General features: G+C 37.8%; 1 pseudogene; it reads right to left on the bottom strand.

Annotated features, from left to right (window-relative positions):
* Positions 1 to 26052: 26052 nt before the first annotated feature.
* LOC141418819 (transducin-like enhancer protein 3 pseudogene) lies at positions 26053 to 34404 on the bottom strand (annotated as a pseudogene).
* Positions 34405 to 72089: the final 37685 nt, after the last annotated feature.

Genomic DNA, 72089 nt, shown 5'->3' with positions numbered 1-72089 from the left:
TCAGTGTGCTTGGAGAGGGAAAGGCTTGTAACCGCAGCAAAAGTGTAGCACTCTCCACTGCAGAGTGGGAGAGGAGCACTCCTTCACATGAACTGTAAATAAGCAAGCCAGTGGGAGAAGGCAGGAGTTGTAGCACCTCCCCCAGTGTGCCTGGGGAGGGGAAGGCTTGTAATAGGAGCTAAACTGTGGCACACTCCACCAGAGAGTGGGAGTGGGACACCTCCCCACTTGAACTCTAAATAATAAAAAAAAGACTGCAATTGCAACAGGTGGGTAGGGTTGTATACTGGAGAAAAGAAAAGGGGCATGTGGCCAGGAGAACTCTAAACAAACAAAACCTGTGGGGCTAGGTGAGTGTAAAGCTCATTCCTCAGAGCTGCATAAATAAAGCCCACAGCAGCAGCTGGCTGACAGTAGGTGGCAGGTGAGCCACAGCCTCAGATAGACATTCACAAAGCTGTCTCCAGACTCTTTTTTTTGTTTGTTTGTTTCTCTTGTTCTTTGATGAGACAACAACAGAACTAGGATTGGATGCTGAAGGACTAACTGAAAGTGTATTGCATTTGAACTTGGGATTTATTTGTTTTGTTTTTGTTTTTTGTTTTTTGTTTTGTTTTGTTTTTTCCTCTTTGGTGAGACAACAACAGAACATCATCACAGACACCAACACCAGGACCGGAGGCTGAAGGACTAACATCAAAATTATTAAAATTGAAACTTAATTGCATTTGAGCTTGGGGACAATTAATCACCTGAATACATCTATAACACAAAATTAAATTGAAGCAGCAATCAAGAGACTCCCAAAAAAAGAAAAGTCTAGGACCTGATGAATTCTACAGCCCTTTAAAAAAGAACTAATACCAACCCTCCTTAAACTGTTCCATGAAATAGAAAGGTAAGGAAAACTGCCTAACACATTTTATGAAGCCAGAATTACACTTATCCCCAAACCAGGCAAAGTCACCTCCAAAAATGAGAACTATAGACCAATCTCCTTAATGAACATGCAAAAGTCTTCAATAAAATAATGGCAAACCTAATTCAACAACACATAAGAAAGATCATTCACCATGACCAAGTAGGGTTCATCCCAGGAATGCAGGCGTGGTTCAACATATGAAAATCAATAAATGTAATCCACCACATTAACAGAAGCAAAGACAAAATCCACTGATCATCTCAATAGATGCAGAAAAGCCTTTGATAAGATCCAACACAATTTCATGAAAAAAGCTCTAAGAAAACTAGGAATAGAAGGAAAGTACCTCAACATTATAAAAGCTATATATGACAAACGTACAACCAACGTTATAGTTAATGGTGAAAAACTGAAACCATTCCCTCTAAAATCAGGAATGGGACAAAGATGCCCACTATCTCCACTCCTATTCAACATAGTACTGGAATTCCTAGCCAGAGTAATTAGGCAAAACCCAGGAATAAAAGGAATACAAATAGGTAAAGAAACTGTCAAAATATCCCTATTTGCAGACAATATGGTCCTATACCTTAAAGACCCAAAAAATTCTACTCAAAAGCTCCTAGACATCATCAACAGCTATAGCAAGGTAGCAGGATATAAAATCAATGTAGAATAATCAGTAGCATTTCTATACATTAATAATGAGCAAGCTGTAAAAGAATATATGAAAACAATTCCATTTACAATAACCTAAAAAAACTCAAATACCTTGGTATATTCTTAACAAAGGATGTGAATGACCTCTATAAAGAAAACTATAAACTTCTGAAGAAAGAGATTGAGGAAGACTATAGAAAGTGGAGAGATCTCCCATGCTCATGGATTGATAGAATCAACATAGTAAAAATGTCTATACACCCAAAAGTAATCTACATGTTTAATGCAATTCCCACCAAAATTCCAATGACATTCATTAAGGATATTGAAAAATCTACCGTGAAATTTATATGGAAACACAAGAGGCCATGAATAGCCAAAGCAATGCTCAGTCAAAAGAACAATGTAGGAGATATCACAATACCTGACTTCAAACTATATAACAAAGCAATAGCAATAAAAACAGCATGGTACTAGCACTAAAACAGACATGAAGACCAGTGGAACAGAATAGAAGACTCAGATATGAAGCCACACAACTATAACCAACTTATCTTTGACAAAGGCACTAAGAATATACAATGGAGAAAAGACAGCCTCTTCAACAAAAACTGGTTAGTAGTTTGCAAAAAATGAAACTAGATCCATGTTTATCACTGTATAGCAACATTAACTCAAAATGAATCAAGGATCTTAATTCAGACCCGAAACTCTAAAGTTGGTACAGAAAAGAGTAGAAATACTCTGGAACTAATAGGTATAGGCAAGGACTTTCTCAATGGAACTCCAGCAGCTCAGCAATTAAGAGATAGAATAGATAAATGGGACTTCATAAAACTAAAAACCTTCTTCACAAGAAAAGAAATGGTCTCTAAACTGAAGAGAACACCTACAGAAGGGTAGAAAATATTTGCCAGCTACACATCAGAAAAAGGACTGTTAACCAGAGTATATAGGGAACTCAAAAACCTATATTCTCCACAAATTAATGAACCAATAAAGAAATGGGCAAGTGAACTAAACAGAACTTTCTCAAAAGAAGAAATTCAAATGGCAAAAGAGAACATGAAAAAATGCTCACCATCTCTAGCCATAAAGGAAATGCAAATTAAAACCACACTAAGATTCCACATTATCCCTGTTAGAATAGCCATCATTTGCAACACCACTAACAACAGGTGTTGACAAGGATGTGGGGGAAAAGGAACCCTTTTACACTGCTGGTGGTAATGCAAACTAGTAAGCACTCTGGAAAAAATTTGGAGTCTTTTTAAAAATCTAAACATAGATCTACCATATGATCCAGCAATACCACTCTTGGGGATATACCCAAAAGAATGTGACTCAGGTTACTCTAGAGCCACCTGAGCACCCATGTTTATTGCAGCCCTATTCACAATAGCCAAGTTATGGATACAGCCAAGATGCCCCACTATTGATGAATAGATTAACAAAATGTGGTATTTATACACAATGGAATTTTATGCAGCCACGAAGAAGAATGAAATCTTATCATTTGCAAGTAAATGGATGGAACTGGAGAACATAATTCTGAGCGAGGTTAGCCTGGCCCAAAAGAAGAAAAATCATATTTTCTCCCTCATATGTGGATGTTAGATCAAGGGTAAACACAATAGGGGATTGGACTTGGTCACATGATAAAGCGAGAGCACACAAGGGAGGTATGAGGATAGGTAAGACACCCAAAAAACAAGATAGCATTTGCTGCCCTCAATGCAGAGAAATTAATGCAGATACTTTAAAGTGACAGAGGCCAATAGTAGAAGGGGACCAGGAACTAGAGAAAAGGTAGTTTGAGAAGAATAGTGATTATGAAAAAATGGAAAGTACCAAGTGTTGGTGAAAATATAAAGAAATTGGAACCCTCATGCATTGCTGGTGGAAATGTAAAATGGTACAGCATGGCGGCTGGGAGCAGGGCGTGTGGCTCAGTGGTAGAGTACTGGCTAGCATGTGTTAGGTCCTTATTTCCATCCTCAGCACTGCAACACACACACACACACACACACACACACAGAGTACAGTTTTATGTAAAACACTATCATGGTTCCTTAAGAAGTTAAGCAGACAGCTAGGTGTGGTGATACAAGTGCTGGTGATCTCAGCACTCAGGAGGTGGAGGCAGGAGGATCATGAGTTTGAGGTCAGTCTGGGACGTGTGGCTCAAGTGGTAGAGCACTTGCCTAGCAAGCAAGAGACTCCAAACCCTATGCTTACCAATGCTTACCAAAAAAGGTGGCAGGCAGGAGGTGCGGGGGGGGGTGGTCCACTGGGGAAATAGTTCAGTGATAAGAGTGCTTGCCTATCATGTCCAAGGACCTGGGTTTGATCCTCAGCACCGAAAACAAAAAACATGAAGAAAACCCCAGATAATTACCAGGTTATCTAGCAATTCCTTTCCTAGGCATATAGCCAAAAGAACTGAAGGGACTGAACAGATGATACGTACTCATGTTCACACATTATTCAAGACAGCCAAAAGGCAGAAACAAACTACATGTTCATGAACAGAGGAATGAATAAGCAAAATGAGGTATATATACTTTAAGATATTATTTAGTCTCAAGAAAAGGAAATTCTGATGTATGGTATGATATGGATGTACTCTGAAAAGATTATGCTAAAAGAAGCAAGACAGATTGAAAAGAACAAATTGTATGATTCCACTAATTGACCTAGAATAAGCAAATTCATATTGACATAAAGTAGAACAGAGGTTACCAGGGGCTGGAATAGAGAAGAGGGACTTCGTCTTCAGTGGGTCTTCAATAGAGTTTGAGGATGAAAATGGGTAGTGGAGATGATGCTCCACAATAGTAATGTACTTAACATCACTGAAATGGACACTAAAATAGTTACAATGGTAAATTTTAAGTTACATATATTTTGCCACAAGTTTTTATTTAAATTTTTTCAGACTGGTCTCAGTATATAGCCAAGGCTGCTCTCAAAGTCACTGTGTAGCCCAGGCTGGCCTTGAACTATTTTTTTTAAATTGTTTTATTATTCATATGTGCATACAAGGCTTGGGTCATTTCTCCCCCCTGCCCCCACCCCCTCCCTTACCACCCACTCTACCCCCTCCCTCTCCTCCCCATCCACAATACCCAGCAGAAACTATTTTGCCCTTATTTCTAATTTTGTTGTAGAGAGGGTATAAGCAATAATAGGAAGGAACAAGGGTTTTTGCCAGTTAAGATAAGGATAGCTATACAGGGAGTTGACTCACATTAATTTCCTGTGCATGCAATGCCCTGTATAGCTATCCTTATCTCAACCAGCAAAACCCCTTGTTCCTTCCTATTATTGCTTATACTCTCTCTACAACAAAATTAGAGATAAGGGCAAAATAGTTTCTGCTGGGTATTGAGGGGGGAGCGGGAGGGGGTGGAGTGGGTGGTAAGGGAGGGGGTGGGGGCAGGGGGGAGAAATAAACCAAGCCTTGTATGCACATATGAATAATAAAAGAAAAATGAAAAAAAAAATTTCCTGTGCATGTGTGTTAACTTCTAGGTTAATTCTTTTTGATCTAACCTTTTCTCTAGTTCCTTGTCCCCTTTTCCTATTGGCCTCAGTTGCTTTTAAGTTATCTGCTTTAGTTTCTCTGCGTTAAGGGTAATAAATGCTAGCTAATTGTTTAGGTGTCTTACCTATGCTCACTCCTCCCTTGTGTGGTCTTGCTTTTATCATGTGCTCAAAGTCCAATCCCCTTGTTGTGTTTGTCCTTGATCTAATGGCCACATATGAGGGAGAACATACAATTTTTGGTCTTTTGATCCAGGCTAACCTCACTCAGATTGATGTTCTCCATTTCCATCTATTTACCGGCAAATGATAACATTTTGTTCTTCTTCATGGCTGCATAAAATTCCATTATGTATAGATACCACATTTTCTTAATCCATTCGTCAGTGGTGGGGCATCTTGGCTGTTTCCATAACTTGGCTATTGTGAATAGTGCTGCAATAAACATGGGTGTGCAGGTGCCTCTGGAGTAACCTGTGTCACAGTCTTTTGGGTATATCCCCAAGAGTGGTATTGCTGGATCAAATGGTAGATCAATGGTTAGCTTTTTAAGTAGCCTCCAAATTTTTTTCCAGAGTGGTTGTATTAGTTTACATTCCCACCAACAGCATAGTAGGGTTCCTTTTTCCCCACATCCTCGCCAACACACCTGTTGGTGGTGGTGTTGCTAATGATGGCTATTCTAACAGGGGTGAGGTGGAATCTTAGTGTGGTTTTAATTTGCATTTCCTTTATTGCTAGAGATGGTGAGCACTTTTTCCATGTGTTTTTTGGACTGGCCTTGAACTTTTGATCCTTCTGTCACCACCTCCCAAGTGCTGCAGTTATAAGCATTTCTGGTTTGCCACAATTCTTAATAAAAAGTAGTTCATGAACTATGTGTATATAAATATGAAAGCTTACAGAAAGAAAGAATTTATTTCTGCCTCACAGGAGAGACACTTCAGTTATTTGATCAACAAGCAACTGGCTGTACCTCTATGAGATACACATAGGAAAATAGTTCAGAAAACTTAGTATCTAGAACTTCATAGAGCAACTGAGAACAATAGACAAAAAAAAATCACATAAATGCAACCAAGTCCTATAAGTGCCAATGGCAGAAACATACATGATTGTTCTCGCTCTGAGGTGTGCAGACTGCTCATCCACAACAACTGTGATCCTTCCAGAGGCTCATTCATGACAAAGTGACAAGCCCTATGACCCCTTCATCACTGTCAGTGGCTCTTGTACAAGTGGACATAAAAGCTAAATGCAACCACACATCAGCACTCACTTGGTTCTCATGCAGAATATCAGGCACATATTAACAAAGTTCTTTGTTAAATGTTTAGAGAACTCATACTCTTCAAAGCAGGGAATACCACTTCACAGTTGGAAATATAAGCTTCATTCTGTTAAGAATTCCTCACAAGCACCAAAATGAATTGCTGTTTCTACCTTTTCATCTTTTATCAGAAGAAACTGGTAGGTAAGTGATAAAACTGTTGTCAGGGAACAGTATAATACTAGGAAGCACACGAGTATTTTAGTTTATGGCTACTGGGTGTGAAATGTGTAGTTAAGCCTCAATAGCAGTGGATCCTCTCCCAAGGGGTCTCTGTTCAAAAAACATGCATACTTCCTTTTGTCAATCTTCAAAGAAAACAGGAAATAGTTTAAAAGTCTTCTATTATTCTGTGATTCCTTATGGTTAACACAGTTTAAATTCTTCAGCAATGTATTAGATAAAGAGGTAGACCTCAGAAACAGCAGAAATGGTTTGATGCCTTCTTTGAAAGTGATCACAAAAGCAGTAAAAGCAGTGTGTTCATGCTGGCTTGGGTGATGGGCTCAAAGCAAAATATGAGTATAATTTGCAGTATGTTTATATTTTTCCTTTTAGGAAATCTGAACATCTCTGTCACATGTTATATTTTCCTCATCTCCCTCATTAGATTGTATTTTCTATTTTTTGTGTCTCTCCTACCATAATATTCAAATTACTTTCAATAGTCAATGATGACAGAACTGCCCCTACCCCCAGTCTAGCAGTCATTTCAATGACAAATAAATGACAAAGAAATCTCATCCTGTGACTTCAGGTTCAGGCAATTTAATCGATCAATCAATCAATCAATCAAACAAACAAATACACATGACAGAGCCAGGTGTATTAAAGTAATAAGTTCTAGTTTTTCTCTTGACACTAGCCAGGTTTTAGTTAACTGTTAATTACATTCAGAGACTTCTAAAGCATAAACGTGAAAGGTTTGATACCTGGGCTTTATTCTGGACCAACCTCCCACATGCAGGCACTATAATATGATTATTATAGAGCCCACAACCACCACCCCAGTCTAAGGAACCATATGGTTCACTGTGAGCAAGAGGTAGAAGACAACAGCAGGTTACTATAGTAAAAACAGCCAGTTTAAAATTTAACTTAGTAACCATCCTTTTTTCTGTTGTGCTCATTGTTGCCAGGCTGTATGGCTTTGGCACAGCCTGTGCTTTTATATTAAGAAACCACTGTGGTTTGTTTTGAATATCTGGTCTGAGCAGGAATGTAATGAACAAAAATTACATTGAAAATGTCAATACTTTGAGCAAAAATATTCTGCAGAGGACACTAAAATAGTTTAAGTCTCTCCTCAATGAATGACTTGAACTTATTTTAACAACAAAAAATATATTAATGGGTCACAGCTTTTTTGTTTGTTTTAGAACTACTTTTCAGAAGGTTAACAGGCCTTAAAACAAGCTGTACATTAACTGTGTGTGTCCAATTCATTGCTATTACACTCAGAAAGCTGCTTCCATAGTTAAAACGTCATCTAAAGAAGTCCTTTTCCCCTAATTTTTAAAGACAGTTTCAAGATTTAAGTTTAGCAAAAAGTCAAATAGTTTAGTTATTATGGTCATTAATAAATGTATTTAGCATTAATGCAACAGCAGAATGTAAGACATCTGGTTCTAATTTCAGTTTTGGCGTGGAATAAAAGTGCCTCCCCCACAATATTTTGATTATAAACTGTTTTTTTGACTCCTCTGTTTTTTCTTCTTTGGAAGCTGTTGTTCTTCCCTTTTTGCTGGAAGCCACCTGACCACTGCTAGGAAGAGGAATGCAAGACATTCCCAGGAGGGTCCTGACATCAGCAGCACATTCCACCTCTCCACAGTCAGGGTTTTCAGAAAACTCAGGCCTCCAGCAAACCCCCTGGAAGAGACAGTAACTGAGGCTTGCACTAAATCATATAAGAACCTTTGTACTGTGCCGTGAAGATGGCCAGTCTGGGGGGATGGGGAGGTGTGTGTGTGGAGAGAGAGAGAGAGAGAGAGAGAGAGAGAGAGAGAGAGAGAGAGAGAGAGAGAGCGAGCGAATATGAGAGTGAGGAGGGGTAAGGAATAGTTTACCATTCATCTTCAATGGACAAGATATCTTAGGCATCAGTGTATACACAGGGCAAAATGCACAACAGATGAGTTTGGGTTTTAACTAGTGACTTTCCTCTAGTAAAACACCCCAACAGTAGTGTTCAAACAGCTCTCAGAAGGAAGATAAAAATCCCATTTAAAGATGCTTTACAAAGACCAAGTAGTAGCTCTGTCATGAGAGGTACTGTATACAGACAGAAAATTGTACATATATTTGGCATATATTTCACTAAGATACTTTAATTTATGTGTCTTTGATTAATAACAAGACTTTAAGAATCTAGTTCTGTCCATATCAAAAGATTATCAGAAAAGAAAATAAGAAAGTGGATATGAAAGTACTCTGAGGTGTTATTTAAATTACATTTTTCTCAGGTATTGTAATGTTACTAGTGATATCTAAAATATGAAACTAGGAGATTATCACAGCTGCCAAAATACATGTGTGTCAATGGTACTCTCCTAGGTCCTAAAACAAGGTAACTTGGAGTTTGAATCTTTTGCATAGTACAATAGCACTCCAGAATAGAAATCTAGCATCTATTCCAGAAATGTCTTGACAAAATATAGGTGTAAGGAGATTTACCAGGTCTGCTCACTTGGATCCTAACTATACCCCTAGAAGGTCATGGACAGGAAAGTCAGAATTGCAAAAACATCTTGAAGGACTCCCTAACTTCTGTGAAGGCTAGGGACACCAGAGGCAGCAGAGCTAAGTTTACAGGGACAGGAGGACCAAAATAATAGTTTGAGCTCAGAATGTTTGCTGATAGACAGTTAATGAGGGCTTCATTGGATGAGAATGACTGCAAAGCCTGAGAAACTCTGGTCTGATCTACTGGTCAAGTGCCAAAGATCTGATATTATCTAGTATGACAGTGTCAATGATCTCTCTTGTAGGCCCAGGAGACTCAGTCAGGGACTTATGGCTTATGACTGAAAGAAAGATTGAGTCCTTTAAGGAAGAATCAATGTTCAATAATCTAATCATCCTTCTACCTATTCCAAAGGCGGTGCAACTACTTGTGAGGAGAAATGGAAATAATCAGACCACTTGGGTTTTATTTGATAGTATCTCCAAGCTAACGCTGATTCTTAAGACTCAATACATATATGTCCCATTGGGTCTGTTGGTCAAGTGGAAGGTTTCATGGGTGTCAGACAAATGGAGTCTGTCTTATGATTACCTGCCAAGAACCTAAGTTTACATATGGAGTACATACTCACAAACAGGTAGAATTTCCACATTTGTGCCTGGACCCACGTACAGTCATCCTCCCTCAAAACCCTAAATATTTTATTCTATAAATCATACCTGTCATAAAGCTGAATTTGTCAATTAGGAACAGCAAAAGATTAGTCAAAACTAAAATAAAATAGAATAACTATAATAAAACTTACGTGAATGTGATTTTTCTCTCTCTTTCAATATCTTATATTGTAGATCTAGGCAACTTTAGTAGATTTTTTTTCTTTTAGAAAGTCAAGAACTTTCATCATGGCTTCTCCTTGGTATATCTTAATTGCCAGCATCACTCCTTGGAGGCTTTAGGGCATTATTAAGTAAAATAAAGGTTATTTGAAATAAGCATTATATCACCACAGTTGACCTGATAATTGAGAAGGGTAAGTGACTAATGGGCAGGCAGTGTATCCAGCCTGGATATGCTGAACAAAAGGATGGTTCTTGTCCCAAGCAAGATAGCATGGGATTTTATTACCCTATTTAGAGCACTTATTTCTTGGGAATTTTCCACCTAATATTTTTGGACAGCAGGAAACTGAAGATATCTATAACTATGGAAAGCAAAACCTCAAGTAAACATATTACTGTGATAAGGATTGTTAGGATCAGAAGAGCTAAAGAGAAGCTCCTAAATTTACCTGCCAAAGTAACAATCTGAAAGCAATGCTGCTTCTTTTGGGGGCAATCACAAAAATTTAATGCCACCATTGAAGACACAAAAAGTGAGGGATGGTGATACTTGTAACATCTCTTTAGGTACAGGTCAGGTCTATGCAGAAGACAGAAAGGTCTTTGAGAACAACAGTGGCTTACCACAAACATAATCACTGCAACTTGCTGTTGCTGATCCAAATGTGGTTTCCACCAGAAAAAAGTCAACACATCTCCTTATATGATTTGATTAATATTTCTGTGTGTACTTTCCTATCCCAAAATAGAAAATTACTTGCTTTCATCTGGAAGGGGGAATAACACTTTTAGCCTGAGTACTATGTCAACTCTGGTTTTGTGCCCTAACATGGTCCACAGGAACCTTAACCATCTTGCTACCCCATAAGACAAGATGACATAATTGTCACAGGATTTATCAGTAGAAAGAGACAGGAATCTGAGAATATCCTGTTAAGACAAGTATGTGTCAGAGGGTAGAACATATATGCTGTAAAATTTCAGAAGCCTGCTCCCTGAGTAACATTTCTATTGGTGCAAGAAAGTAGAGCATAGTGAGATTTCCTCCAAAGTGAAAAACAATTCTTGAACTTTGCCCCATTACCATGGGAGAAGGATGGGGAGAAATACCTACCGACTTTTAGAGACTGCATGTAACTGACACATTTACTAAGTGTCCTGTAAAGCTAGCAACATTAAGCAGGGCTGAGAAACAAGTTCTCCATATATGCCGGGATACAATGCAAGCACCTCTGTCCTCAGTCCTTTTGATCAATGGGAACATCTATGGCTAAATGACATACTTAGCCAAAAGTGCATAGCAGAAGTCCCCAAGGTTTTGGGGCTAAGTCATACTATATTCAGCAAGTCACTATTTTCCTTTAATAAACAGATCTTGGATTGACTGGTTCCTAGTGGAGACTGAATATCTGACCTTATTAGATAACATGAAAAATTGACCATAGTCTAATGTGGACTAGCTATTGTCTGATCCACATGACTATAAAGAGAGGCAGGTCCATTGTGCCCTCAGGTGAAAATTGTATATGTAATGTACTCAGGTGTGAGTAATGTCTCAACCTATATTCTTAATATACCTACTCTTCCCACACTTGCCATCCTTTACCCAACCCACACTTATGGCCTCATGGAAATGTCTGTATGAACAATTGTCTGAGGAGAAAAAGGGAAAACCTGGGAGCAGATGGATTGATATGAGATCAGCCATAGCTATGGCTGCCCCAGTGGAAGCTCTGATAGATACAAAGAGATTCTATGGTGTCTTAAATTCAGTTTGCCCAGGGGACATGGCTTGAGGTAAAGATCACTTGATTCTGGGACAACTGCAACTTCTTAGCTAGATGGTTGAGAATACTTTTTTATGGCACAACTTATGGCCCATCTCACCCCAAGAGCAAATATGGCTTGTAGCATGAGTCATACTGATTTACAAAGAACCAAAGTTTACATGAGAGAGCACACAGGTAAGAAGGAAGACTAAAGCACTGGCAACAAGATGCCTATGATATGGGAAGAGTATGTGGACGAATATCTTGAACAAAGAATAAGAGAGAATATTGGGTTCCAGTTAAACACTTACTGGAGAGGAGACTTTAAAAATCAGGTAGACAAAGTCAGGCGTGGTGGTGCATACCTGTAATTCCAGCATTAATGAAGCTGACTTAGGAATTTGAGGTTAGCCTGGGCTACTGAGAGAGTTCAAGTCCAGTCTAGGCTACATATTGAGATACTGCCTCAAAAAAATCAAGCTGACATGATAAATCACTCTATAAATCTGTATCTGACACTTTCTACAGTGCCTAAGGCTTTTTTGGGGCTCATAAGTGACCAAAGTGGTAAAGGAAGCAACTAAAGCTAACATAGTTTCCAAACTGCCAAATGCAACTATCAATTCTTAGGGACCAACCTGACACAAATTAGCAGGTTTCAATTACACTAAGCCCTTTCTATCAGAACAGCATAACAATTTGCCCTCACTACAATATATAAACTTACTCAGGGTTGGTGTTAACTTCTCTGTCTGCCACATTTCTGCCAGCAACAATGCAGGTGAAGTTCAACATACGTAGTGACATACTTTGGCTATCTTCAGGCAAATTGATCATGACATGGGTAGTAATCCCTTTTAAAAATGAGATCTCCCATACCTATGCACATTTCTTCCTTTCTCAATATGTTAAGTATATATTTATACATGTTAACTCATTTCCCTTTCCCCTATTTTAGAAATGGTGTGTTGGTGACATTAGAGACACTGTGATTCACTCATAGGCTACAGAATTCCAAGACAGAAGAGTGGCTAAACTAGAGAGAAGGTCATTACTTTGAGAGCCTGCACCTGATGAAGTTGTCCACAGAAACAGGAGATTTAGGACCTGCCCTCTAAGGAGTGAGAAAGACCCCAAGTTATTTATATTAGGAAGACCTATACTGTGACAAGTGTAAACATGTTGCTTCTGTTGTCTTGAAAATATGAAGGATTTCTGTTGACATGGAGCAAATATGTTGGTGACATACAGCTGCAAAGGAATTACCACTTCGCTTCCTTTTCCCCTACTCACTTCTGGGTAAGCAGCATTCAAATACACTCTACTGCTTCTACAATCCAGACTGGATTCTATAGTCTGCAACTGAACTCTGTGAATATCTAACAATCCTATAAGAAACAAAGGGGATAACAGATACATAGTTTGAAAAATACATTAGGAAAACATATATGGAAGGTAAAAAATTCCTTCATAGAATAAGATTAAGAAAATGAGTCAGAAACCATATTAGATAAGGTAGGAGGGCAGCACTCAAAACCAGTGAGAATTATACACATGATACCATGTATATGACAGAGCTAGGTACACGTAGTTACATAGGGACTGAACAAAGCTGAATGTAGAGAGAGTAAACATTAACTTTAATAGCTGGGAACTCCGGCACTTCTAGCTTTGTCATTAGGCCATGGAAAAGCAGCACATTGAAAATAGTACTGTTGCCGGACATGGTAGTTCACATAAGTAATCTTAGCACTTAGAAGGTTGAGGAAAAAGAGTGGTAAGTTCAAGGCCAGCCTGGGCAAAATAGTGAGACACCTATCTTAAAAAAAAGAAAAGAAAAAGAAACAGTATTGTGACACTTAATGTTCTTTATTTCTGAAAGACATGAAAGTCAATTCTCCACTAGAAATTTGGATATTTTAATTCCTTTTTTGATTTTTCATTGTTCCACCTACACTCTTTCAGTCTCTTGGGTACCAAATACAATTGGCTAAAATTGGGATTATGGCTATTGTTATAGAATACTCTGTGTTTTCTTAAATAACTAAAAAAATGCTCTCAAATCAGTCACAGATGGGCTGGAAATAAAGACTACCTTTGGGACAATATATATATTTCTTCCAGTTAAGAAAAATGATGGCAATAGTGGCTTGTGTACATTCTAAGTATGATCAGACAGATAACAAGGAGGCCAAAATGTTTCTGGATCCACCTCAGATATATGAGTTTTCTCAACAGGAGAACACACAGTAGATGTGTGATAGTACACACACAGTATTTTTAAGGCAACCCCCAAACCATAAGAGACTTTTAGAGAGGTAACCTTTGTGCAAACATAATGCTGTCATTTGGATGATATCAATGTATATTTCAGAAATCCGACAGTCATAGACTTTGCATGAGCTTCCAACCTTATTTACATATCAATGTAGTGGGCCCTGAGTCATGCATCAAGCAAGAGTAGTGCATGCTTCATGTTTTCTGTGTTTACTTTTACCAAATAATTTTCCAGCATTCAACAGGCATGTATAGAGTATCTCTTGGGTAGACAGCAGGAAGGTACTCACAGACCCTCAAAAAGTTTTTTAGGTTTCTTCTGTAAAACAGGTAGAATTTCTGATACTAAAACTTACTAAAACTTATTGAAGGAAAATGGAGGTGTCCTATTCTAAATAGTAAATAAAAATTTAGTAGAAGTTATTTATAATTTTTTTTTATATATTAGACATAGGATTAGAAAGCAGTAACTATTACTCCTCTAAAGGAGACCTTGGCCTGGAACAGCGTCTCTTATCTTCCTGTCTGTCTCCTACGTGTCTTCAATTCTTTTTTTTTTATTATTCATATGTGCATACAAGGCTTGGTTCATTTCTCCCCCCTGCCCCCACCCCCTACCTTACTACCCACTCCGCCCCCTCCCTTGCCCCCCACTCAATACCCAGCAGAAACTATTTTGCCCTTATTTCTAATTTTGTTGTAGAGAGAGTATAAGCAATAATAGGAAGGAACAAGGGTTTTTGCTGGTTGAGATAACGATAGCTATACAGGGCATTGACTCACATTGATTTCCTGTGCGTGGGTGTTACCTTCTAGGTTAATTCTTTTTGATCTAACCTTTTCTCTAGTACCTGTTCCCCTTTTCCTATTGGCCTCAGTTGCTTTAAGGTATCTGCTTTAGTTTCTCTGTGTTAAGGGCAACAAATGCTAGCTAGTTTTTTAGGTGTCTTACCTATCCTCACCCCTCCCTTGTGTGCTCTCGCTTTTAACATGTGCTCGTAGTCCAATCCCCTTGTTGTGTTTGCCCTTGATCTAATGTCCACATATGAGGGAGAACATACGATTTTTGGTTTTTTGAGCCAGGCTAACCTCACTCAGAATGATGTTCTCCAATTCCATCCATTTACCAGTGAATGATAACATTTCATTCTTCTTCATGGCTGCATAAAATTCCATTGTGTATAGATACATTTTCTTAATCCATTCGTCAGTAGTGGGGCATCTTGGCTGTTTCTATAACTTGCCTATTGTGAATAGTGCCGCAATAAACATGGATGTGCAGGTGCCTCTGGAGTTACAGTCTTTTGGGTATATCCCCAAGAGTGGTATTGCTGGATCAAATGGTAGATCGATGTCCAGCGTTTTAAGTAGCCTCCAAATTTTTTTCCAGAGTGGTTGTACTAGTCTACATTCCCACCAACAGTGTAAGAGGGTTCCTTTTTCCCCGCATCCTCGCCAACACCTGCTGGTGGTGTTGCTGATGATGGCTATTCTAACAGGGGTGAGGTGGAATCTTAGCGTGGTTTTAATTTGCATTTCCTTTTGCTAGAGATGGTGAGCATTTTTTCATGTGTTTTCTGGCCATTTGAATTTCTTCTTTTGAGAAAGTTCTGTTTAGTTCACATGCCCATTTCTTTATTGGTTCATTAGTTTTGGGAGAATTTAGTTTTTTAAGTTCCCTGTATATTCTGGTTATCAGTCCTTTGTCTGATGTATAGTTGGCAAATATTTTCTCCCACTCTGTGGGTGTTCTCTTCAGTTTAGAGACCATTTCTTTTGATGAATAGAAGCTTTTTAGTTTTATGAGGTCCCATTTATCTATGCTATCTCTTAGTTGCTGTGCTGCTGGGGTTTCATTGAGAAAGTTCTTACCTATACCTACTAACTCCAGAGTATTTCCTACTCTTTCTTGTATCAACTGAAGAGTTTGGATTTTGAGTTAATGTTGGTATAGGGTGATATACATGGATCTAGTTTCAGTTTTTTGCAGACTACTAACCAGTTTTCCCAGCAGTTTTTGTTGAAGAGGCTGCTATTTCTCCATCGTATATTTTTAGCTCCTTTGTCAAAGATAAGTTGCTTATCGTTGTGTGGCTTCATATCTGGATCCTCTATTCTGTTCCACTGGTCTTCATGTCTGTTTTTGTGCCAGTACCATGCTGTTTTTATTGTTATTGCTTTGTAATATAGTTTGAAGTCAGGTATTGTGATACCTTCTGCATTGTTCTTTTGACTGAGTATTGCCTTGGCTATTCGTGGCCTCTTGTGTTTCCATATAAGTTTAACAGTAGATTTTTCAATCTCTTTAATGAATGTCATTGGAATTTTGATGGGAATTGCATTAAACATGTAGATTACTTTGGGGAGTATTGACATTTTTACTATGTTGATCCTACCAATCCATGAGCATGGGAGATCTCTCCACTTTCTATAGTCTTCCTCAATCTCTTTCTTCAGAAGTGTATAGTTTTCCTTGTAGAGGTCTTTCACATCTTTTGTTAGGTTTACACCTAGGTATTTGATTTTGTTTGAGGCTATTGTAAATGGAATTGTTTTCATACATTCTTTTTCTGTTTGCTCATTGTTAGTGTATAGAAATGCTAATGATTTTTCTATGTTGATTTTATATCCTGCTACCTTGCTATAGCTATTGATGATGTCTAGAAGCTTCTGAGTAGAGTTTTTTGGGTCTTTAAGGTATAGGATCATGTCATCTGCAAATAGGGATATTTTGACAGTTTCCTTACCTATTTGTATTCCTTTTATTCCTTCTTCTTGCCTAATTGCTCTGGCTAGGAATTCCAGTACTATGTTGAATAGGAGTGGAGATAGTGGGCATCCTTGTCTCATTCCTGATTTTAGAGGGAATGGTTTTAATTTTTCTCCGTTAAGTATAATGCTGGCTGTAGGTTTGTCATATATAGCTTTTATAATGTTGAGGAACTTTCCTTCTATTCCTAGTTTTCTTAGAGCTTTTATCATGAAATGATGTTGGATCTTATCAAAGGCTTTTCTGCATCTGTTGAGATGATCAAGTGGTTTTTGTCTTTGCTTCTGTTAATGTGGTTTATTACATTTATTGATTTTCGTATGTTGAACCACCCCTGCATCCCTGGGATGAAGCCTACTTGGTCATGGTGAATAATCTTTTTGATGTGTTGCTGAATTCAGTTTACCATTATTTTGTTGAGGATTTTTGCATCAATGTTCATTAAGGAGATTGGCCTATAGTTCTCCTTTTTGGAGGTGTCTTTGCCTGGTTTTGGGATAAGTGTAATACTGGCTTCATAAAATGTGTTTGGCAGTTTTCCTTCCTTTTCTATTTCGTGGAACAGTTTAAGGAGGGTTGGTATCAGTTCTTCTTTAAAGGTCTGATAGAATTCAGCAGAGAATCCATCAGGTCCTGGACTTTTCTTTTTGGGGCCACTCTTGATTGCTGCTTCAATTTCATTTTGTGTTATAGGTCTATTCAGGTGATTAATTTCCTCTTGGTTCAGTTTTGGATGATCATATGTATCTGGAAATCTGTCCATTTCTTTTAGATTTTCAAATTTATTTGAATACAGGTTCTCAAAGTAGTCTCTGATGATTTCCTTGACTTCCATGGTGTTTGTTGTTATCTCCCCTTTTGCATTCCTAATTCTACTAATTTGTATTTTTTCTCTCCTCATTTTAGTCAGGTTTGCCAGGGGTCTATCGATCTTGTTTATTTTTTCAAAGAACCAACTTTTTGTTTCATTAATTCTTTGTATGGTTTTTTTGGTTTCTATTTCGTTGATTTCAGCTCTTATTTTTATTATTTCTCTCCTTCTATTTGTTTTGGGATTTGCTTGTTCTTGTTTTTCTAGGAGTTTGAGATGTATCATTAGGTCATTGATTTGGGATCTTTCAATCTTTTTAATATATGCACTCATGGCTATAAACTTTCCTCTCAAGACTGCCTTAGCTGTGTCCCATAGGTTCCGGTAGGTTGTGTTTTCATTGTCATTGACTTCCAGGAACTTTTTAATTTCCTCTTTTATTGCATTGATGATCCATTCTTCATTAAGTAATGAGTTATTTAGTTTCCAGCTGTTTGCATGTTTTTTGTCTTTACTTTTGTTGTTGAGTTCTACTTTTACTGCATTGTGGTCAGATAGTATGTACGGTATTATTTCTATTTTCTTATATTTGCTGAGGCTTGCTTTGTGCCCTAGGATATGATCTATTTTGGAGAAGGTTCCATGGGCTGCTGAGAAGAATGTATATTGTGTAGAGGTTGGATGAAATGTTCTGTAGACATCTACTAGGTCCATTTGATCTATTGCATATTTTAGATCTTGGATTTCTTTATTGAGTTTTTGTTTGGATGACCTATCTATTGATGATAATGGATTGTTAAAGTCTCCCACGACCACTGTGTTGGCATTTATATATGCTTTTAGGTCTTTCAGGGTATGTTTGATGAAATTGGGTGCGTTGACATTGCGTGCGTACAGATTGATGATTATTATTTCCTTTTGGTCTATTTCCCCTTTTATTAGTATGGAATGTCCTTCTTTATCTCATTTGATCAATGTAGGTTTGAAGTCTATTTTGTCAGAGATAAGTATTGCTACTCCTGCCTGTTTTTGGGGGCCATTGGCTTGGTAAATCTTCTTCCAGCCTTTCATCCTAAGCATATGCTTATTTCTGTCGGTGAGATGAGTCTCCTGTAAGCAACAAATTGTTGGATCTTCTTTTTTAATCCATTTTGTCAAACGATGTCTTTTGATGGGTGAATTAAGGTCATTAACATTAAGCGTTAGTACTGATAGGTATGTGGTGATTCCTGCCATTTAGTTGTCTTAGTTGTTTGAAGGTTTGATTGTGTGTACCTAACTTGATGTTACTCTCTACTGTCTTGCTTTTTCTTATCCTGTGGTTTGGTGCTGCCTGCCTTTTCATGGTTAAGTTGGGTGTCACTTTCTGTGTGCAAGATCCCTTGCAGAATCTTTTGTAATGGTGGCTTTGTGGTCACATATTGTTTTAGTTTCTGCTTATCATGGAAGACTTTTATTGCTCCATCTATTTTGAATGATAGCTTTGCTGGGTAGAGTATCCTGGGGTTGATGTTATTTTCATTCATTGCCCGGAAGATCTCACCCCACGCTCTTCTTGCTTTTAATGTTTCTGTTGAGAAGTCTGCTGTGATTTTGATGGGTTTACCTTTGTATGTTACTTGTTTTTTCTCTCTTACAGCCTTCAATATTCTTTCCTTAGTTTCTGAACTTGTTGTTTTAATGATGATATGTCATGGAGTAGTTCTATTTTGATCTGGTCTGTTTGGTGTTCTGGAGGCCTCTTGCATTTGTATGGGAATATCTTTCTCTAAATTTGGGAAATTTTCCGTTATTATTTTGTTGAATATATTACGCATTCCCTTCGCTTGCACCTCTTCTCCTTCTTCGGTGCCCATGATTCTCAAGTTTGGTCTTTTGATGGAGTCAGTGAGTTCTTGCACTTTCTTTTCACAGGTCTTGAGTTGTTTAATTAACAGTTCTTCGGTTTTTCCTTTAATTACCATTTCATCTTCAAGTTCTGAGATTCTTTCTTCTGCTTGTTCTATTCTGCTGGATTGGCCTTCCGTTTTGTTTTGCAGTTCTGTTTCGTTCTTTTTTCTGAGGTTTTCCATTTCCTGGCAGTTTTCTTCTTTATTGTTGTCTATTTTTGTCCTGAGTTCATTTATCCATTTATTCATTTTGTTCTCTCTTTCACTTTGGTGTTTATACAGTGCTTCTATGGTTTCCTTTATTTCTTCTTTTGCTTTTTCAAATTCTCTATTTTTATTGTCTTGGAATTTCTTGAGTGTCTCCTGTACATTTTGGTTGACCCTATCCAGTATCATCTCTATAAAATTCTCATTGAGTACTTATAGTATGTCTTCTTTTAAATTATTCTTGTGGGCTTCATTGGGTCTTTTGGCATAGTTTATCTTCATTTTGTTGGAGTCTGGATCTGAGTTTCTGTTCTCTTCATTCCCCTCTGGTTCCTGTACTAATTTTTTGCTGTGGGGAAACTGGTTTCCCTGTTTTTTCTGTCTTCCCGTCATTGTCCTTGGTGTTGTTACTGTCCCTGTACTGTGTGTAATTAAGTATTTTCTAGCTTGTAATAATAACAATAATATTTAGAATGGAAGAGTAGCTGAGATGGAAAGCAAGAAGTTAAAGAAAAGGGGAAAACAAATATCAGACAAGAGGGAGAAAGCAGAACAAGGTATCAGACAAGAGAGTTTCAAAGGTATAAACAGGGAGTGTTAGTGTACTAATCGACAGTAAGCTGAACAGACATTAGAGAGACAGAGAGAGGATTGAAAATCAAAGATAAAAAAATAAAAAATGAGTAAACGAAAGTAATATCTATATATAAAAATGAATTAAAATAAAATCGAAAATAGAAAATTAAAAAAAAAAAAAACCAAAAAACTTCCAAGTTTATATGCAATGCAGTTTCAGTCTTAAAAATTTGGGTGTCCCTCTCAATCTCCAGTCCTGGAGTTGGTGCCTCAGATGTTGTTCTGTAGTTGTCTCATCAAAGGGGATGCATAAAGTAGAACAAAACTACACACTCACACACACACACACACACACACACACACACACACACACAAAAGCCCCACCAAGTGTCCCCAGTTCAAATGCAATACAGTTTGAGTAAGTTTTTCGGCTTGCAGGTGTAATTCGGTTGTTCTCTCATCAAAGGTAGGGAGAAAAAGAAAAAAAAGCATCTGGAGACAGTTCTGAGAGTGGTATCTGCAACTGTGGCTTGCCTGCCTGCTGCTCTCAGCCTGTAGCTGGCGGCGTTATTTATGCAGATCTATGGGGTGATCTAGCACTCACCTGGTCCCACAGGCTTTGTTTGCTCAGAGTTCTCCTGTGCAGGAGCCTCTGCTACAGGCTTTCCCCTTTCCAAGCACTGGGGAAGGTGACACTGCCCCCACGTTGTCAGGCCTGTGTGTTTATTTACAGTTCATGTGGGAGGTGGGTCTTCCCCCCTCTCCTCTGAAGTTTTCCTCCCACTGCCACTTTCAGAAGCTTTCCTGCTCCTGCTTACTGGGCAGTGCTGCTGCTCCTGCTGGCCGCCATGTTTGTTTACAGTTCATGTGGGAAGTGGGTCTTCCCTCCTCTCACAAGCTTCCCCACCCCTGGTTGCTGGGCGTGCGCCCTGCTCCCACCAGAGGCTCTCCGTCCCACCCGGCTTGTTTATTTACAGTCCCGGGAAGGATTCCCTTCCCCCAATCTTCAGCGCTCAGGGCACTCCACCCTCTTTCCAGCGTGTCTTAACTGTTCTTATTGCTTATTACTCAGTTTCTCTTTTTTTTCCCGGGTGGAGGTCAGTCTGTCCAGGGGGCTATGCTGCTCTGGCCCAGGCTTGTCTGTGGGGCTACCACGGTACCACGAAGCTCACCTGGTCTGCGTCTTCCCAAGCCGTATGGGCGCCGGCCACTGGCGGCCCCGGGGGCCCTCCTCATTTCTCTGTTTAACGTGAATTGGAGATTCTCTGCACCGGCTGGAGATGTGGAGGGGTCAAAGTTATGCCTTTTCTCAGTGATTATGCCTGCAATGTGTGTCTCCAGCGTCTCGCCAAGCTTTCACTATAGGAGGGTCACTTTCTGCTTCCTACCTCTAGCCGCCATCTTGGAATCTGCCAAATATTTTCTTTTTAATGATAATCATAATAGATACATATTGAAAAAGTAATTATATGTGCTATTACAAAGCTAATTTAGAAACATGAGACTTGAGATATGAATGAACCAGCTACGTAATTGCACACAGTTTTTAAAACACAGATATATAAAGATATTATCATGCTTCTCTCCTTTTTTTTGAGGCACTGGGATTGAACTCAGGTCCTCCCACTTAGTAAGTAGACACTCTTACCGATTGAGCCACTCCACCTGTCCATCAAGCTTCTTTCTTTATAAAAAAAGATAACAGCAGTTCACAGACCATGCACTGGTCTGTGACATAAGCATAAATGTGTTAGGTCTAAGTTGGTATGGCAAACATATATGTCTTCACCTTGTAGACATGATATTCTTTTCCCCAAAGCATCAAAGAAAAAACTCCAGAAATCAACAGAACATCTAGAATGTGCCAGCAGTGGTATTGAAGGAATTTTGTCTTATTTCTATAGTCAGCAGAAGGGATATCACTCTAAAGCCTAATTGGGAAGTTCGTAAACATTATGAGTTGTACTCATTACAACTCATGAATTAATGGTACTGATTTTTAAATGAACAATTTTTAAATAATTCAATGGGCTGCCTTTAGAAAGTATTATTTGAAAATTACAATGTGTTAGATCATAGATGATTGTATTTAATCCAAAACGCTTTGATAAGGAAACTGCTGATCTGAAGTGTTTGAGATAGAATATATGCCTGTGTCTGTGTACATTGTTCATTATTAAAATGATGCAAAACAACTGTTAGATCAGCAGGCTAACAATGTGTTTCCCTTTGGCATGCCACTGGGAAAGAAGGGGAGAGGAGGAAAAAAGTGACACATAAAGAGGAAGGAAGGAAGGAAAGAATAAAGGAGGGAGGGAGGGAAGAAGAAGGGATAAGGAGGGGGGAGGGAGAAAGAAACAATGAAAGAGACAGAAAGAAAGGCATCTAGATTGGAAAATAAAAGATAAAACTCTATCAGCAGACAACATGATTGCACATTCTAAATAATATTCTTTAAAACATCAGAAGTAATAAATGTGTTCAGCAAGTTTGCAAAAATCAACTTTAGCCAGCCATGCTGGTGCATGCCTGCAATTTGAGAACTAGAGAGGCTGAGGCAGAAAGAGGAACACAGAGCTCAAGGCCAGCCTGAACTACCTAGCAAAAAATAAAGCAACATCAATGACAGTGTGGAAATGAAATTAAAAACAAAAATTTCATATTCAATAATATAAAAATAAAATACCCAGAAATATATCTAACATAAAGTGTAAAACTTCTACCCTGAAAACTACACAGTTGAAATTAAAGAATACTTTGATAAATGAAAAGACAGTCCATATTAGAAGACTTAATATTGATAAAATAGCGATGTTGTCAAAGTTGATCCAAAGGTAGCCTACCAAAAACTCATCTGGCCTTGCTTTGCAAGCTTGAAGCCCTGAGTTCAAACTCTAGTTCCACCAAAAATAAAAACAAACAAATAAGACCCATCTGGCCATTGTGTAGAAGAGACAAGTTGATCCAAAAATTCATATGAAAATGCAAGAGACTTAAAATGGCTGATAATACTGAAAAAGAAGAACAAAGTTTGAGCACTTATGCTCTAATTTCAAAACTTACTATAAAACAATAGTAATCAAGGGAGGGTGGTACTGGCATAAGAATAGAAATATAAACCTGGTGCTGGTGGCTCATGCCTGTAATCCTAGCTACTTGGGAGACTGAGGTTGAGAGAACTGCAGTTTGAGGCAACCTGGGCAAATAGTTCTCAAGACCCTGTATCCAAAATCACCAAGCTAAAATGGACTGAAGGTGTGACTCAAGCTATGGAGTACCTGCTTTACAAGTGAGAAGCTCTCAGTTCAAATCCAAGTTCTAACAAAAAACAAAAAAGAACAGAAACATAGCTTAACAGTGGCATATGGATGAACATATAAATCAATGGAAAAGAATTGACACTTGGACTGATAGTCAACTGATTTTCAAAAGGTGGCAAATAATTCAATAAGGAAAGAATAATCTTTAAAAAAATGGTGCTGTCAGGAAGTGATCCAAGATGGCGACGAGACAGAGCTGTAGACCTTGTGAGCTGACCCAGAGATCCTGTGGAGAAGCTGGAGACACGTGTAAGTGAGGTAAATCTCCAGGGACAGTCAAAAACACAGCACTCTAAAGACTTAGATTGTGGAAGGCTTCACCACACCATGATCTGATATAAGAACAGCCCGCCTGCCAAATCCCTGCCCTGTAGGTCTGCAGAGCCACTGCTCCATTCTGCCAAGCTCTCCGCTACCCGGGCTGTGCCAGGCCATAGCTCTGTTCCAGACCCACACACAGTGGGATACCCATCCCTTAGCCGCGCTGGCCACACCACGCCAGAATACCCGCCCCTTGGCTGTGCCGCCAGACCCACAACCACCAGGATCCCCACCACCAGTCTGCACCGGACCCCAGACTGGAGCCAGTCCCACAGCTTGCTGGGATACCTGCCCCTCCCCCTGAACCCACTGGCCCTCAGGCTCTGTTGAGCCCCAGCCATGCGTGGGACAACCAGAACCCACCCCACCCATCAGGCCCTGCCTGGCTTCAGCTATGTGTGGAACAACTGGAGCCCCACCCTGGTGGGACAGGTACCATCCTGGTGTGAGACAGCTGCACCCACCAGCCTGCCAGGAATCCTGCTCCCTGTGTGGAACTGGCCCCAGCTCTACAGGCTTCCCAAATAACTGCTCCACCAGTCTACTGCTTGGTTGCCACAAGAGGGCTCCAAGTGTGCCTAAGAGACACTCACAGACTGGACTGGACATTAAAGAACTAAAACCAACTAAGCCTGCAATCCTACTGTTCCAGAACTGGTGATTTTTTTTCTCCCTTCTTTAAGGGCTTGCCAACCTGGTTTGTTGTTTGATCACCCACCATCTCTCCCATTTCTTTTCCCTTTATTCCTTTCCTTTTTTCTCTCTTGTCTCTTCCTCTTATCTTCCCTTCCCTTTCTCCTTTTTAACCTTCTCTAACAATTTTGTTATTATTAATATTGTAACCCAGCTAATACCAAATTTCACATAGTCCAGAGACAGAAACAGTACCTAGTGGAAATATGGGAAGAAGAAAAAGGGATGGAAACCATTCTAGGCCCAAAAATAAAGTAGTACAGGATTTAGAGCAAAATGAAGAAAATGGATACCCAGACCCAGATTCCAACAAAACAAAGATAAACTATACCAAGGAACCCAACAAAGAACACAAGACCACCCTGAAAGAAGAAATTCTACAAGTAATTAATGAGAATTTCATAGAGATGCTACTAAAAATGGTCAACCAAAACATACAGGAGGCACTCAAAAAATTCCAAAATTTCAAGAATATCAGAAAACACAGAAACAAATAAATGAAATCATAGAAGCCCTAACAAACACCAAACTGAAACAAAGATAACCACAAGCAGAGAGATAAATGAATTAAGGGCAAAAATTGACAATATAAAAGAAGAAGTAACCCATGATATGGAAAGCCTCAAAAAAAAAAAAAAGAATGAAACAGAAATACAAAACAAAATGGAAGGCCATTCCAGCAGAATAGAACAAACAGAAGACAGAATCTCAGAACTTGAAGATGAAATGGCAATTAAAGGAAAAACTGAAGAACTATTAATTAAACAACTCAAGACCTGTGAAAAGAAAATGCAGGAAGTCATTGACTCCATCAAAAGACCAAATGTGAGAATCATGGGCATTGAAGAAGAAGAGGTGCAAGCAAAAGGAATGTGCAATATATTCAACAAAATAATAACAGAAAATTTCCCAAATCTAGAGAAAACTATGCCCATTCAGGTACAAGAAGCCTCCAGAACACCAAACAGACCTGACCAAAATAGAGCTACCCCACGACATATCATCATTAAAACAACAAATACAGAGACTACAGAAAGAATATTGAAGGCTGTAAGAGAGAAAAAACAAATAACATGCAAAGGTAAACCCATCAAAATCACAGCAGACTTCTGAACAGAAAAATTAAAAGCAAGAAGAGCATAGGGTGAGATCTTCCAAGCACTGAATGAAAATAACTTCAATTCTAGGAATCTTTATGCAGCAAAACTATCATTCAAAATAGATGGAACAATAAAAGTCTTCCATGATAAGCAGAAATTAAAACAATATATGACCACCAAGCCACCATTACAAAAGATTCTCCAAGGAATTCTGCACACAGATAATGAAAGCAAACAAAACCATGAAAGGGCAGGCAATATCAAGCCACAGGAGAAAAAAAGGCAAGAAAGTAAATAGTAACATTGCTTCAGCTACACATAACCAAACTCTTTTTTTTTAACGTTTAAATAGCAACTTTTAAAAAAATAAAAGCAGCTCATTACAATGACTTCATTTTGCTTTTCTTTCTTCTACCCTCACCCTCCCTTCCGGCTACAGCCTTAACAAGAGGAGGCAGAGGAACATCTGAGACCCAGACAGAGAGAAAGAGAGGAGAGACAAAGACTCCAGAAGCCCCACACCCCATCAGAGTGGTACAGGTGCCAAGCCAGGTCTGCGTCCTGTGCAGACCTCTGCATACGGTGGGAGCAGCTGCTCAACTGAAGATGCCCAAGTGGCCCAGGACCCCTCCTCCCTTCTCGCCAGACCAAATCCCCCATTATAAAACAATCCATAAAAATGCCGTATAAAAATTCTCTTCCATACACTACATCCACGGAGAGCCCACCACCAGGGCTCACATGACCTTTAGCTTTTCTTTAAATAACAAAAATAGACCAAAACAAAACCAAACAAAATCCTAATACCTCAGAACATTCGGTACCAGAAAGAGGTACCTACAGGAGACGATATTCTACTTGTCACCCACTGGGACCCAGTGGAGACGCTGAAAGCTGTAAGAGTCACAGACCACCAGGCCACATCACCTCTGGCTCTTAGCCCCACTGCCCAGCCCAGGAGGGGTGAGGGGCAATGACCTGACTCACAAGCCTGGGGTTACTGGTTCCTCTTTAGGGAAGGAAGGGCTGAAGGCAAGAAAGGAGGAAGGCATTTTGTAAAAGGAAATCACTTCTAGTTCTTTTTATTACAAAAAAAAAGAAAGAAAGAAAGAAGGAAAGAAAAAGGAAAAAAGAAAAAAGAAGCACCCACACCAGTTGCTGTTTTTCTCTGGTAGCTCCCTGAGCTGAGTTGCCAGTTCTTTTCTTTCGTGTCATCCTTTTTAGGCTGCAGTGGAAGAGCTGGAGAGGGGGGTTCCTTTGAACCTCCATTACCCTCCATTACTCACCACAATGACTGAATGTGCACCGAAGAGAAAGACAGGCCCAGGAGGACAGAGAGAGAGAGCAAGACAGACGCCTGAGAGAGGGAGACACAAGGCAGACAGTGCCACAGAAAAGCCCCGTTCTTCCTGTGAATGTCAGCCCAGCCCATCTCAGCACTGTCCATCAGTCAGTCTGGCTCGCTGGCAGTCCATCTGGACAAGCCTCATGGCCAGGCTGGTCTCTGGCTGCAGGGTCTTATCCCACCCAAGGCCTTCTCTACCCACTCCACCCCCTTTCTGTTGCACCCCTGTCACCTTTCTCCGATGGAAACTCCTGTTTAAAAAAAAAGAAAAAGAAAAAGAAAAAGGAGCCACTGCAGTGAGTGGACTTCAAATACAGCAGGCAAAATACAGGGCAAGATTCCTATGGGAGGGGCTCCTCCCCCACTGGCCAGTCCACAGTAGGAGTCTTATTTACATTTTCACAAACCTTGTGCCCTGCACGATCAGGAATGAGACCCCCCCCACCCCAGCACAACAACGTGGTCCAGAGTCCCCCACCCAAGGCAGGAAGGGGATGGGTCAGAAAAAAATGGGAGGAAGAGACAGACTCAGGAGGGGGTCTGTGGGGGAACTGGAGCCATGGCTTCCAAATAAATCTATTTGTAGCATCTGCCAGCATTGGTAAGGAGAAGAGGAGAAAATCCACCGAGTCTGTGAGACACATCAATCCATGCCAGGAGTCCAGGGCACGACTGGCGCATCTTCTTTGCCTGCCGGAGCAGCCCCAGGACTCACTGCCTGCTCACGGCCCTCCTCCGCCATCCTCAGGTCCTCGCCTAGGTGTCCCTGTCAGAGCCGTGCTGGTGTCTCCCAGAGTTTGACAGCCCTGTTAGAGTCCTTGTTCAGTAGATGACCTCATAAACTGTGGCCTTCTTGTCACCAGAGCCTGTTACAATATATTTGTCATCCGCCGAGATGTCACAACTCAAGACAGACGAGGATTCTTTAGACTGGAAGATGCTGGCTCCATAAGGCGTCCTCCAGGCATTGAGGAGGTTGTCCTTCCCAGTGCTCACAAACCACTTGCCACAGTAGGTGAACTTGAGAGAGAGCACACAGCTCTCGTGCAGGTGCAGCTGGTACTTGTCAGGCTTGGTGTGGTGCAGCACCTCCACATTGCTGCTTTCCATGCCCACAGCCAGCCACTCCCCAGTGGGGTAGTACCCCAGCGAGAAGATCTGAGAAGTGAAGTTGTGCTGCTGCAGCTGCCGGCCCTCCCACAGGTCCCAGGAGCGCACGGTGTTGTCCAGGCCCCCAGTCCACAGTTTTGTGCCAATGTGGGAGATGTCTATGCAGCTGGCCCCATCCGTGTGGCCCTGGAACTGCCTGACCAGGGTCTCATAACCAAACTCTTAATCAACAAAGACAACTACATGACAGGGACCACCACATACTTATCAATAATAACACTGAATGTTAATGGACTAAATTCCCCGATTAAAAGACACTGACAGGCAAACTGGATTAAAAAGGAAATCCAACAATCTGCTGTCTACAGGAGACCCACCTCATCAACAGAAATAAGCAGAGGCTGAAAGTGAAAGGCTGGAAGAAGATTTACTAAGCCAATGGTCCCCCAAAACAGGCAGGAGTAGCCATACTTATCTTGGACCAAGTAGACTTCAAACCTACATTGATCAGGCGAGATAAAGAAGGACACTCCATACTAATAAAAGGGAAAATACACCAAAAGGAAATAACAATTATCAACCTATATGCACAGAATGTCAATGCACCCAATTTCATCAAACATACTCTGAAGGACCTAAAACCATATATAAACTCCAACACAGTGACAGTGGGAGACCTTAATACTGCCCTATCACTAATAGATAGTCATCCAAACAAAAAATCAATAAAGAAATCCTGGAACTAAACCACACCATGGATCAAATGGATCTAGCTGATGTCTACAGAATATTTCATCCAACTTCTGCACAATACACATTCTTCTCAGTAGCCTATGGAACCTTCTCAAAAATTGATCATGTCTTAGCACACAAAGCAAGCCTCAGGATATATAAGAAAATAGAAATAATCCTATGCATTCTATCTGACCACAATGCATTAGAACTAGAAATCAACAACAAAAACAGCAGTAAAAAACATGTAAACAATTGGAAGCTGAACAATACATTGCTCAGTGATGAATGGGTAATCAATGAAATAAACGAGGAAATTAAAAGGATCCTGGATGTTAATGAAAATGAAAACATGACCTACCAGAACCTATGGGACACAGCAAAGGCAGTCCTAAGAGAAAAGTTTATAGCCATGAGTACATATATTAAAAGGACAGAAAGATCTCAAATCAATGACCTAATACTGCAGCTCAAACTCCTAGAAAAACAAGAACAAGGAAATCCCAAAACAAGCAGAAGGAAAGAAATAATTAAAATAAGGGCTGAAATCAATGAAATAGAAAACAACAAAAAAAAAGCCATACAAAGAATCAATGAAACAAAAAGCTGGTTCTTTGAAAAATTAAATAAGATTGACAGACCCCTGGCAAACCTGACTAAAATGAGGAGAGAAAAAACCCAAATCAGCAAAATCAGAAACACAAAAGGGGAGACAACAAACATCACGGAAATCCAGGAAGTCATCAGAGACTACTTTGAGAACCTATACTCTAATAAATTTGAAAATCTTGAAGAAATGGACAGATTTCTAGAAACTTACAACCACCCAAAACTGAACCAAGAAGATATTAATCACCTGAATAGATCTACAACACAAAAAGAAATTGAAGCAGCAATCAAGAGTCTCCCAAAAAAGAAGTCCAGGATTTGATGGATTCACTGTTGAATTCTATTAGATGTTTAAAGAAGAACTAATACCAACCCTCCTTAAACTTTTCCACAAAATAGAAAGGGAAGGAACACTGCCTAACTCATCTATGAAGCCAATATTACTCTCATCCCAAAACCAGACAAAGACACCTCCAAAAAGGAGAATTATAGGCCAATTTCCTTAATGAATATAGATGCAAAAATCCTTAATAAAATAATGGCAAACCGAATCCAACAACACATCAGAAAGATCATACACCATGACCAAGTTGGCTTCATCCCAGGGATGCAGTGATGGTTCAACATACACAAATCTATAACTATAATACAACACATCAATAGAAGCAAAGACAAAAACCTCTTGAAAATCTCAATAGATGTAGAAAAAGCCTTCGACAAGATCCAACACCACTTCATGATAAAACGCTCTATGAAAACTAGAAATAGAAGGAATGTACCTCAACATTGTAAAGGCTATTTATGACAAACCTACAGCCAACATCATATTTAATGGTGAAAAACTGAAACCATTCCCCCTAAAATCAGGAATGAGACAAGGGTGCCCACTATCCCCACTCCTATTCAACATAGTACTGGAATTCCTAGCCAGAGCAATTAGGCAAGAAGAAGAAATAAAAGGAATACAAATAGGTAAAGAAACAGTCAAAATATCCTTATTTGCAGATGATATGATCCTATACCTTAGAGACCCAAAAAACTCCACCCAAAAAGATTTAGATACCACAAACAGCTACAGTAAAGTGGCAGGATACAAAATCAACCTACAAAATTCCTTAGGTTTTCTATACACAAACAATGAACAAACTTAGAAAGAATATATGGAAACAATTCCATTCACAATAGCCCCCCCCAAAATCAAATACCTAGGAGTAAATTTAACAAAAGATGTGAATGAACTCTACAAGGAGAATTACAAACTCCTGAGGAGAAGATTGAGGAAGATTACAGAAAATGGAAAGATCTCCTGTGCTCATGGATCGGTAGAATCAACACAGTAAAAATGGTTATACTACCAAAATCAATCTACAAGTTTAATGCAATTCCCATCAAAATCCCAATGACTTTCACCACAGAGATAGAAAAATCTACTCTAAAGTTCATTTGGAAACACAAGAGACTGCAAATAGCCAAGGCAATAGTCAGCAAAAAAAGCAATGCTGGAGGTATCACAATACCCGACTTCAAACTATATTACAAAGCAATAGCAATAAAAACAACATGGTACTGGTATAAAAACAGACATGAAGACCAGTGGAACAGAATAGAAGATCCAAATATGAATCCATACAACTATACCTACCTCATTTTTGACAAAGGTGCCAAAAATATACAATGGAGAAAACACAGCCTCTTCAACAAATGTTGCTGGGAAAAGTGGTTATCCATCTGCAAGAAACTGAAACTAGATCCATGTCTATCACTCTGTACTAGTATCAACTCAAAATGGATCAAGGACCTAAATATCAGACCTGAAACTCTGAAGTTACTAAAGGAAGGAGCAGGAAACACTCTGGAACTAATAGGTATAGGCAAGGACTTCCTCAATACAACCCCAGCAGCCCAGCAACCAAGAGAAAGGATGGACAAATGGGGCTTCATAAAATTAAAAAGTTCTGCACAAGAAAAGAAATGGTCTCTAAACTGAAGAGACCACCCACAGAATGGGAGAAAATATTTGCCAGCTATACATCAGACAAGGGACTGATAACCAGAATATACCGGGAACTTAAGAAACTAAACTCTCCTAAAATCAATGAACCTATTAAAAAATGGGCAACTGAACTTAATAGAACTTTCTCAAAAGAAGAAATTCAAATGGCCAAAAAGCATGAAAAAGTGCTCACCATCTCTAGCCATAAAGGAAATGCAAATCAAAACCACACTAAGATTCCACTTCACCCCTATTAGAATAGCCATCATCAAAAACACCACCAACGGCACGTGTTGTCGAGGATGTGGGGAAAAAAGAACCCTAATCCACTGCTGTTGGGAATGCAAGCTGGTAAAACCACTCTGGAAAAAAATTTGGAGATTCCTTAAAAATCTAAACATAGATCTGCCATATAATCCAGCAATCCCAGTCCTGGGGATATACCCAAAGAAATACAACACAGATTATTCCAGAGCTACCTGCACACCCATGTTTATTGCGACACTATTCACAATAGCCAAGTTACAGAAACAACCAAGATACCCCACTATTGATGAATGGATCAAGAAAATGTGGTACTTGTACACAATGGAATTTTACTCAGCCATGAAGAAGAATGAAATCTTATCATTTGCAGGTAAATGGGTGGAACTAGAGAACATCATTCTGAGTGAGGTCAGCCAAACTCAAGACCAAAAATCGTATGTTCTCCCTCATATGCAGACTTTAGATCTACAGCAAATGCAGCAATGTTGTTGGACTTGGATCACATGATAAGGGGAGAGCATATTTGGGTGATATAGAAATAGGCAGAAAGCCCAAAACATGAAAGCATTTGATGTCCCCACTCCAGAGGAGCTAATATAGAAACCTTAAAGCAACAGAGGTTATCATGAGAAGGGGATAAGAAACCAGGATAAAGGTTAGTTAGAGATGAATCAACGTGGGTCATAACATGTGTACACGAAAGCAATGCTAGGAATATTTCTGTGCAGCTATCCTCAACTCAACTAGCAAAAATTCTTCATCTTTCTTATTAGGCTTGTCCCTTTTCTTCAACAAAACTAGTGATAAAGGCAAAACAGGACCTGCCTGGAACTGAGGGGGGAAGGGGGAAGAGGGTGGGGGAGGGGGGCATAGGGGAGAAATGATTGAAGCAATGTATGCACATATGAATAAAAGAATAAAAAAATCAATATTTTTAAAAGATGTCACCGTGAAACTCTTTTTCACATAATGCCTATTAATATCCCAGAGACTTAATCATTTCAATGTTACTTGGGAAATATTGTTGGAAGGAGGCATAATTGTTTATCAGTAGGATAAACAATTGAACTTTTTAAATTTGTCTTACCTGTGAAATAAATGCATGATTGAGATCTTTACTGAAGTATAATTAAGTAATAAAATAAATCACACAATAAAAAATGGTGCTGTCACTGAATGTAGTGGTACAATAATATCAAGGCTAAAATCCCACTGAACAATGAGCAGACAACTAAACAACAGAGGACAAGAATGAAAATCAGGGCACACTGTAGGGAGGGCACTAATGGGAGGGGGACAGTAAAAGAAGGTGTATCTGCTTAATGTACTGTATGACAGTGAATACAGATGTTTTTAAATCTGTTGAAATCACTGTCAGAAGGCAACTAAGGTAGAAAGGAGAAAAATGGAGGGATGAACCAATTTGGGTCATAATACATATATACATGGAAATGTCATAATGAAACTGTATAGATATCTTAGACAAACAAAAATGTCTTTTTTTGAAAAGCAGAGGACAAGAAGGTAAAACATGTCCTGTCTGGGGGCTGGTACCAGCGTTAGGGGGGAGGTTATAAGGAAAGGGTGAAGAAGGCTGAATGTAATGAAAATATTACATACTCATGTATGCAAATGTAAATATGAGACCTGTTGAAACTAGTCTAATAGTGGGGCAGGGTGGGTAAAGGAGAATGATGGAAAGAGCGAATTTAAATAAGATACATTGTAAGCACTTTTGCAAATGTGCCCCTGGTATAACAATAACATAATAATTAAAAATAATTTAAAAAATTAAAAGATTTAAAAAAATAAAATGAAAAATGATGCTGTAACAGCAAATATTCCCAGGCAAAATAATGAATTTAGACTGTTTTTTTTTTTTGGTGGGACTGGGGTTTGAACTCAGGGCCTCATACTTGTTAGGCAGGTACTCTACTACTTAAGCCACTATGCCAGCCCTTTTTAGTGTTGTGTATTTTTTGAGACAGGATCTCTAGGACCATTTTCTGGGTTTGGCCTTGAACCACAAATCTCTTGATCACTGCATCCTGAGTAGCTAGGAATATGGGCATGAGCCACCAGCATCCAGCCCTGGGCTTTTTTTTTAAACACCATGCACAAAAATTAACTCATACTATTTCACCAACCTAAATGTCAGAGATAAAACTATAAAATTTTTAGAAGAAAACTTTGGAGAAAAACCTTGTGACCTTGGATCCGGCAATGGCTCCTTACCAAAAAAAAAAAAAAGATAAACTAGATGTGATGATGAAAAACACTTTTGCTATCAACAAAATGAAGGGATAGTCCAGAGAATGGGAGAAAGTATATTACAACATAAATCTTATAAGGAACTCATACCAAGAATGTATAGAGGACATTTACAACTCAATTTAAAAAAAAGAATGATCCAATTGATAAATGGTAGAAGATATTTGTAAGTACTTCTCTAAAGAAGATATACAAATAGCCAGGAAGTATAGAAAGATACTCTAAATCATCACCCTCCAGGGAACCACAAATCACAAAAAACTACACTGAAATACCACTTTATGTCCAACAGAATGCCTCTAACCAAAAAGAGATACTTACTGTCTACAAGGTTGCGAAGGACTTGATGTGGAATGTACATTACTGGTAAAATAAGAAATGGTGCAAGCCACTTTGGAAAACAATTTGGCAGACACTTAAAATATTGAATACAGAGTTGCTATTCAAGCTATCCAATCCACCTTTAGGTGTATTATAAAAAATAAGGACTCATGTCTCTAAAAAGCTAGCACATATGTATGCATTGTAGCATTATTTATTATAGTCAAAAAAGGAGAAACAACCCAAACATTTATCGAAAGATAAATAGATAAACAAAAGGTGGCATAACCATCCAATGGAACATAATGTGGCTATGAAAAGGAATGATTATCGATACACGGTACAAGGATGAACCTTAAACTCTTATGCCAAGCAAAATAAGCTATTTACAAAAGAACATATATCATTCTTCCATTTGTATGAAAAGTCCAGTACAGGTAAATCCATAGAGACAGAAGTATATCAGTGATTATCTAGTGCTAGGGTTGTGAGGAGAATGAAAAGTAACTGCTAAAGGGTATGGGACTTATAATGGGGGTGAAGAAAATGTTCTAAATTGGTTGCAGTGAAAGGTGGAAAATTTGATGAACATATTAAAAGCCATTGAACTATAAGTCCTAAAATAATGAATTTTTTGGAGGTACTGGGGTTTGAACTCAGCACCTTGCACTTGCTATAACTTGAGTCACATATCCTGGCCCCTTTTCTGTTGTTATTTTTCTACATAGTGCCTTCAGTTTTTGACCAGAGCTTGCCTCAGACCATATTCCTTTTACCCCCATACTTGGGATCACAGGCAATGCACCAAATACATGCCTTATTGGCTGAGATGATGTCTTACCACATTTTTAGTCTGGGCAGCCTCAAAATGCAATCTTCCCTATCTCCACCTCTCAAATAGCTGAGATTACAGGTATGAAGCACTATGCCTGGTAAAAATGATGAATTTATTATTTTCATTATACTTAATTTTTTAAAAGAAAAGATGCCATACATGTGTGTTACTTAAATCCTTTTTGATGAGGCCAGAACCATCTAAGAGGAAAGGAACAAAACGAATAATGTGAAAACTGACCTGATTTGGATACTACTGAATAAAATGCTCATTTAGAAAGTGCCAGGTCAATTCTCAGACATGAAAATATACATAGAAAGATGCCTTCATTAATATCAGCTCTAATATGCTCAGTGCCTGGTGGCATTATTGTTGCCATATTATTTGTTTTGATCAGACCCTTGGCTTCTGTAATATATATGCATACAAGATAGCAAGATATGATACCAAACAGTAAATTTAGAAAAATACTGTCATGGAAACAAAGTTAGCTATAATAACCTTAAATACTCACTGGAATGGCAGTGCTTCATCAATGCAGAACATTACAATAAGCTCCATATCACTTCTCCTTCCCTCAGGTGAATATATAAATAGATGATGCCCAAATCATGCCAATGAATACTACACTAAGAGATGCAAAATAATTTTTTCAAAATGAATCAAGCTAAATTCCTGCAGAATGAGAATGAAAGGAATGCTTGGAGATGGGAAAGTCTCTCATCTGGATACAACTGAACAAGATGCTAACAGCCATCATAACAGCCATACATAGTGCAATGCCACTTGATAGGAATACTTGTGCTTTAAAGTTTGTGAAAGATTTTCAGTGCTATAATGTCATTAGATTCTCACAAAAGCCCTATGAAACTAGTATCCTAAACCCCTTTAGTTGGATCAGAGTCAATTGTCATAATTCTGTAAGTTCAGTAAATATGCAGTCTGATAATAGAAATGAATCCTTCACAGTTCCATTGTAATTCAGAAACACTTCTTTTTTTAAAATTTGTATTGTTTTATTATTCATATGTGCATACAAGGCTTGGTCATTTCTCCCCACTGCCCCCACCTCCTCCCTTACCACCCACTTCATCCCCTCCCTCTCCCCTGACCCCCTCAATACCTGGCAGAAAGTCTTTTGCCCTTATCTCTAATTTTGTTGAAGAGAGAGTGTAAGCAATAATAGGAAGGAACAAGTGTTTTTGCTGGTTGAGATAAGGATAGTTATACAGGGAGTTGACTCAGATTAATTTCCTCTGTGTGTGTGTTACCTTCTAGGCTAATTCTTTTTGATCTAACCTTTTCTCTAGCTCCTGGTCCCCTTTTCCTATTGGCCTCAGTTGCTTTTAAGGTATCTGCTTTAGTTTCTCTGTGTTAAGGGCAACAAATGCTAGCTAATTGTTTAGGTGTCTTACCTATCCTCACCACTCCCTTGTGTGCTCTTGCTTTTATCATGTGCTCAAAGTCCAATCCCTTTGCAGAAACACTTCTTTATACTGACTTTATTTCTATTTTCCCTGACACACTGGCAATTTCAAATGGACTTCTCATAAAAAATGGATTTCCTTCTCAAGTTAAATTAATTTAGAAATTGTTTTTCAGGTCAAAAGTTTCCTTTTATTCTTTGAGAAAAATCCCATTTATAACTTGCTACATTTGGAATAAGATTATTCAGTACTTCCTAAGTTTATGAAACTGAAACTTGAAAATATCAGTTTGAGAGCTCAACAGATACTGGGTACTCATATAATTTCAATAACAATGCTTCTTTTCTTCATTAGCATTTTCCTTAAAATGTATTATTTTAAAATAAAAATAAATATTTGCATTTAATATAATCCTAATAGAAATGCTAGGCCAAAAATCTTCCTTAAGAGTCCAAATCATAAACATGACATTTTATGATGATCCTAATAATAGGTCAGATTCTATTAATCTTCTGGAAGACACCATTTTAAAAATGTGCAGTTCAATCCAGCTGAAAATTAAGAATAACCATCCAGAAAGAAAACTGTGGAGTTCTGGGACTGGTAACATAGTTTGCCTATGCAAGAGTCAGCACTTAATGCTTGCCTAGCATGAGGAAGTGCTGCAATCAATCAGTCAAAAATATGGAGTTCTTACTAAATGGACAGATTTTAAATGGCACTTTTAAAATGTAAATTTAAACTCTTATCAAAATAAATCTAAAACAGAAAACAGTGATAGGGTATTTGGTAACATATTCTTTTATTTTTATTAAAGGAGCTACATAAGAGTTTTTCACCAAAAAACCTTAAGTATAAGTGATAATACAAGCAAAAGAAAAATGTCCAAAGCCAGAAGGTACCTGAGTTGATTTTTTTAAAAAGATAAAAGAAGAACCAAGAAACCAGCAATACTGTCTAAAATGAACAACAAATTGGTGGTCTTGGAGATCACTCTAAACCACAAGCCAGACTCTCATTTTCCTGATTCATCTGATTCTGGGCATAGCTGGTGGGGAGGCAAGGTTAGGGAAATATCTGTGGGGACCCGTCTCCAGCATAAGACAAAGCTGGGGAGCTGCAGAGCAGCTCTTTCAGAGAGAGGGATATTGCAACTAGCTTTAAAAAGGACTTGGAAAAAAAACATTCTCAAGGTTGATTGGTATGAATTGGCTAAAATTTGACTGCAAGACAGGTATGTATATCACATACTTCAAAATTTCCTGTTTTTTTTTTTTTTTGGTTTCAAAACAAAGTTTTAAAGAATGCTTCTACAATTTACTATCCTCTTTCTGCTTTTTAAAGTGAATATAGAACTGTTTTTAAAAGAATGCTCTATTTAAAATACTTAATGAGGCTTTTTGTTACTTACCTTTTAAAAAACAAAAAGGTTTGGATTTTGTTTTTAATTCCACACAGTAAATATCTATTTCCTAAGAGACTAAATTTTACCACAATAATAGTGATTAAAACCTTAATCTATCAACTCCTAGATGGAAAAAGTATTCTTAAGGAGTTGTCATAAAATGGACCATTTCCAAATTCTGGGATACAAATGAGGAAAAACAACAGGATTACCTCACCCTCAGAGCACAGTGAGGATTCCCTGCTGCTCAAACCTAGAGCTGCAGAGCTTATTCACCTCTCCAAGGCTCCATGTATCTCTTCTCCCAGGGTTGGTGGGGTACCAGCTATCACTGTTTTCAACTTTTCTTTCATGGTGCTTCTGAAATATAAATAGGTCTTAAAAAATCTGATCACTGTGTTCAAAATAAACCACACTACTTAAAAACAATGCCCTATTTTTGAAGTCTTGAAGCATTAATTTTCTTTCTTAAATGTTCTTCAGGAAATAAAAATTATGATTAAGGGCTGAATTTATCAAGGTATTAATTAATTTATCTAGGGATATTAGGTTCACCCTCACAGTCAGGAGCAATTGAGCTGGACCACCTAATTTGGCCTTACCATCAAACTAATAGCAGCTCCAAAGAAATATGTAGATGGCCTCCTCTCAGCAAGTGCTATAGGGGGACTGACTCATCTGCCCTCAAAGTATATAAAGGAAGCATCATTACTATTGTTTCTATGGGTTCTAACCTGGGAAAAGAGCCTAACTCCAATGTTTGCTCTCTCACTAAACACCTTTATTAAGTCATTTCTTTGGTCAGGCCATGTACCAGGCACTATCAATCTTCCTTTGTGGTGAAGACTTCTACAACCCAGTTATCTAAATTCATTCTTGAAAACTGGTTCAATTGGTTATTCTGGAAATAAATAATCACAGAAACAGTTTGGTAACTTGATAAAAGTACTGAAATTTTCTTTAGCATGGTTTGAATTTGGTTGTCAAAATTGGAGAGTTTAGTCTAGATAAACTACCAACTCCATCCCACACCCATCCAACAAGTATACTTTTAAGAATGTTACTTGATTGAAGTAGCTATACTCAAATGACATATACAACAGAAGTGATCAAAATGCCTCAATGGCCTTATAGCTGTGATAGTTGATTTTATTTTAGCCATAGACCCCTGTGACAAGCATATATAAAGGGAGTATATACCTAGAAAAAGGAACATGCATGCAATTTTTACATTTACCATGGAGATAACAAAATGAATTTTTTTCATCAATTCCCTTGTTTCATCTTTGGAGTTCAGCTTCTTACATTCTTCAGGGATAATATGTCTGACCTAATCTGCCCAAAATGGGCCATCAGTCCCTCTAGCCAATTTCGGGAATGGCAGTCACCTCCATGGGTCAGCAGAGGGTAATGCCATGAGAATACAGAGGTTGGAGGACTCAAGAGACTGAGCCTAGAACTTGCTCTCTTACTAGTTTGTCTTCATTCTTGGGGAAGAATCTCTAAAGTCTATTCCAGTACACAGTGCACCTTTGGTGCCCAACTGAGACCTTTCTTACAACACTTTGTGCTTATTCAAATATTTGTTGCCTGTTCAAATATTTCTTTCCCAGCATCTGAGGCAGGCTAGTAACATGAAAAGAAAAAAATCCTCCACGGTACTCAATCCTCCCCTGAAAAAGTCACTCCCTGCTGAATTTCTCCTTGTTCCTGGCAAGTACCATTCTTGGACACCCCTCATTTATAAAGCTTTCTGCAGTTGTCAGTTCCCCAAAATATAAGGGAGTCTCTTGGCAGGTTCAGACTGGAAAATGGCACAAACCCAGGAAAAGGAAACCTGTCCTCAATATGACCTCTCAGGGAAAGCCCTCTACTTAAGACCTTATGAATATTGGTCACAGCCCATACATACAATTAAAAACCTGGGAATCAGCATAAGTGCATGCACAGAATGTCCCACGTTATATAACAAGTTCTTGTCAATCACACCTGTCAATCACTCTGCCCCTCCTGCAAAGACCACCCAGAATTTTTCCATTTGCCCTTACAACCTACAAATTACCCTTTGAAGAAAGATGGGGGCTTCTGTGCCATTTGGCCACTCTTTCTTTTGCTGTGCATAAACTTTCTTTTTGCTTTTTTTGCCATTTTTTTGGCTGTACTGGGGTTTGAACTCAGGGTCTCATGAATATAGGCAAGCATTCTATCACTCGAGCTATGTCCCCATCATTTTTTCACTTTCAATAAAAGTCTAATACTGTTTTGCAATCAGTGTCTCTGTCCAGTACTTTGTTCTAAGATGCAAGGACCTGAGAGCTTCTCATCCAGGGTCACCTGAGAGCACCACTGGTAACACACCTACATGTTTTGTACATAATACCTACTCCATGAATGTTTGCTGTTCCTGCACATGTGAAGGCACCAGCAGCAGATGATCTCATCTAGAGAAGAAGCAGCAACAAGAAACTGAAAGATATGTAAAGCTCAAAGAAAATATGAGTCCCAAAGAGTACAATGAAAGAGGGCAGCTTATTCAAAGGGTGTCATAGGTCTTGAAAGAAGGAATAAATAAATGTTTGGAAAAAGGGCACCGGTGACCAATAAAAGTAGAACTGCCAACTACAGAAAATACAGCTAGTAGTACACAGCTGTAATCCAAGTTATTTGGGAAGCCAAATTGGTTCAAGACTAGGTCAGGCAAAAAAGTTGGCACAATGACATCTCAACTAATAAGTCAGGTGTGGTGTGTACACCTGTAATCCCAGTTATGTAAAAGGCATAAGTAAGTGGACTGTAGTCTGATGCCAGTTCTGGGCAAAACTGAGAGATGTTTTTTGAAAAATGACTAAAGTACAAAGGGTTGAAGGTATGGTTCAGGTGGTAGAGGGCCTGCCTTGCAAGCATGAGACCTGAGTTAAAACCCTAGTACCACCCTCACCAGAAAAAACAAAACCAAAACTGGAATTACAAGCTGCACAGGGCTACAAAAGAAAGGGCATACTTTAGTTACAAATACCTACCAACTATATTCACCTTGTACTGTTACATAAAATACAAATGGAGACCTCACATTAAATGCGATTGATCCCAGGCTGGGCGAAGTAGCTCTTACCTGTAATACTAGCTACTTCAGAGGTAGAGATTGGGAGGATTGTGGTTCAGGGTCAGCACAGGGAAAAAGTTAGCATTAAGCTAACCAATAAGCTACCACACACCTGCTATATCTCAGCTATTCAGGAGGCATACGTAGGAGGACAGCCCTGGTAAAAATGCAAGCCTCTATCTGAAAAATAATCAAAGCAAAAAGGGATGCAGGTATGGTTCAAGTGGTGGAGTGCCTGCCTCGCAAGTGTGAGGTCCTGAGTTCAAAATCCTCTGCCAAGAAAACAAACAAGCAAACAAAAAGGTGACAGATCCCAGCCAGGCAGAATGGTGCACACCTGCAGTTCAGTTACTTGGGAGGTTGAACTGGAGCTCAAGGTATCTGGGCAACAAAGTAAGACCCTGTCTCAAAAAAAAGTGATAGTTACTAGGACATGGAAAAATCCCCCAAGAATGTTTTTTTTTTATGTACTCTGAGTAGAGGCAATATACAATAAGTGTTGGCTTTAGCCTATATTAAATGTGGTATTATCATCCATTTACAATTACTATTCAGAGGAAGATAGATGACTATTGTACTTAAAATGTAGCTGACATAATAAACAGAGACCAAGAATAGAATGAACACAGACTAAGAACTATCTCCAGAGAATGACCAACTTCAAATGAGCCTTTTTACAAGTTTTGTAGGCAGGCACTCTGCCACTTGAGCCATGCTCCCCCAGGCATTTAACCTTTTTTTTTGTGGGGCTGGGGTTTGAACACAGGGCTTTGCAAGTGTTCTACTGCTTGAGCCAAACCTCTAGTCCTCCCTTAGGTTTTTTAAAACCCAACTGCATATAGCTACCTTTTTGATCATATAATTCACTAAGTGACTCACATGCTAGTTTCCCAAACTATTTTTTTATTCTTCACTATTCCTTTTTTCCTCTATATTCATTCTCTCCATTGTTATTTAACATAGCTTGGGCACAAAGATTGAAGGTCAAAAATACAGTGGTAGGCAAAGTGCCCTGAAGCTGTACACATGACCCCACAACCTGGAGCTTCTTGGTTTCAGATTTTATTTGCACATACAATCATCTCTTTAGTTGCTTATAACTAGAACTTCTAAGAACAGGAAATATCTCTATTGTAGGCACTCTAAATTAAAAAGATAACCCCATGAGTCTCCTTTTTGTTTTATCATATTTATTAAGGAAATTTCAAGCCTACCGATAAACTGAAACCATTTTACAAGAAAAACCATCAAGACTCTGGTATTATCACTGCACTTGATTAACATACTTGATTAACACACATTTATTCCCCTAGCACAAAAGTCTAACTTATGTTTGACGCATTTCAAAGTAAATTCCAGACATCTGTACACATTTCTCTCAAATACTTTAGCTTGTGGAATTCAACATTTCAGTTTCCTTAGTGACAAAATTTACATACAATGAAATACAAACTTTAAATGAATGGTCACTGAGCTCTGACAAATGTATACAACCTGTATGAGGCAGGCACCCACTGAGGTATAGAACATTACCTTCACCCCCAGAAAACTCCCTCAAACCTTTTTACAGCCTCCATTTAACCATTAACCTCAGAACCTAAGAGCTACATAAAAATCTTCCATGTTTCATTTTCTCTATTATATACAAATGTCAAATTACATTACCTTTTTGCCAGATCCCTCTCATCTACTACAAACCCTAAATGCAATGTAATGACAAGATTGCATTATATTTTACAGCAGTCATGGCACTGTGGCAATGTAACTAGGAAGGCAGCCAGAGGATAAGAGTACCCAGAATGCTTTAAACGGTAATGTCACAGGAACAGCTCTAGTGAGATGTCTTGTACTGTCCTTCAAGAAAAATCCTTCACCTGTTCTGCAATTGCCACCCTCACTATTCAATAATCCTGTGGTAACAGCTGGCTTCAGCTTCCTTTTTGTTAATTATCTTATCTTGAATTAGCTTTTCAGTATCCCTAAGTTTTGCTTTTGTAAAAATTAATGGCTATATTTACCAACATTCCTTCAGAACATACTGATGAGATTAATAAAATTAGTAGTAAAAATCTTGAAAGTTTGGACATCAAACAATCTTGTTGTTTGTAGACATTAAGGAAATCTTGTTGTAATACTACAGTTTTAGTCTGACAAATGGACCTGTTCCCAATGAAGGAATTAATCACTGTAAAGGAATGAAAATGAATAATCTCAAACGGTCCTAGAAATCATGTGCACAGACCTCAGTGCTCCCTCAGCTGGCCTGGATAGGAGGGATCATGCACTGTGCTTCTTCATCACTCTTAGCACGCCCCATGCAAACTCTGACATGCAAGCCAAGCCACAAGGGAGCATGCACAGGCTGCTTGCCCACTGATCACTGACAGAATGGAGAACACTGGATCCTAGATTGTGCCTGTTCAGTTTATGTGAATGGATCTGCTGACCATTCAGACATTTGATGTCATCCACTGCCTACCCATTAACAATATCTGTTACCATAGAACACTTGGAATTTCCTCATTAGTAAGATCTGGAAAGTTTCAAGTACAAACCTTACATTTTATTTATTTATTGACAGTACTGGGGTTTGAACTTGGCCTCATCTTTGTTAAGTAAGCATCCTACTACTAGAACCATTCTGCCAGCCCCCAGGTCTCACATTCTGACAAAATGGCACATGCTGTTATATTTTTACTCTATGTTATTAGGACACAGTTATCTAATCAAATACTTAACCTACACACTAAGAGACAAAGATGGTGTTGAACATAGAGCCTTTAAGCTATTCTGTGAATACTATACAACTTCTTAATTGCTTAAATTGTTTTTTGCCTAATCTACTTTGGACATTAAATCCATTGTGTCTTTTCTCTATATTACCCCCAGACCTTCACTGACTAGCACAATACTGGACTCCAGGCCGGCTCTCTTGGATTATAAATGGCTGTATCTTGATTCAGCAGGTAGATTTGAAATAACCAAATACTTGTAAGATATGGGAAGAAATACTCAAAGATATTAGTTATTATTTTACTTTTTCTTCCATTTCTGAGCTTTAAATGTGATAAATTCACCTTTTAGCCTGGCAATCACAATTCTTTTTACTGTGATTCATTTAACTTCAAAGCATAATGAGACCCAATACTTGGAAAGTGAATATCAAACTCTATGCCTTTATAGTAAAGTCAGATGATCTAACCAAGCATCATTTGTAAACAAATGAAGCGAAATTAGACTGCAAATCCTCATACCACTGTGGAGTCCAATCATCAGTTGAACCAAATGCTGTTCAGTTTTTGAGCACAAGATAGTCTATTTTTAAATTGGTAAGCTTTACTTCTTTCCTAAATTACAGTTCTATCAGCTTAATAACTTTCATCTATAAGGTATGCTGAAATCTTCCTGACAAGCTGTCTTGGGCATCTGTGCCCCTAGTCTAGGAAGAGCAGGCTGCCTAGAGGACATTTTCTAGTTACTGCTCATTACTAGAGTTTTGTTGTTTGGAGGAGAAACTCAGCAACTGGCCTTGATCTTCCTGTCTCAGCTTCCTAAGTATGACATTACACATGTACCAGCATGCCTACTACACCCCTTTCATTTAAAAATTTATCTCACTGACTTATGCCACTTTTGGATGTGGTGAATACCCCACTAATAAAAAAATAGAAAAAGTTTATTAAAAAACAAATCCTTTTATTATTTTATTACCATAAAGCTAGGAATGACCTTGGTAAGGAACTGCTTGTGCTAATTAAACATGGCTTCAGATCAATTATTCAAAAATCAAAGTTATATGTTCTGGGGGAATCATTCAAGTGGTAGAGCACTTGCCTAACAAGTGTGAGACCCAGTATTGCCAAAAAGAAAAAGGAAAAACAATCAAAGTTGTAGCTATGGTGAATACTCCTCCACACTCAGTAGGTTTAGAATTGATATCCCTAGGTAAAGCATTCACTTTGGCCTGTTTTTTTATGGTCTATTTACTGTGGAATGACCATTTGATGTCACAGTAGGATTATAACTTCCTGAGTATTTTACTGAGATTTCCATTTTAGTGGAGGAGTAAGTGTTTACAAACACTCAGAAATATTTTTTTCAAGGTAGAACCTCGATGACTTGAACACAGTGACCATATGCTCAGAACAAATCCCATAGGTCCTTTCTGGGACCCTGTGTGCAAAGCAGGTGAGTGTCCAGAGGCACATGCAGATCTGAGAGTCCTCATTTTAAGCAATTTCAGTTACCTTTAAAGCACAGATGGTAAATCTGCTTTTAACTAAGGCAAGAAGCATATTCTCCCTCCATCTGTTTTCTTCATGTCTGTGAAGGTTACTCCCTCTGCCTCCACTCTCATTCTCCTAGGCTCACAGGATCAGAAAGGGCTCTTCTTCCTTCTATTGCCATCTCTTCTCACTGTCTTTTGCCTTGCTCAATTGCAGTTACCTCATCAGGGATGAACTTTCACCAAGCTTGTTGCTTGTTCTGCTCTGAACTTATTCTTCAAATTACCCTGGCGGGTTTCAAAAAGACAGACCTGATGTAAATCCTCTACAGACCCCTCTGTTTTCCAGACTGCAAGTACTCTTTGTTCACAGTACAAGTCTTTCATGCCCTGGGTGCTGTAAGTGCTCTAGCTTCATCCTGACCATACTTCTTCCACTTCACAATCATCCCCTCATTCCATTCAAGTGAGCATAGCTTTTGCTATGCTTCACAGTCCTCTCTAGCTCCTTTAACTCCTCCCTCATGGTGCAACATGTCTCTCTATGCTGTGGGCAACATCTCATGGGCCCCTGTCTACTGTGCTACAGCTGCTTGTTTAGAGACTTGCCAGCTTCATAAAGGCCCTATATTATAGCACCATAGCATTTAGCGCTCTAAAAATATTTATCACACGGAGCAAAGAATGAAAGTATGCCAACAGAATTTTAAGTTCCCTGCCACTCAGCAATTATCGAGAGACAGTTTTCAAGAACAGATATTTATTAAGTAGCACAGGGTTGACTTTTATTTTTTACTCTAGATAGCTTAAAAAGTATCACTGGATTAGACACATCAGTTCTATCTAGCTTTAAAAATATTTCTATTGTAGAGAACATTACCAATTACTATGAATACTAAATTAAAATTTATTGAGCATCTATATGTACAGACACTGGTACCAGACTTTATATTTCATTAAGTGTAACATTAATGTTTTATTTTTATCTCCATTTTACACATAAAGAAATTATGATCAGAGGTGCTGAAAAAATTCCCATGAGAATAGAGCCAATAAACAGTAAAAAATTCATAATCTCACTGAATAGCACTGAGCTGTTATGCTGACAACTTGCACTAACAGATGTAAACAGAACAAATCAAATATAAACACATTATTTCATTTGCCATCATACGTTGGTTTGTTTCTGTATTGTCACAGTTAGATATCATGTTGTTTTTCTAGTGTAAGAAAATTTCTCTCAGGCAAAGCCCTGAGCTCTGCTGTTGAAAGAGTCTTCTCCATCACCACTGTGTGTTTGCTTTTCTTACATACAGATTTCTAAACTCTTTGAATCCTTACATTTTTGTAAACCAATTAAAATTTACTTTGGAATAAGATAGGACACAAAATAAATAAGTGTGACCTATTGACTCAGATGCAGCCATGAAGAATCAGAACTTAGTCCAGGTAGTGGTCCCAGGTAAGGAGTCCCTGGGTTAGTGAACTCAGCAAGAGGCCAGAGGGATGAAAAAACAGAAAGAAGGCAACACTGGGGACTGCATGACTGAGAATGCCACTGACCATGTCTTCCAACTAAGGAATTGTAACTGAACTGTGGCTACAGTTTATGAAACTGTGTGTGGTAGGGCACTTTCACATGGTATCTCCATAATCTCCTTGACAACCTAATGAGGTACTTCCTAATGTTCAGTGTCACAGATGTGAAAACTGAGATTTGTGGCACTCAGGATGCTTGTTCACTGTTTATCACAAGGCAATCTATAGGAGACTTAAACCTCAAATCCTTACTCCAAATCCAGTGCTTTAACAACTCTTCTCCAGCTAGGAGCATAACTCATTCCATGGTAGTCATCCCTGAGTTTAGATATAACAGACCTGCTTGTTTGCCTATGAAGCAACACTTGAACATTTTGACACTAAACCTACAGCTCCAACATGACTGTCATACATGATATCTAAAAGTAAACCTGAACATTTAGAGTGCAAATAGTAGCTTGAGACTAAGATTTTTCCAAAGGCTTTTACTGAAAATATATATGCTTTGCAATTTTTCAAGTTAATTTTTTGTATTAAAATGGCTACCTTTAAACTGCCTCTGTCTGACATTCATAGATGACTCAAGGTTAGGAAAAATTTCTGGGAGAAAAACCTCAAAAAAGTAATTCTAACAACTTATATTTATGAAAACATTTTCAAAACAATACTTTCCTTTAAAAGTTTTTATAATAGAATCTATCTATGCATGATTTTGAAGATCACTGAACAAGGGCAGGGTATGGAAATCAGTGATAAGAGTATTTGCCTATTATGTACAAAGTCCTAGGTTCCATCCCCAGCACAGTGAAAGGGGAAAAAAGTCACTATGTCAGTCAAACAAGCATATATCGAATTCTCAATATCAGTTTTTCTTCCAGGAAAGAAGTTAAAAATAAAACAGAAGTGGGACAACAGACACTTGATTACTTCACCATATTCACAAGAACCCAACACACATGGAGAAAATTGTAGGTAGAGTTTAGCGGTCTGTGCTATCCACTGCCCAGTGAGCTTTTCAAATAGCTCTCCTGATCTAGGGACTAAATTGGACAATAACATATCTCTACTTGTCTTCTGAGTAGTATGTCAGGACATTATTGCTGCTTTCAAGTAACACAAGTAAAAATCTTCCTTTACCAACACATTTTCTCCTTTGCTCCTTAGTAGTTGAAGTGAATCTATGAAATAGTTCCAGAATATAAAGTTGCTTCCTGGAAACAACTTTAAATTCCTTTGAAATTTTACAGAATATTATAGAATTAGTTTTCTGTAATTTACTATCCATGGAACTATTGGTAAAAAATGGAAAGACACAATCCACAGTGATCTGAGAACTAAGGATATTTGAATGTTACTTATGGCATTGCCACAGACTTAATTGATTTCAGCAGATCAGCTTTACTAATATTGTGCAAAATGGAAATGACAAATTCTACTGACCTCTTACAAAAAAGAGAAAGTAATAAATTAGCCTTCTGTTGAACTGAATTCTAATTTCTGAAACTAAGTCAATTCCTTCTAAAATTCTTAGATTCAAAATTCCATAATAAAATCAAACAGGCATTTGTAGTTTCTGTTGTCAGGGAAAAAGCTCTAAAGCCAACTTTGGGAAGGGAATAGGTTTAGAATGCCCCACTTACACTACATTGGCTTGTCTGAAACAGAAAATATGCAACACAATCACTTGACTAGTTCACTGGTTTCCAAGAGGACACTGCCCTTCAATCCTATCAGTAATACTACCATGAAGTGTGATGTTGTGATGGGGCTGGGATAATCTTTCAGACAATGGAGTTCTCGCCTTAGATTGTTTTTATATGGCTGTTCTTCAAAATGGCTAAGGATGGCATTTTTACTGAGGATAGTTATTAAGTAAGCTCATAATAAATATTTTCAAAACATCACTTTTTTTTGTTCATTTATTCACATGTGAATACATTCTTTGGGTCATTTCTCCACCCTGCCCTCCTCCCTCACCCTTCCCACCCTTCCCCCCTCAGTTTCAGGCAGGTCCCGTTCTGCCCTTGTGACTGATTTTGTTGAAGAAAAGTCATAAGCCTAATAAGAAAGACAAAGTGTTTTTGCTAGCTGAGTTAAGGATAGCTATACAGAAAGATTCCTACTATTTCTGTCATGTACCCATGTGTTATGACCCATGTTGATTCAACTCTAACTGATCTTTACATTGGTTCCTGATACCCTGGTAGTGATAACCTGTCATTTTAAGGTTTCTGTATTAGTTCTTCTGGAGTGGGGACACCAAGTGCTTTCATGTTTTGGGTTTTCTACCTATTCCTATATCTCCCATATGTGCTCTCCCCTTTTCTTGTGATCCAAGTCCAACAACATTGCTGCATTTGCCCTAGACCTAAAGTCCATGTATGAGGGAGAACATATGATTTTCGGTTTTCTGAGCCTGGCAGACCTTGCTCAGAATGATGTTCTCCAGTTCCATCCATTTACCTGCAAATGATAAGATTTCATTTTTCTTCATGGCTGAGTAAAATTCCATTGTGTACAAGTACCATATTTTCTTGATCCATTCATCAATAGTAGTGGGACATCTTGGTTGTTTCCATAACTTGGCTATTGTGAATAGTGCTGCAATAAACATGGGTGTGCAGGTGCCTCTGGAGTAACCTGTGTTACATTCCTTTGGGTATATCCCCAGGAGTGGAAGTCCTGGATCATATGGCAGGTTTATGTTTAGATTTTTAAGAAGTCTCCAAATTTTTTTCCAGAGTGGTTGCACCAGCTTTCATTCCCACCAGCTGTGGATTAGGGTTCCTTTTTTCCCACATCCTCACCAGCACTTGTTGTTGGTGGTGTTTTTGATGATGGCTATTCTAACAAGGGTAAGGTGGAATCTTAGTGTGGTTTTGATTTGCATTTCCTTTATGGCCAGAGATGGTGAGCATTTTTCATGTGTTTTTTGGCCATTTGAATTTCTTCTTTTGAAAAAGTTCTGTTTAGTTCAGTTGCCCATTTCTTAATTGGTTCATTGATTTTAGGAGAGTTTAGTTTCTTAAGTTCCCTGTATATTATGGTTATCATCCCTTGTCTTCTGTATAGCTGGCAAATATTTTCTCCCACTCTGTGAGTGGTCTCTTCAGTTTAGAGGCCATTTCTTTTGTTGTGTAGAAGCTTTTTAATTTTATGAAGTCCCATTTATTCATCTTTCTCTTAGTTGCTGGGCTGCTGGGTTCTATTGAGGAAGTCTTTGCCTATACCTACTTGTTCCAGAGTGTTTCCTGCTCCTTTCTTTAGTAACTTCAGAGTTTCAGGTCTGATATTTAGGTCCTTGATTCATTTTGAGTTGATACTAGTACAGGGTGCCAAAAATCACTTTTAAATTCTTCTTAGAACTTACATAAAATTTCTACACATCATTAAAAGGAGACCCATTTTATGAAAATTTTTATTTTATAATGTGCTTAAGATTTATGATCAAATATACAAAAAGCAGGTCCTCCACTTAGCAGCCATTTTTTTTTCTTTTTGGTCAGTTTTCTTTCCCAAAAGGAATGTTAAAAGGAATCTGTGTGAGAGAATATATTCCACATGAGAACAACTGGAAGCCTGGTGATCATGTCTAATTCTAAGTATTTTGTTTTTTTGCTTGCCACTAATACTGTTAAGTTAAGTCTTTTTGTCTCTCCTACTATAAGCCTACTGTCCTGTAAGGTGTGGGTAAGAATGAAAGCTTCCCAACCATTTGTTGGGGTGGGAAGAACCATTAAATCATATACTTTCATAGTTGCAAAACTAACACAAAAATAACCACACTTCTTGTAGTTTCTCAGAAATGAGTGGAGTTTAATGTTAGATTCCTGTAGGAGTATATGGAAACTATATGACTAGACTGGTTTTGCAAAGCCCAGATTGGCACTTAAGCCACAAATTATACTTGCCTTCACTCAAGAAGCTCACAGTGTAGGAGGAAAGGCAGAAATGTAACTAGAGGTTCTACAATCTGCTCCCATCTGGTGCCATGCAGCACAGAGCCATCAAAGTTTGCCTGGAATTGGAATAAAGATGGCAGGTGTAGTACAAAGAAAAAGAGCAGAAGACTTATCAGGTTGTAGGCAGACCATGGCATAAAAGTCCACTCCAGGAAGAAAGAACAATTCCCACAAAGTGGGGGGGGGCTTGGTGTGGACTCTCAGTCATCACAAGAAGCCACTGTCAATTTGAAAGCAAAACGTTCAAAGGTCTCTCTCTGTTTGCTTGATTTTATAGATTATTATCTTTGTGCTGAAAAAGTATCTTAGAAAAATTAAGGAAACTCTTCTTTATTCTAGCTGGGACATGTGCGGGGATAGCATGTTATTATTCTATGATATGAGATCTGAGAAGACAAAGAATCTGATTGTTTCCAGCACCTTTTGAGCAAGAGTAAGTCTATATTAAATAATAAAGCATTCTATTTTGTTCATATATATTACTTAACCCGATAACCCTCAGTGTGCTTAGTGGCATGCCTTTCCAGAGGACAGCAATGTAAAGCAGTGCTGTGGGCAGCATATTCTCACTAGACAGGATGCAAGGCTGTGCTTGTTAACACGCCACTTCAGGACAACACAGCCAGAATGCAAAAAAAATTCAGTTAAACTTTTTTGTTTGTTCTCCTAATCTTTACTTTTGTAATAAAGAATACAAAAAGACCATTCCAAAGGTTGCAATAGATATGAAGCATTCCATTCATTCAGCAATGTTTAATATTTAACCACAACTTTACTATTTTAACCATAAAGTTCTGTACTGGGCTTCAAAGTTGGATCAAAACTGCCTTATGTCTCTGTTACTGCTGTGTTGTTGCAGCAGAATTACTTATTTTGAGGCAAGGAAATATAGCTTCTCTGAAGTAAATAAACCTTGCTCTAAGATAGAAAAAGTTACAATATACCCTCATTTTAATAAATCACATGCTCATATGAATGGTATTGACAACATATGTGTGAGAAAAATTTGAAGGAGGATAGACTTATTTTTTGTATTTTACAGGTTTGGTCCACTGTCACTTGGCTCCATTGTTTCTGGGCCCATGGAGAGGGAATACATCAGGTTGGAAGGAACAGGGTAGGAAAGAGTCTCACCTCATGGCAGTCCAGAGACAAAAGAGACCAGAGAGAGATAGAGATATAGAGAGAGAGATAGTGAAAGAGAGAGAGAGAGAGCACAAGATATAGTCCCCAAAGGCAGAGCCTTAAGAACCCACTCCCTTCAATAGGTCCCCTCATAAGTTTCCATCACCTCCCAGTAGCCCATCAAATTAAATCCAATCCATAGCAAAAGTGTTTATGTCTGGGTTCTCTAGTCTTCCACTGATTCATAGCTCTATCCTTCTACTGGCATCATACCATTTTGATCATTGTAGCTTTGTATTAAGATTTGAAATCAAGAAGTGTGAATCCTCTAAATTTGTTCTTCTTTTGCAAGACTGTCCAGGCTATATGGACACCTCATAGTCTGTATGAATTTTAGGATGGGCTTTCTCCTTATACAAAAAATAGCATTGGAATTTTGGTAAGGATTGTATCTAACAAATAGATTCATTTGGACCATCTTGTCACCTTAAAAATAATAAGCTTTTCAAATAACTAACAAAGGATATCTTTCCACTTACATATAAATGTCTTCTTTAAGTGATTCTATGCCATCCTCTCACATTCTGCACGAGCTTGTCCTAAAAACCTAACTGAGGGTGATGGGAGATGTAGAAAAGACAAAACATGCATAAAGCTGGGGCCAGGTAGTCTGGGTGCTTGGATGCAGACACATGAGCCCCTTCCACCTCCAATGAGTTTATTATATACAGTGGCAACACGAGGTGGAGAGGCATTTCTTGGGGGAGGGGACATGACATTGTAATCCTTGGGAAGAGGAGGAACCGGTGAGATTCTCTCTGAATATAAACATTAAAGAAAAAACAGCTGTACTGCATCTTGCCCACTTCTGCAGCTAAGGCTGTGCCAATCCAAGCATTCAATTTACTGGGCATAACTATATTTGCTCCCTTCTGCGCTTTGGGGCTGTGCCAAACTCAAACACACAGCTTATTTAATACACCTGTCAGCTCCCAATATCATCCCAATCAGAATGGCTTATCATCAAAATACTAAATAAATAAATAAATGCCAGTGAAGATGTGGGAAAAAAGAAACTGTTATACACTGGTGTTGGGAATGTAAATTGGAGCCACTATGGAAAAAATCAGTAAGGAGTTTCCTCAGAAAACTTGTAATAGATATACCATATGATCCTGCTGTACCATTTCTGGATACATCCCCAAAGGAATCAAAGGCAGTATACAATAGAGATACAGGAAGAACTATTTTTTTTATCATAGCACTTATTCACATTAGCCATGTTATGGAACCAGTCTAGATGACCATCAAGAGATGACTGGATAAATATATAAACACATACAATGGAGTGCTATTCAGCCAGAAATAAGAATGAAATCATGTCATTTGCAAGAAAATGGATGGAAATGAAGATCATTGTGTTATGTGACATAAGACAGACTCAGAAAGAAATTAATTGTTACATTTTCTTTCATATGAGGAATCTAGGGGGAAAATGACAGAAAAGTAGAAGAAAGACTAACAGTGGGGACAAGGGGATTGGGGGAGGAGATTAGGAACAGGGGTGGATATGATTAAAGTATGAAAATGCCACAAATTTTTCAAAAAGTTAGTTTAAAAAACAAAAAGACTTTAATGTGTCCTTTGCTCCCCTTGGTTTCTGATGGGGAATCCAGTTGTATTATTGAGGGTTCCCTGTACATGACAAAACATCTCTCTTTTGCTGCCATCAGTTATACTACTTTGGGTTTTGAGAATTTCCTTATAAAGTGTCTTATTATGGTCTCTGCATTCATTTTGCTTAGGGTTATTGGGACTTGAATCTATAAAGTTTTTCATTAAATTTGAGAAATTTTAGCCATTATTTCAAGTGTTTTTGTGATTCTCTGCCTCTATCTTCTGGATACCAGTACAATCTGCAGGTTTCTATGCTTGATGTCTGAGTCTCTTGGGTTATGTTAATTTCTTCACTCTTTTTTCTTTCTGTTCCTCAGACTAGGTAGGTTTAATTTCCTTACCTTTGAGTTCAATGATTCTATGTTCTGCTTGCTCAACTCTGCTGTGGAACTTCTCTAGTGAGGGTTTTTTGTTTGTTTGTTTGTTTTTTGAGAAAGGGTGTCACTCAACTCATGATCTGAGTCTCCTGCCTAAGCCTTTTGTTTGCTGGGATTAAAAGTATATGCTGCTATGCCCATTTTCTAGTGAATGTAAAATTTTAAGTTATTGTGCTGAATTTTCAGCTCCATAAGTTCTCTTTGTTTTTAAAATAATTTTAGCACTTTATTTTCATATACCATTTCCTGATTTCCTTTAGTTCTTTATGGACATAATTAGGACAGCTAATTTCAGATCTCTCACTAGTAATTACAATGTCTGGGCTTCCTCTGGGATGGCTTATGTCAAGTCATATTTTTCCTGCATTGGGCCCTACTTTATAGTTTCTTTGCATGTTTTGTGATTTTTTTCTTCAGAATTGGCTGTTGCTACTTTTTGCAGTAATTCTTGTTCTCTCAAGGACTGCTGAATTCATAGGTTTTTTTTAGGTAGGGCTTTCTACATCACTCCCCTTAACTGCTCTCTTTGCCTACTGTTTTAGATTAGGAAGAACATAGTCATTTGTTGGTAATGTTTTGTTCCAATCTTTCCTGCTGTTTTTTGCTTCCCTCTATTAGAAATGATACATCCCATGTGAAATACCTGAGCAATCCAAACTACAGCAACTGGTCCACACTTGAACAGGCCTTTTCCAAACTTATTTGAGCCAAGAAAACTATGGTTATACTCCTATGAACATTCACTCCACTGAAGTCTCATTGGCTTCACTTCCTCATGTAAGTACAAATCTTTACTTTCCTTTTCTCCCTCCCTCTAGTTTTTCAGATTCTAAAGATTACACTATGGTTTTCATTCTTTCCTTTCATACTGTATTAGTTTTCTTTCCTACTAATTTTCCCTCAAAACATAGTAATTTTGTGGAAAAAACATTGACTTGACTGTGCCAACAGGAAGATAATCCCACATAGTAAACAAATCTTCCATCTTTAGCACTGCTTTGCTTCTAGAATAGAAGCCAGAATTTTCTTCATTTCAGAGAATTACAGGTGGAAAATATAAAGTAGGAACCAAAGCACATGTGAACAAGCCAGTGAGTTGTACCCTAGTCCTCTGCCACTTACCGCATATAGGTTACACTGAAAACTAGAACAGCTGATAAAGCTTCTCTTTTGTGCTTACTCAGGGCTCTGGCTATTACTAGTATCAAAAATGTACTACTGACCATACTGCAAAAATCTGTCCAAAGTCTCTCCATTTTGGTACATGGCATTATCATTCACTTGTTTGCTCAGGTCATAACTCTGCTTATCTTCTTTGTTTCTTGCTTTTCCTTCTCAAACCACACCAAACCTAACAACCAATCCTGTTGGCTCAAACTCCAGAATATATTCCAAATCCACTGTCTACCATCCTAGTTCAGAAGACCACCTTGTTTCACACCTGAGCTACAACCAAAACTTCCTAGATGCCTCCTTCAACCAGTTATCATCCAGACTTTTGTGTGTGAATCAGATCACCTCCTCCTTTCCAGGACAACAGGGGAGTAAACTGGAGTTCTTTAACACTGTCCACAAGTCCTCCATCTCACTTTCTGACATTTCTGCCTTCTAATTTCCCCTTTGTCCACAGAGGGTACCCTTGAATATGTCTTATACCTGTGCCATTCTAGCTTTTGGGTCTTTAATCATGTTCTCATAGTCTCTCCCCTGCTTCTGTCCACCTTAGCCTTTGTAGCTCACATAGGGCATCACCAACTCCATGATGGTATGCCTGATACCATTCTCTCAACTGGTTCTCTGCCCAGCACATGTGTGCACACATACATATGTGCACAGGCACTTATATCCATCTCCCACTCACACAATACCCATTTACCCTAACTGACTTATCTACCAGTGTGCTTATGTCTTTAGTGTTTCATACCTCCTATACAGATCCTATCACTATACTTACTAAAGTCTTTTAAAATTATTCATAATAACTTTCTTTTCTACTAAGCTGTGAACTCCTGAAGAGCAGAGATAATTTGACATGCACTTGGAATACTATATTCCCATTTTCTAATACAAGACCTATTGTATAGTAAGTATTGAGCAAATGTTTATAATCTTTTGTTATTTTATTAGTATATATTAATTGCACAGGATGCTTTCTTGTCACATTTCCATATATGCATACAATGTAATCCAGTTTGGTTCATCCCCTCCAGAATTCTCCCTCTTCCCAATACCCCTTCTTAAAATGACTTTGATGAGTTGCAATGTTCCATATTCAAGCATATATAGAAAATACATCAACCATGTTAACCCTCCTTTACCCTCTTCATTTACCCTCCCCTTATCATGACCTATTTTATATTCTTGTCCTTTATTGTTTAAGTGTATTATCGTTATTCAGTGAGGTTTTACCCTGGTATTTTAACTGTAGATATATTGTAATTTAATCACTCTAACCCACCCTATCACTCTTCCTTACCCCTTTCTTACTACCCTGAAATGTTCAACAGTTTCTTGTGCATTTTGTTGTCTTGTTCCAACACAGAAGTACTGTATTTCAATATTATTAATTGTCTATTATTCTCTTCTTCTTTCTCTACTCCCCTATTCTCCTCTAATAGTTTCCCTATTGGAAACATGTTCTGTATATATATATATATATATATATATATATGTATATATACATATATATATACATATACATATATAATTCATATATATATGAATTATAGTGTTCGTATTTGTGCGTATTTTCCACATATGATAGAAAACATGTGACCTTTCTCTTTATGAACATGGCTTACTTCCCTTAACATGATGTATCATAGTTCTGTTCATTTACCTGCAATTGAAAAAAATTCATTCTTCTTTATGATTGAACAATATTCCTTGTATTTGTGTGTGTGTGTGACATTTTCTTAATCCATTCATCAGGGGTAGTTGTAGGATATCCAAACTCTTTCCATTGCTGCAGTATTGTGAATAATGCTGCAATAAATATGGTTTTGAAAGTGTCTTTGTTATATCCTGACTTATATACCTTTTGGATATATACTAAGGAGTGATACCATGAGTAATTCTATTTTTAGTTTTTTTTTAGGAATCTCCACACTGTTTTCCATAGTGGTTGTACTAACATACATTCCCACTAAAACATGTAGGATTTCTTTTTCTACACAACCTCACCAACCCTTGTTGTTTGTGTTCTTGATGATAGCTAAAACCTTTGTAGGTTACTGTGACTACAATATAGCTAAAGGCTCAAAGGTTACTCATTTTCTATGTACACAAATTTTATTTCTAGAACTATCCAAAAAACATAACCAGAAGGGCATATTTGGAGGAATAGTTCATTCCAGCGTGGTTTAAAACAGTACAAAATAGGAGGCAACTTTAAAGACTCCAAATAAAGATTCCAGATGTATGTTGCATTTAATATATATATTTTGTGCAATGAAAAACAAATAATCTTCTATGGCAAAGAAGCAGTCTTGTGTATGTGGAAACCTCAGAGTTATTATTTCAGAACAAGTTTTATTCCCAAACTTGAACCTTTTTGATGACCACAACAAAGGGAATGCTACTGTTTGGTTCTTCTTTTTTATATTCCCCCCTCCTACTCATTACCTGCTTTGATTCTGTTTAAAGTCATGTAGATTACTGACTGGCTGCAGCTATTCTAGTGAACACAAAGGTTAAAACTTGAGAATTTACAGGGATTGCTAGGTGATAGGGCTCTGGATCTAAATGGATGGAATCTGATCTGGATTCAAGCAGTGGTTGTCTTACTTAGTTGGCCAAGTTATGCAGTATTCCAATCCCTCAGTTTTCTCATGTATTAAATGGAAATCATGCCACCTGCCTCAGTTAATATTTGTGAGAATTAAATATGGTAAATGAAAGTGAGTGTTCATAGCTTATAGCCTAGAAGATATAGTCACGACCTCTGCCAAGATGTGCAGGTCATATCTTATTTAGATTATCCTAAATAAGGATGTACATCTCAGTATTGTAGAAGCAGAAAACATGATCCATCTAAATGAGGAAAATGGAGTGTTTACACCACAGAACATGACACAGCACTTCAATGAGTCAATACATCTCCACACAACACATGGTTAGATGTCAAAAGCAAGATATGATAAATAAGATATAGAGTGTGTCATATAATGTAATTTAAGAACACAGAAATCAATACAACATTGTTATGTATATATGTCATACAAGGAAGGCTGAGGATGTTAGCTCCATGGGAGAGTACTTGCCTAGCATGTGTGAGGCCCTGCATTGTTTGATCACCAGCATGGCAGTGGAATGAGGGGAGAAGATACACTACATGCCATGACACCCAACATCACCAAAAAAAACAAAAATCTTCCTGATTCTTTGAGTTGGGTGTGGCAGCTGGCACTTGTAGTCTTGGCTACTCAGGAGGCTGAGGCAGAAGAACCATGACTTCAAGAATCAACATAGAAAAATCATTAACATTTCTATACACTAACAATGAGCAAACTGAAAAAGAATGTATGAAAACAATTCCACTTACAATAGCCTCAAAATAAATCAAATACCTAGGTGTAAACCTAACAAAAGATGTGAAAGACCTCTACAAGGAAAACTATACACTTCTGAAGAAAGAGATTGAGGAAGACTATAGAAAGTGGAGAGATCTCCCATGCTCATGGATTGGTAGAATCAACATAGAAAAAATGTCAATACTCCCCAAAGTAATCTACATGTTTAATGCAATTCCCATCAAAATTCCAATGACATCCATTAAGAGATTGAAAAATCTACTGTTAAATTTATATGGAAACACAAGAGGCCACAAATAGCCAAGGCAATACTCAGTCAAAAGAACAATGTAGGAGGTATCACAATACCTGACTTCAAACTATATTACAAAGCAATAACAATACAAACAGCATGGTATTGGCACAAAAACAGACATGAAGACCAGTGGAACAGAATAGAGGACCCAGATATGAAGCCACACAACTATACGCAACTTATCTTTGACAAAGGAGCTAAAAATATACGATGGAGAAATAGCAGCCTCTTCAACAAAAACTGCTGGGAAAACTGGTTAGCAGTCTGCAAAAAACTGAAACTAGATCCATGTATATCACCCTATACCAACATTAACTCAAAATGGATCAAGGATCTTAATATCAGACCCCAAACTCTTAAGTTGATACAGGAAAGAGTAGGAAATACTCTGGAGTTAGTAGGTATAGGTAAGAACTTTCTCAATGTTTAGCAGCACAGCAACTAAGAGATAACATAGATAAATGGGACCTCATAAAGCTAAAAAGCTTCTGTTCATCCAAAGAAATGGTCTCTAAACTGAAGAGAACACCCACAGAGTGGGAGAAAATATTTGCCAACTATACATCAGACAAAGGACTGATAACCAGAATATACAGGGAACTTAAAAACCTAAATTCTCCCAAAACTAATGAACCAATAAAGAAATGGGCATGTGAACTAAACAGAACTTTCTCAAAAGAAGAAATTCAAATGGCCAGAAAACACATGAAAAAATGCTCACCATCTCTAGCAATAAAGAAAATGCAAATTAAAACCACGCTAAGATTCCACCTCACCCCTGTTAGAATAGCCATCATCAGCAACACCACCAACAACAGGTGTTGGCGAGGATGCAGGGAAAAATGAACCCTCTTACACTGTTGGCGGGAATGTAGACTAGTACAACCACTCTGGAAAAAAATTTGGAGGCTACTTAAAAAGCTGGACATTGATCTACCATTTGATCCAGCAATACCACTCTTGGGGATATACCCAAAAGACTGTTACTCCAGAGGCACCTGCACACCCATGTTTATTGCGGCACTATTCACAATAGCCAAGTTATGGAAACAGCCAAGATGCCCCACCACTGACGAATGGATTAAGAAAATGTGGTATCTATACACAATGGAATTCTATGCAGCCATGAAGAAGAATGAAATGTTATCATTCGCTGGTAAATGGATGGAATTGGAGAACATCATTCTGAGTGAGATTAGCCTGGCCCAAAAGACCAAAAATCATATGTTCTCCCTTTTATGTGGACATTAGATCAAGGGTACACACAACAAGGGGATTGGACTATGAGCACATGATAAAAGCGAGAGCACACAAGGGAAGGGTGAGGATAGGTAAGACACCTAAAAAATTAGTTAGCATTCGTTGCCCTCATCGCAGAGAAACTAAAGCAGATACCTTAAAAGCAACTGAGGCCAATAGGAAAAGGGGAACAGGTACTAGAGAAAAGGTTAGTTCAAGAAGAATTAACCTAGAAGGTAACACCCACGCACAGGAAATCAATGTGAGTCAATGTCCTGTACAGCTATCCTTATCTCAACCAGCAAAAACCCTTGTTCCTTCCTATTATTTCTTATACTCTCTCTACAATAAAATTCAAAATAAGGGCAAAATAGTTTCTGCTGGGTATTGGCGGGGGGGGGGAGAGGGAGGGGGTGGAGTGGGTGGTAAGGGAGGGGGTGGGGGCATGGAGGAGAAATGAACCAAGCTTTGTATGCACATATGAATAAAAAAAAAAAAGAACAGCCTGGGCAACAGAGAAAGGGCCTGTCTCAAAAAGAAAGAAAGAAAAAAAAAAAAACAACAGAGTAGAAGAGCACAAGAAAAGTCACTTTAGCATCTTCAAACTTTCTAAGAACTATTACAATTATTCATATTACTATTTATTTTTCCTCTTGCCACAGAAATGTACATTCATAACAAAAAGAAAAATTTTTTTTTCATTTTTCTTTTATTATTCGTATGTGCATACAAGGCTTGGTTCATTTCTCCCCCCTGCCCCCACCCCCTCCCTTACCACCCACTCTGCCCCCTTCCTCTCCCCCCCCTCAATACCCAGCAGAAACTATTTTGCCCTTATTTCTAATTTTGTTGTAGAGAGAGTATAAGCAATAATAGGAAGGAACAAGGGTTTTTGCTGGTTGAGATAAGGATAGCTATACAGGGCATTGACTCACATTGATTTCCTGTGCGTGGGTGTTACCTTCTAGGTTAACAAAAAGAAAACTTAATTTCCTTATGTTGCTGTACTTTTTATACAGTATGTTTAAACACTCTCCAAAACAATAACCAACCCTATGTTCTCTTTCAGATTCAACCACCTATTGTGAATTCCCACTTTACGATTCTATAGCAAACTCATTTTCTTCCTTTAAAAAAGTAAGTTTTCCACCTTTATTTTATTTTCCCTTTTTAGTTCTGTTATGGACTGAAATGCTCCCAACCCCCCTCCCACTTCACCCTCCAACCCCTTGCAAATCCATATATTGGAGTTCCAAGTCTTCAAATATAACCATATTTGGAAATAAAGTCTCCAATTAGGGGATTAAGTAAAAAGGAAGCCATAGGGTGTGCCCTACTCCAATTTGACTGATATCTTTACAAGTGATAGGGAAGCACAGACAAAAGGCCATGGCAAGGAGTCAGCCTTCTGAAAGTTAAGGAAATAGGTCTCAGAAGAAACCAATCCTGCCAATACCTTGTTCTGGAAATTCGAGCAGCTAGGACTGTGAGAAAAAATATTTTTGTTGCTTAAGTCACCCAATCAGTGATGTTTGTAATAGCAATCCTAGCAAACTAATACAGCTATCCTAACTGAAAGCAGTATAATCAGTTTAGACCCCTTCCTTATCCATACAATTGGTGAACTGGCTATAAAGTCTCTTTAAAATGAAGTTACTTATTTTTAAATTTCAGAACCATTAATAATTACTAAATGATACAGAACTGAAAAGACTATTAGTAACATAGATGTTAATTGCTCTAACTTGTGAATAAAGAAGATGAAACTTCACATAAGATGTTTATGTTTCATTCAAAATAGAGACACAAAAGAAACCTAAATTGACTTCACAGAACAGATAACCAATTTGACTATGGGAGGAGAAACATTAAAGACCTTTGTGTTTAAATTTGGAGCTATCTGGAATAGTTATACATAGCGAGAAAGAGTTAGTAGACAATGACAACATTTACATAGAAGAAAACTGGAATGGGGAACAAAAGGAAAGGCTGACAAGCAAATGGCTAAGATATCCATGGTTGGAGTCAAAGATGTGTCCAGAGAACAACTTCCCACTTTCAGACAAACACTGAATAAGTACAAACAATCTTAAAATTTATTTTAGAATCATATTAAATGAAAATTCTATAAAGAGCTTAACTTAATAAATTAAAATATATTTTATATTATGGTCTACAGAATGAGGTTTATTGGGGCAAACATTTATTTCTGTTGATGCCACCAAAGTACACAGTTGGATTACAAGGTTTTAACATTATAAAGGTTATAATATTAAATAAAACCAGTAAAACAAAATTTATAATATTATTTCCTGATTGACTATTATTTGCCAATCAAGATAAAACCAGGCATTAGAGATCTGAAACACAGCAGTGCCTGTCCACAGGATCCGTAATCATTGTAATGGACCTCTGAGAAGGTAACAAATAAATTGTGCTTTTAAGATTATAAGCCCAGGAATCTTACTTTCAAATTAAAGGAAGCCTGGCATTAATTACATCTTCTATGTGATAGATGTGTTCTGTGCTATGACTCACCTATTTGAACTCTTTGAGCAACATAGTGTTAAAGTCAATTAACAGACAAGGCAACTGAGTCTTAAAAACAAAACAAAACAAAACTAGATACCTTGCCTAAGGCCAAATGCTGGATGAAGAAAGAGGAAAAATTTGAGCCTAGGATGGTATATACAACACTAATGTCTGGGGCCTTTCTCTGTGTTTCAAAAACACCGGAGCATAAGACATCCCACACTCAGCCCAAAATTGTGAACAAATTTCCTAACATTAATTACATAGTTTAAAATAACTGGAAATAAACCCAGATAGAAGCAAAAGGAGACACTGCATACCCACTGTAAAATATTGGTGATTTTAGAGTCCAAAAGATTCTAAGACCATGACTGTCTACATAAACCAGAAAACACAATATAGTGTTGATTTCTACAACATCATGGTAAAATCTGAAATCAGTTGGGTTTGTTTCCTACCTTGCAATTTTAAGATTGCTTTGAAATATTTGGATACTTTCTATTTCCAAATAAATTTTAAATTTGGCTTGTTCTTTGCTACGAAAATAAAAGGCCTACAAAGATAATAATTTGGACCTCAGTAAATTTATAGATCAATTAAGAGAACTGTGATACTTAATTTTCAAATAAGTGGATTTTCCTGGAATATTATGGTTATTAATTGTACTTAAAATTCTATTGTAGCTAGAGAATATACTCGTTAGAATGTTAATCTTTTGAGATGTTTTATGGCTCAGTATATTATTTATTTTGGTATGTATACCATGTAATCTCAAGTAGAATGTACACTCTATTGTATTCTAGTTGTATGTTATGTTCTACAAATATCTGTTAGATCAAGGTAAGATGATAGTGCTTTTTGGCTCTTCTATATCATGATTTTTTGGTTTGTTTTGAGACAGGGTCTCACTAGCCCAGACTGGTCTCAAATTACTAAGTAGCCTGGGCTGACCTCAAGGACTCCTGATTCTGCCACTTCAGCCTCCTGAGTGCTATGTTTACAGGTGCATGCTGCCCTGATTTTTCTGAGTGTGTTAAGATTTTCTATAAATCACAGCAAGGTGTCAAATTTTCCATCCACCTGTGATTGTAGATATTACTAGGTGCATAAAAATTTATGATTAATAAGTCTTCCTGATGAGTTTTATCACTTTGAAATGCCCTTCTTTAGCACCAAAAATACCATCTTAAAGACTATCTAAATATAAGCATTTCATCTTTTTATGCTTAATATTTGCATGCTACATCTTCTTCCACACGTTTACTTTTGCCTTGCACTTGCTGGGCAGGCACTTTACCACTTGAGCCACTCCACCAGCCCTTTTTTGCATTGGTTCTTTTTGAAATAGGATCTCACTTTATTCCTGGGCCAGCCTGGACCATATCCAATTTGTCCTTATCCCAGAAGCTGGGATGACAGGCATGCACCACCATTCTGTGTCATTCATTGGGATGGGGTCTGGCAAACTTTGCCTGGGCTGCCCTCAAACTGCAATTTTATTAATCTCTACCTTCTAAGTAGCTTAGATTACAGGCTTGAGACATCACACCTGGCTCCATATGTTTACTTTAAACTTATCTGTATAACTATATTTAAAATGCACCTCTGGTGTATATCATGCATGAAGGTCTTGCTTTCTATACAATATGTCAATCTCTACCTTCAGGTCAAATGCTTAATCTACTTTCTTTATTTTAAAGTATTTATTTATTCATTCACTCATTCATTTTGGGGTGGAGATCAAAACCCAGGGCCTCATGAATATTGCACAAGTGCTCTACCACTGAGCCACACTCCAGCCCAAAAGGAGCTTTTCATTGGGGGAGGGTGAGGTTGTTGATATTGAAGTCAGAGCCTTGCACTTACTAGACAAGTGCACTGCCACTTGAGACAAGCCTTCAACCATCTATTTTTACTTAATATAATTATTATTGATAGGATTGATCTAGTTTTTGTTTTTTTTTAATTCTTTAATTCACATGTGCATACATTGTTTGGGTCATTTCTTACCCCTCTCCCCCTCCCCCACCCTTTTCCCCCTTCTCCACTCAGTTCCAGGCAGAGGATTGATCTAGTTTTATAATTTTGCTGTTTTCTTTTCATCCTATTGTATTATATTCCCTTGTTCCTCCCATTACACTTTTTTGACTTTCTCTGAAACTCAATACTTTAAAATTCAATATTGACTTTACTTATATTTAAGCTATATCTCTTTGTATTTTTTCCATTTTTAGTGTTTGTCCTAGGAATTATAATATACATATTTATCTTTTCGTAGTTGACTTAGAGCTAATTCTACTACTTCATTACACAGTTACATCTACCTAGCTCCATCCTTTATGCTACAGCTGTCATATCTATGTTTGCTATAAATGCCACATCATGTTACAAGCTTTGCTTTAAAGAGGGCTGGGGATGTAACTCAGTAGTACAGTGCTTGCCTCGCATGTGCAAGGTCTTGAGTTAAAATCCCACGACTAAAGGAAAAAAAAACTTGTCAATCTTATGTATGTTTTAAATTGGAGCAGGGAAGTAGGTTCTCATCTACTGCAGTGGTGAAGATAAAGAGTTTTCATCTGAAACACTTTCCTTCACTTGAAGAATTTCCTTAAACATTTCTTACACTCCATATCTACTGCAATGAACTCTCAATTTTTTTTAACCTGAAACTGTCTTAATTTTGCTTTAGTTCTTGGCAGATATTCAGTTAGTTAGAATTTTCTTATTTGCCTATCAAAATCTGAATTGACCTTTGTTTTACCAGCACTTTAGTGGTGTTTATGGTCTGTTAGCCTGCATTATTTTTGATAAGAGTTGGCTATCATTTGTTACTGTTGTACTTCTCAGGGTGCTTTTAAGACTTTTTTTTCTTGCAGTATTGGGAAATGAACTTAGAACATTTAACACCTGAGGCCCATCCCAATCCCTCTTGTGGTTTTAGTTTGTTTTTCTGATAGGGCCTCAAGTTAATTTTTACCTAGGCTGGGCTCAAACTCTGCTCCTGTCTCCATTTCCCAAGTAGCTGAGATTGCACAACTATTCCTGACTTGTTTTTGATACAGGGTTTCACTAACTTTTGCCCAGCCTAACCTGGAACTGTGCTCCTCTTATTTCTGCATCCCAAGTAGCTGGATTATAGGCACACACCATGTCTGACTCAAGATTTTTTGTAGCATTTTAAACAGTTTCCCTATGATATGCTTAATACTTTAATGTATTTATCTTGTTTGAAGTTTATTAAGTTTCTTCATGTGTTTCAGTAATTTATTGAAATTTTCAGTCCATTATTCTGAAAAACTTTGCTCCAACTTCCACTGTTTTACTTCTAAGGCTTTAATAACACCTTAGACTTTTTGATATCCTACTGGCATTGAGGCTAGTTTCATTTTTGAAGTCTTTTTTGCTTTTTAAGAATGAAACACTTCTTCTGAGCTACTAGAATCACTGACTTTCCTATTGTTTCCCAGTCTTCTATGATCCCATATAATTTTAATGTCAATTATTATACATTTTTGCTATAGAACTCTCATTTGGTTCGTCTCTATAGTTTCTATTTCTCAGCTGACATTTATATGTTTGATCATGATTTTCCTATTTTTCTTGAATAACTGCTAATTCTAACATAGGAGTCATATCTAAACAAGTCTCAATTAATTGACATTTCACTTAAGAGTCACATTTTTCTATTTTGCATCTTTAATAAATGTAGAATGCATCCTGAACACTAAGAATGATACATCTTTAGAAACTGTGGATTCCAGTATGCTATTCTCAAGAATATTATTTTTTTGCTTAGTGGGCAGTTAACTTGGTTATTCTTATTCTCAAAACCCTTTCTCTCTTGTAGTGGGCAGCAAATGACATCTTTCATTCTTTTAACCTAAGACTTTCATGCAGAATTTGAGGCATCCTTCTCCTTTGTAAGAATCTACTTTATACTCTCTAACTTGCTACCTGCTACAGTCACAGGACAGTTTGATCTTGTGATTTCTATCCAAGCTTCAGTCACCCTACAAATACTGACTGTGTTCCTTATCTCAGGTAACAATAAAAAAAATAGAAAGCCTACCTTATGCTATTTTATCTCATAAATGTCATCATCTATCAGTTTCCAAATGTTTTCTGTCCTCCTACTGTGCCTTCATATGTTTTTGTGTTTATACAACATCTGTCAATGTTACTTGCAGAAAAGCTATCCTGATATGTTAACACTCTGCCCTAACAGAAAGCAAACTCCTAAGGATTACTTTTGATATTAGAAAACTAAAGCACTATAAAAATCACACATCCATGCTGACTTAAATCATTGCTTTTTTTTCACATTACATGATTGTAACATTCCTTTCTTCAAGTCTTTATTTCAGAGAACAGAAGATTTGAGAAATTCAGGCAAGGGAAAAAAAGAGGAGAATGAAGGAAAATGGGATGATAGGGAAAAAGGGTGAGAAGAGGAAGATTTAAACTAGGAAAGATCAATTAACAAGGTCACTGTCCTGGTTTCTCATAAGTTAAAGTTCAGCTATGCAAGAGGAAAGATGCTGGACAGATCAGATGAGAGTTCTGCTACAGATACAACACTAATATTTGTACATTTATTTACCAACTTTGTTTTTGCTGGTACTGGGGTTTGAGCTTAGGGCTTCATGCTTGCTAGGAAAGCACTCTACCACTTGAATCACTCCTCCAACCCCTACCAACTTTTATAACAAGAATAAAAGCCCAAAGTAATGCTATCAGATCATAAACATATCATATAGCACAAGAATAACAAAAAATTAGATTCTAACAAAAAATTAGATTCTTCAATATAATCTTCAACATTCCTCTTTTTTTCCTCTATCCATTTTTTAAATTCTTTTATTCACATGTGCATACATTATTTGGGTCATTTTTCCCCCCTGCCCACCTCCCCCACCCTCTTCCCCCTTTCCCCCTCAGTTCCAGGCAGATCCTGTTCTGCCTTTATCACTAGTTTTGTTGAAGAAAAGAGACAAGACTAATAAGGAAGAGAAAGCATTTTTGCTAGTTGACTTGAGGATAGCTATACAGAAATATTCCTAGCATTGCTTTCATGTACATGTGTCTGTTTGTATGCCAGTACCATGCTTTCTTTTATTTTTTAATTTTTATTTTATTCATATGTGCATACAATGTTTGGGTCATTTTTTCCCGCTTTCCCTCCATCCTCTCCCTTACCCTGCCCCCGCTACCTCCCTTATCCCCCCCCTTATTCTTCACTACCAGGCAGAAACTATTCTGTCCTTATCTCTAATTTTGTTGAAGAGAGAGTATAAGCAATAACAGGAAGGACCAAGTGTTTTTGCTAGTTGAGATAAGATAGCTATACAGGGAATTGACTTGCAATGATTTCCTGTGCATGTGTATTACCTTCTAAGTTAATTCTTCTTGAACTAATCTTTTCTCTTGTTCCTGGTCCCTCTCTCCTATTGGCCTCTGTTGCTTTTAAGCTTCTGCTTTAGTTTTCTGCATTGAGAGCAACAAATGCTATCTAGATTTTTAGGTGTCTTACCTATCCTCATACTTCCCTTGTGTGCTCTTGCTCTGTCATGTGATCAAAGTCCAATCCCCTTGTTGTGTTTGCCCTTGATCTAATGTCTGCATATGAAATCGAACATATGACTTTTGGTCTTTTGGGCCAGGCTAACCTCACTCAGAATGATGTTCTCCAGTTCCATCCATTTATCTGCGAATGATAACATTTCATTCTTCTTCATGGCTGCATAAAATTCCATTGTGTATAAATACCATATTTTCTTCATCCATTCGTCAGTAATGGGGCATCTTGGCTATTTCCATAACTTGGCCATTGTGAACAGTACTGCAATAAACATGGGTGTGCAGGTGCCTCTGTAGTAACCTGAGTCACACTCTTTTGGGTATATCCCCAAGAGTGGTATTGCTGGATTATATGGTAGATTGATGTTTAGATTTTTAAGAAGCCTCCAATTTTTTTTCCAGAGTGGTTGTACTTGTTTACATTCCCACCAGCAGTGTAAGAGGATTCCTTTTTCCCCCGCATACTTGCCAACACCTGTTGTTAGTGGTGTTGCTAACAATGGCTATTCTAACAGGGGTGAGGTGGAATCTTAGCGTGGTTTTAATTTGCATTTCCTTTATTGCTAGGGATGGTGAGCATTTTTTCATATGTTTTTTGGCCATTTGAATTTCTTCTTTTGAGAAAGTTCTGTTTAGTTCACTTGCCCATTTCTTTATTGGTTCATTAGTTTTGGGAGAATTTAGTTTTTTGAGTTCCCTATATATTCTGGTTATCAGTCCTTTGTCTGATGTGTAGCTGTCAAATATTATCTACCACTCTGTGGGTGGTCTCTTCAGGTTAGAAACCATTTCTTTTGTTGTGCAGAAGCTTTTTAGTTTTATGAAGTTCCATTTATTTATGCTGTCTCTTAGTTGCTGTGCTGCTGAGGTTCCATTGAGAAAGTTCTTGCCTATACCTATTAGTTCTATAGTATTTAGTACTCTTTCCTGTACCAACTTAAGAGTTTGGGGTCTGATATTAAGATCCTTGATCCATTTTGAGTTAAAATTGGTATAGGGTGATAAACATGGATCTAGTTTCAGTTTTTTGCAGACTGCTAACAAGTTTTCCCAGCAGTTTTTGTTGAAGAGGATGTTTTTCTCCATTGTGTATTTTTAGCGCCTTTGTCAAAGACAAGTTGGTTATAGCTGTGTGGCTTCATATCTGGGTCCTCTATTCTGTTCCACTGGTCTTCATGTCTGTTTTTGTGCCAGACCATGTTATTTTTATTGTTATTGCTTTGTAATATAGTTTGAAGTCAGGTATCTTGATAACTCCAGTGTTGTTCTTTTGACTGAGTAGTGCCTTGGCTATTCGTGACTTCCTGTGTTTCCATATAAATTTAATGGTAGATTTTTCAATCTTTTTGAATTTCATTGGGATTTTGATGGGAAATGTGTTAAACATGTAGATTACTTTTGGGAGTATAGATGTTTTTACTATTTTGATTCTACCAATCAATGAGCATGGGAGATCTCTCCACTTTCTATAGTCTTCCTTAATCTCTTTCTTCAGAAGTGTATAGTTTTCCTTGTAGAGGTCTTTCACATCTTTTGTTAGGTTTACACCTAGGTATTTGATTTTGTTTGAGGCTATTGTAAAGGGAATTGTTTTCACACATTCTTTTCCAGTTTGCTCATTGTTAGTGTATAGAAATGCTAATGATTTTTCTATGTTGGTTTTATATCCTGCTGCCTTGCTGTAGCTATTGATGATGTCTAGAAGCTTCGGAGTAGAGTTTTTTGGGTCTTTAAGGTATAGGATCATGTCGTCTGCAAATAGGGATATTTTGACAGTTTGTTTACCTATTTGTATTCCTTTTATTCCTTCTTCTTGCCTAATTGCTCTGGCTAGGAATTCCAGTACTATGTTGAATAGGAGTGGAGATAGTGGGTATCCTTGTCTGGTTCCTGATTTTAGAGGGAATGGTTTCATTTTTCTCCATTAAGTGTAATGCTTGTTGTAGGTTTGTCATATATAGCTTTTATAATGTTGAGGTACTTCCCTTGTATTCCTAGTTTTCTTAGAGCTTTTATCATGAAATGATGTTGGATCTTATCAAAGGCTTTTTCTGCATGTATTGAGATGATCAAGTGGTTTTTGTCTTTGCTTCTGTTAATGTGGTTTATTACATTTATTGATTTTCATATGTTGAACCACCCCTGCATCCCTGGGATGAAGCCTACTTTTTCGTTATGATTAATCTTTTAGATGTGTTGTTGAATTCAGTTTGCCATTATTTTGTTGAGGATTTTTGTGTCAGTGTTCATTAAGGAGATTGGCCTGTAGTTCTCCTTTTTGGAGGTATCTTTGCCTGGTTTTGAGATAAGTGTAATACTGGTTTCATAAAATGTATTAGGCAGTTTTCCTTCCCTTTCTATTTTGTGGAATAGTTTAAGGAGGGTTGGTATCAGTTCTTCTTTAAAGGTCTGATAGAATTCAGCAGAGAATCTATCAGGTCCTGGACTTTTCTTTTTGGGGAGAGTCTTGATTGCTGCTTCAATATTTTATTTTGTGTTATAGGTCTATTCAGGTGATTAATTTCCTCTTGGTTCAGTTTTGGATGATCATATGTATCTAGAAATCTGTTCATTTCTTTAAGATTTTCAAATTTATTTGAATATAGGTTCTCAAAGTAGTCTCTGATGATTTCCTGGACATCAGTGGTGTTTGTTGTTATCTCCCCTTTTGCATTCCTCATTCTACTAATTTGGGTTTTTCCTCTCCTCATTTTAGTCAGGTTTGTCTGGGGTCTATCGATCTTGTTTATTTTTTCAAAGAACCAACTTTTTGTTTCATTAATTCTTTGTATGGCTTTTTTGGTTTCTATTTCGTTGATTTCAGCTCTTATTTTTATTATTTCTCTCCTTTTTGTTTTGGGACTTGCTTGTTCTTGTTTTTCTAGGAGTTTGAGATGTATCATTAGGTCATTGATTTGAGATCTTTCTGTCTTTTTAATTAGGCATTCATGGCTATAAATTTTTCTCTCAGGACTGCCTTTGCCGTGTCCCATAGGTTCTGGTAAGTTGTGTTTTGATTTTCATTGACTTCCAGGAACTTTTTAATTTCCTGTTTTATTTCATCAATGACCCATTGTTCATTAAGCAATGAGTTATTCATTTTCCAGTTGTTTGCATGTTTTTTGTCTTTATTTTTGTTGTTGATTTCTAGTTTTATTGCATTGTGATCAGATAGAATGCATGGAATAATTTCTATTTTCTTATATTTACTGAGTCTTGCTTTGTGCCTTAGGATATGATCTATTTTGGCAGATGTTCCGTGGGCTGCTGAGAAGAATGTGTATTGTGTAGAAATTGGATGAAATGTTCTGTAGACATCGACTAGGTCCATTTGTTCTATAGTATATTTTAGATCTAGTATTTCTTTATTTAATTTTTGTTTGGATGACCTATCTATTGATGATAATGGTGTGTTAAAATCTCCCAAGACCACTGTGTTAGAGTTCATATATGCTGTTAGGTCCTTCAGGGCATGTTTGATGAAAATGGGTGTGTTGGCATTGGGTCATATAGGTTGATAATTATTATTTCCTTTTGGTGTATTTCCCCTTTTATTAGTATGGGATGTCCTTCTTTATCTCACTTGATCAATGTAGGTTTGAAGTGTACTTTTTCAGGAATAAGTATTGCTACTCCTGCCTGTTTTTGGGGTCATTGGCTGAGTAAATCTTCTTCCAGTCTTTCATCGTAAGCCTATGCTATTTCTATCAGTGAGAAGGGTCTCCTGTAAGCAACAAATTGTTGGGTCTTCCTTTTTAATCCAGTTCATCAAACAGTGCCTTTGATGGGGGAATTAAGTCCATTAACATTAAGTGTTAGTACTGATAGGTATGTGGTGATTCCTGTCATTTAGTTGTCTTAGTTGTTTGAAGGTT

This window comes from Castor canadensis, chromosome 18 (genome assembly GCF_047511655.1).
Source record: "Castor canadensis chromosome 18, mCasCan1.hap1v2, whole genome shotgun sequence".
NCBI classification, from domain to species: domain Eukaryota; kingdom Metazoa; phylum Chordata; class Mammalia; order Rodentia; family Castoridae; genus Castor; species Castor canadensis.
This window is presented reverse-complemented; position numbering and strand designations above follow the sequence as displayed.